General features: G+C 35.6%; 4 protein-coding genes, 1 long non-coding RNA gene and 1 other non-coding gene across 11 annotated transcripts in view; 2 read left to right on the top strand and 4 right to left on the bottom strand.

The window, feature by feature from the left end:
- The first annotated feature begins 5,218 nt into the window (after positions 1 to 5,218).
- LOC18443285 (protein DETOXIFICATION 18-like) lies at positions 5,219 to 14,506 on the top strand. Its single transcript, XM_020672828.2, is given in 8 exon segments — positions 5,219 to 5,595; positions 5,827 to 6,065; positions 6,067 to 6,318; positions 10,039 to 10,125; positions 10,254 to 10,322; positions 10,443 to 10,681; positions 11,118 to 11,236; positions 14,211 to 14,506. Coding segments are annotated over 8 exon segments (1,455 nt in total). The 5' UTR covers positions 5,219 to 5,334; the 3' UTR covers positions 14,400 to 14,506.
- Positions 14,507 to 16,183: 1,677 nt separating this feature from the next.
- Positions 16,184 to 38,875, bottom strand: LOC18443286 (switch 2). 5 transcript variants are annotated; one of them, XM_020672788.2, is made up of 9 exons: positions 38,383 to 38,450; positions 33,348 to 33,437; positions 29,834 to 29,940; positions 20,908 to 21,835; positions 20,340 to 20,587; positions 19,698 to 19,824; positions 19,349 to 19,624; positions 18,916 to 19,174; positions 16,184 to 16,834 (listed from the first exon to the last, which is right to left on the bottom strand). In XM_020672788.2, the coding sequence occupies exons 2-9, from the start codon at positions 33,363 to 33,365 to the stop codon at positions 16,428 to 16,430; spliced, it is 2,370 nt and encodes a 789-aa protein (XP_020528447.2). In that variant the 5' UTR covers positions 33,366 to 33,437; positions 38,383 to 38,450; the 3' UTR covers positions 16,184 to 16,427. The 5 variants fall into 5 exon arrangements, 4 of the variants coding, with proteins under 4 accessions (XP_020528447.2, XP_006853540.2, XP_088713966.1 ...); XR_002282409.2 differs by lacking the exon at positions 33,348 to 33,437 and having other exon boundaries at positions 19,357 to 19,624; positions 38,383 to 38,875; XM_006853478.4 differs by lacking the exon at positions 33,348 to 33,437 and having other exon boundaries at positions 38,383 to 38,875.
- A 4,280-nt stretch (positions 38,876 to 43,155) lies between these two features.
- On the bottom strand, positions 43,156 to 43,260 carry LOC148783080 (U6 spliceosomal RNA). Its single transcript, XR_016050740.1, has one exon. It is a non-coding gene; the product is annotated as a U6 spliceosomal RNA (small nuclear RNA).
- Positions 43,261 to 43,701: 441 nt separating this feature from the next.
- Positions 43,702 to 49,658, bottom strand: LOC148783081 (uncharacterized). Of its 2 annotated transcripts, XR_016049068.1 has the most exons (3): positions 49,495 to 49,658; positions 48,686 to 49,285; positions 43,702 to 44,085 (listed from the first exon to the last, which is right to left on the bottom strand). It is a non-coding gene; the product is annotated as an uncharacterized LOC148783081 (long non-coding RNA). The 2 variants fall into 2 exon arrangements; XR_016049067.1 differs by lacking the exons at positions 48,686 to 49,285; positions 49,495 to 49,658 and adding an exon at positions 44,218 to 44,303.
- Positions 49,659 to 56,141: 6,483 nt separating this feature from the next.
- On the top strand, positions 56,142 to 68,844 carry LOC18443288 (eukaryotic translation initiation factor 4E-2). Its single transcript, XM_011628365.3, has 5 exons — positions 56,142 to 56,437; positions 66,100 to 66,265; positions 66,363 to 66,491; positions 67,799 to 67,864; positions 68,358 to 68,844. The coding sequence occupies exons 1-5, from the start codon at positions 56,199 to 56,201 to the stop codon at positions 68,406 to 68,408; spliced, it is 651 nt and encodes a 216-aa protein (XP_011626667.1). The 5' UTR covers positions 56,142 to 56,198; the 3' UTR covers positions 68,409 to 68,844.
- A 42-nt stretch (positions 68,845 to 68,886) lies between these two features.
- CYP718 (cytochrome P450, family 718) overlaps positions 68,887 to 72,089 on the bottom strand; it is a 4,733-nt gene continuing 1,530 nt past the window's right edge. Inside the window, exons 2-3 of the mRNA XM_020672931.2 lie at positions 69,690 to 69,877; positions 68,887 to 69,502 (exon numbers count right to left, since the gene is read on the bottom strand). Coding sequence (XP_020528590.2) covers positions 69,197 to 69,502; positions 69,690 to 69,877 — 494 coding nt within the window. The 3' untranslated portion in view covers positions 68,887 to 69,196. The remainder of the gene's footprint in view (positions 69,503 to 69,689; positions 69,878 to 72,089) is intronic.

Genomic DNA, 72,089 nt, shown 5'->3' on the forward strand with positions numbered 1-72,089 from the left:
TCTTTTATTTAGAAGTAGTTTGACCTCATTCTGATATATTTGGTCAATGAACAGTTCCATATAAAAACACATAAAGTTCTTGAAAATTCATTTTACAATCCTGGCATACTTTTGAAAATGACTCAGATCTTTCAAACCAAAAGAGATATTGATAAGAGGTCTTTTCCATCTTAAAATATATTCAAATGGTTACTTTCTCACAAAATTTTGTGATCAATAGAGATGTTTTCGATACTCAATCGATCACACAAATGAAAGTCACAGTTTTAAAATATTCATGTCTTTACAATGGAAATTCTAGTGTGACATTCTCATAGAAAAATAAGCATAACTTCCAATCCACATAGAATTTTATCATAGTACCAAAACCATTTTTAGAATAGACTCATTTATCTTTCATTTAGAAAGAATTTGACTCTATTTTGATATATTTGGTTAGTGACTAATTTCACACAAAAACACCTAACAATTCTAGAAATTCATTTCACTGTTAAGGCATACTTCATAAAATGACTAATAACTTACAAATCAAAAGAGGTATTAAGAAGATGCCTTTTCCATCTTAAAATAGATTCAAGAAGGTACTCTTTCACAAAATTTCTTGATCAACAGAAATGTTTTTTATACTCAATCGATCACATAAATGGGAGTTATAGTTTTGGAAAATTCATGTCTTTACAGCAGAATTTCTAGTGTGACATTCTCATAGAAAAATGGCCATAACTTCCAATCCACAGGGAATTTTGTCATGGTTCCAAAATAATTTTTAGAATAGACTCATTTATCTTTCATTTATAAGTAGTTTGACTACATTTTGATATATTTTAATTAGCGAATAGTTCCACATAAAAATACCTAAGAACACTAAAAATTCATTTCACAGTAATGACATACTTCAAAAAATGACTAATAACTTACAAATCAAAAGAGGCATTAACAAGAGATCTTTTCCATCTTAAAATATTTTCAAAGGAGTACTTCCCCACAAAATTTCGTGAATCAATATAGATATTTTTGATACTCAATCGATCACACAAATGGGAGTCACAGTTCTGGAAAAACAGGGCACATTCAAGATTTCAATAGCATGCATCCACACCCATATTCATAATTACATGCATGAATTTCACACTTGATGAACTAAGTAAACATGCATCAAATAAAATCATGGAAGCTAGATCTACTTACATACACCAAAGAGACTCCAAGGTTTCCCACACAGGTTCCCTTCAAAGGCCAAGCTCCAAGGATGGGTTCAAGCTTCAGGCTTATGTCTAGAGAGGGAGGACGTGGGTAAGAGAGAGCAAAACTCATAGAGGGGTGTGAATGGGGGTATAAATAAGCAAAAGAGAGGGGGGTGGTAGCATGCAGCTGACAATTGACACACAAGGGGCATGCAAGTGCCACATGGTACACAGGCGGTATGCAAACAATCATAAGAGAGAGAAGAAGTAGATCCCTTGGACTGTCGTGCACGGCAGCGTTGCGCACGGTACCATTGCACACGGCAGCGTCACACACGGCAGCATCGCATACGGCCGACGACTTATCGGTGCACCACAAAATGCCGAAAAAGTCCGGGTCCTTACAATCGAACAGTCCTTTGCAACTACCGGAGCGTTGTGAATCCATAACATGTACGGACATACTGCACTTACACAGTACCGGAGCCCTGTCACTCCAAAGTGTTCCACTACCAGACCGCACTTACACAGTGCCAGAGCGATGTGATTCCAGAGTGTTCCACTGCCAGACCGCACTTAAACAGTACCGGAGCCCTGGGACTCCAGAGTGTTCCACTGCCGGACTGCACTTACAGAGTGCCGGAGCAATTGATCCACTGCTGGACCGAGAGAGAGGCGTGGGTAAGGTAAAAATAAGGAAGGTTAGTTTAGGCATTTTTTTATTTTTTTTTGGTTGGGGGTATTTGCATAGAAAGTGTATTTTGGGGAAAAAAGTGAGAGAAAAAATTAGGTTGGGGTAAGTTGCATAGAAAGTGTAGTCTTAGAGTTTTATTTGAGAAAAAATTATGGGGAAAGTCATTTTTTATTTGGTAAAAGTTTATACATATCCTAGGCTCTAAACAATCAAATTAGAGCCTACCTCAAAAATTTTACTAGACGAGGTTGTTTTGATGTCCAAATATCCTCAAATTGATCATCTCAACATCAAGATGCATGGACATGATAAAAAAAAATGGGTTTCAAGTTTTGGAAATAGTGTATCTTGTAACGCATTTTTGGACCGTCAATATTCAAGATTTTCAAGTATTCATAGATCTACTCAATTTACACTATTTTTTAAGTTTTAAATTTTGTAAATAATTATGAAAATATATTTTAAGGCTATCACAAAGATTTCCACTATTGAAACCACATTTCTCGATACTATTTGAAGGTGGACTCTAATTTGATTGTTTAGAGCCTCACCTCTATACAAACTGCACCTTTTTTTTTTTTTTTTTTTTATTGCCACTCACTTTGAACATCCACTTTGAACATCTCGTCTTTGGACTTTTTTTTTGTTTGTTTTCTTGAGCTTTTTTAGATAGTAGTGTTGTGCCATAACATTTAAGGCAGTGCAAAGAGTGGTTTGAGAATGAGGAACTCTGATTGTCCTCTGGACAGCATGGTGAGTTATTAAATGGGTCTGAGTTCTCCATCCTCAAGGTATAAAGCAGTCTACATGATATAAACTACATTTGGACAGCAAGGTCCTTTATACCTTATCCCTAGTGTTTCAAAAATCGTTGTTTCGATCCGGAATCGAGTTATCCGGCTCGAGTATCGATGATAACCGATCCAAATGCAGTATCGGTAAACCCAGCGGTTTCTTACTTTTTCATTTTCCAATCCGGTTTTCTTTTTATGTACCCACCCTGGTTTGGTTTTTTTGAAATGTGACACATTTTTATGCCAACTGGCACTCCACCTTTCTCCCCCCTCGTGAATTGCTGGCACTCCACCTTAAGTGGCCTTACTCCCCCCACATGAATGCCAAATGAACTCCCCCCACGTGAATGCCAAATGAACTCCCCCCACGTGAATACCTTACGTGGCCTTACTCCCCCCACATGAATGCCAAATGAACTCCCCCCACGTGAATGCCAAATGTCACTTGATTGCCAGCTTAAAAAGTCTCAACGTGCAATACGTGACCTTACTCCCCCCACATGAATGCCAAATGAACTCCCCCCACGTGAATGCCAATTGTCACTTGATTGCCAGCTTAAAAAGTCTCAACGTGCAATACGCTGCCAAGACAACATTCAACCCAACCACATCGTTGGGTTTTTTTATAGTATTCATTCTTCTCACATCACTTCGATGTGGGATATATATGTGAGTTGAAAAAACGCTGGCAAATATTATTAGCTTGGTATAAATTGCAGTGAGATGGTGTACGCACGACGGTTTACACCCGTCATGAATAAGAAAGTTGTATGTCTGATTGTGGCAATGAAATTTGATGATAAAAAAAGAAAAAAATTATTAAAAATAATAATTAGGTGCCCATCACCCCTATCTTTCACCAAAAAAATTTAAATTTACTTACCAAAAAAACATAAAAACTCTATTAAGCTTTTATATCATGGTATTATTTCATTATATGAGTAATAATTAATTAATTAGTTAATTAGGATTAAAAAATTAGTACTAGCTCATAAGATAAAAAAATAAAAAGTAATACAACAAGCAAAAAAAAATGTAGTACATCTTCTTCTTTTGTAAAAAAAAAAAAAAAAAAGATAATAAACAAGTATCGTATGTTTCTTGTTAAAAAAAAATAAAAGATAACACAATAAGTATTTCTTGTGAAAAAAATAAAAGGTATTTCTGAATACAACCTAAGAATAAATGGTCTAATTATATTTTTTATTTTTATAACATGATGGTCTTTAACATAAATTTAGTAATATTAATTTAAAGATAGGATTCATACAATGAGGCCATTTGAAATCTCTCTCTTTCTACTAACAATCTCTTCCACTAATTTATTATAGAAACCTAAAAATTAAAGAAAATTGGTACACATTCTAATAATTTCTACATTCCAAATCTTTTATTTTATTTATTAATTTTTGTATTATAAATCATGTAGTGTACTATTTTTCTTACAGTTATCAATAATACATTTTAAATTAGATGATATTATAAAATATTTTGGATTTGTTATTAGTTATATAATAAAATAATTATAAAATATTGTTGGTATATAATATTATAGTTAGTTAGGTTGTAATAATTTGGGTTTTTTTAGCGGATTAGGGTTTTCTGCGAATTCAAGATTTTAGTGGCCAATTTTTCATCGATTTAGTCAACTCTTTATTGTAGTTCATATATGATTATATACTTAATCCATGATAATTCTATGATTTATTTTGTGTGACGTAATTTTAATGGTCAACATAATAAGTTCATACATGAAAAGAACATCTCAATATTCATAAATTGATGAAAACAATGAAAGTTAATAATGTACTACGCTCATTTCTTATTGGATTCCTAAAAAATAATATTTATAATAAATGTTAATAATTTTTTCAAATTTTTTTGAAGCTTTAATCTGACTGATTCAGCCTATTCCCGATCCGAATCGTCGATTCACCAATCCAGATCAATTTTTGAGGTACCCAATTCCAGTCCCCGTTCCACTTTTTAAACCATTGCTTGTCCCTATTCTAAGGTAAAGGTAGTGCAAATGTACTTTAAATGCAGTTTGAGTTTAAGTTCTTTATACCTTACTTCGGACCGCTATATAATTTAAACAACGCTGTCCAAATGTAGTGTGAGGTAAAAGCATATGCAATTCGAGGATGAAGATCTCGGATCGTTTATTATATTATTCTAAATTTTAAGCCGCAGCCCTACTAGCAAACTAAACTTTAAAAAAAATACAAAATCCGTCCTATTATGACATTCTCGGATCAATGGACAATATCAAGAAAATAAAAAATAAAAAAAAAATTAAAACTCATACCGTAATTTTTGCAGTTTTGTTTTTTTGGTGCCTGAACATAAATTTCTCTTTCCGGAATCCACTTGCGCAGAATATACGCTTTTCTTCAAATCCACCACCCTCCTTTTCCCCCTATCTCTCTCTAGACAAGACCCGGTGTAGGCCCAACTCTCTCTCTCTCTAGCCGCAAAGTCTTTGTTGCTTCTCTCTCTAAAGCAGGCAGCTACGTGCGATAGCCGTCACTCTCTCTATAAATCTCTCGTTCCCCTCTGCAGTAAGAAATGAGCCAAGAATAGTCTCTGGCTCTTACCCCCGGTCTTCATAGTCTCTCTCTCTCAACTGCTCCGGCTCTCTCTGTCTCTCTTCTGGGAAGCAATGGAGGATTCACTTTTACGGAGCCGTTCTGAACGAGAAGAAGAGCAGTCCAAAAAGCATGGCCGGTGTGCCTATCTGTCCCTGGACCGCAGTGAAGCTAAGTTGCAGGCTTCCATTGCAGTGCCTATGATCGTCACGAACATGTGCGTCTACTCCATGACCCTCGTCCCTGTCATGTTTGCCGGCCATCTCGGTGATCTCGAGCTTGCAGGCTCCACTCTCGCCAATTCTTGGGCCTTTGTCTCTGGTTTTGCTCTTTTGGTGAGTCCTCTGCCTGCTTTTATCACTTATTCATGGTTACATCTTGAGCATTCTTATAAGTGCAAATATTGCAAAAAGCACCTCAATCATATAAAGAAAAGGCAAAACCTAGTGGTAGTTTGTTTAACTTTCTTTCTACTATCCAATCCCAATGTTGTTCTCTCCTGTTGTATATTGGTGAATACATCTATTATGTGGATGAAGATGGTCTGAGTGGTGCACTTGAGACAGGCACTTTTTGGGCAAGGATATGGAGCAAAAACATACAGAATGTTAGGAATCTACTTGCAGTCCTCAATCATATCAACATTTTTCATTTGCATCGTGGTGTCAGTTTTATGGTTCTATGCTGAGGCAATCCTCGTATTGCTTGATCAAGATGCTGCAGTTTCAAGAATGGCATCCCTGTATTTGAGGTGGCTGATTCCAGGAATATATGCTTATGCTTTCCTGTAATGTTTCACAAGGTTTGGTCTTGTGCTCCATTATCCCATTGGCTATTGAAGTAGCTATGACATATTTCATGGTGTATAAAACTTCTGTGGGCTTCAAAGGAGCTGCTGTGGCTACCTCAGTGTCTTTCTGGCTCAGTTTTTTGTTGTTAGTTCTGTATGTTAGTATTACAGAGACATTCCAAGACACATGGCAAGGGATCTCCATGGAATCATTGCATTATGTCTTTCCTTTTTTGAAATTAGCCATCTCATCAGCGGTCGTGGTATGGTAAGAATCTAATTTTAGTCTTTCACCTCTGGAATGTTCTATGAAATCTTTTGGTTGTCTAATAATGAGTATATATCTTCAATTACCTAGTTTTCTGAAACACCTGTCATGATATAACCATGTCTTAACATGGAAATCCTCTTAATATTTTCATATTTAACATGGTCCCCATTCTGTTATATTATATGAATTTCTTCATAAAATCCTCTATCAATGTGATATCCTTGAAATCAACCATGAAAGTAATTGAGTTACTAAAAAAAAAAAAGACCACGAAAGTAATTGAGCAACTGTGATATTTTCGAAGCTTGTTTTGCGAAGTTTAAGTACGGGGCTTAAGAGTTTAACTAGTTCAGTTTGTCATTGCATGAAGTGAGTTTTTATGAAGTATGGTGCATGGAGAGGGGATATGGTGTTTGAATTAGGCATGCATGGAGAGGAGTATAGCGCGGTATTTCTAGGCTTGAAAATGAATTTTCGGTAAGGCGAAATTTAGGATGTTGGCATGGGATGGTCCTAGAAGGGGTTTAGTTCAAGTTCCTACGATTTCCCGGGTTTTTTGGTTGCCTGTAATTCCCTCAGCCAGGAAAGGGCTTCTATAAGGATGGGTTCAAGCAAGCTGGATAGCATTGTTCCAAAAAACACCTTGACTAGTGCCACGACGCCCAAAGACCCTAGGCCTGAGCGCTTTTGGGTCCTAGTTCCTGGGCACCCGTGGGTCCTAGTTCCTGGGCACCCGCCTAGGCAGTGCTGAATAGGTACCCCACCCTTAGGCCCTCTTTTCTGAAAATAAAAAAAAGTCCCTAAGGGAAATTTGGGTTTGTTTTACCCATGCTAAAAGGGGCGTTTAAAGGTATTCTAAACCCCAAAGTAAAAAAACTCAAATCTAAACCTTAGATACACCCCAATCAATTGATTTTGCAAATTTCTTTGAATAAAAAAAATACGAGGTTAGAAAAAACACTAAAAGACTTATCCTTTCTTATTGGAAATTTTTTTTAGGGTACTAGCTATGCTTTTAAAAGAATTTTGGGGTTAGTTCTAGCTTGATCAACATCAAAAGCATTCAAGAATAGAGATCGCGCAAAAGGTTAGTTTGCAAATTACAATCAATATTTGAGATACCTTTTTTGTATTTGAGATATCTTCCTTAGTGTCTACTAAGACCGGGGATCCAGGATGAAAGTGTTGTGTTGACATGATAAAAATGACAAACAAAATCATGTATAATTTTCATCAACTTGTTTCAAATGTCGGGATATATAGGTTCAAGGAACATCTTTCCGGTATTGGAGAGGATGTTGCCCCATGTCAAAAAGTTCCTGAACTTGTAAAAAAAGAGATTATTGAGTAAATATAATCAATAAAAATAAAATAAAAAATTAACAAAGGAGAAGGATACAGCAGAAATTGAGGGTGGGGGTTAGTATTTTTTTTATGTTGATGATGAGGATGATGAAGGGGAAGAGGAGGTGGACTAGGTGGCAATTTGATGGGGGGAAAATTTCTTCCTATTTTATATTTTTATTCAATTTCAATTATATATATTGTTGTTTTAACTTAAGGGTTTATTTCTAGGGTTTTCAGATTTTCTAGGATTTTATTTATTATTCATAAGTATTATTCATAGTTACCGTTCATGTGTTACTATTCACGTATTACTGTTCATGCGTTACTACTCACGCATTACTTTTCAGAGGGGCATTTTTGGAACTCAAGTATTGTTTTAGGGGTATTTTAGAGTATTAATGTTAGCTTGGATCTCAAGTTAAATTAGGATTTCATAAGCTTATGAAAGGTTAAATGTCATAGTTTGAAGGCTTATGTTATTGGAATAAATTTTATTTTATAAAAGAAGTAAATTCTTCTTTTGGCTTGATTTACAACCATGTTATTTCTCTCTTTGTGCTAATTTTACTTGTTTAAAGTTAAAGAGAACAATGGATTCAATTTCCCACATTTCCTTCCTGCATCAAGTGGCATCGGAGCATAGTTCGAGGACGACTGGAGATTGCGATGGCTTGTCGTGGAGGTCTTAGTTGTAGGACTGCACAAGGAAATCAACAACTTGACAGAGAAGGTTATAGAGCTATTACCGAGTAAGCGGTGCCTACAATAACGTGCTTTAAACGAAGAGGAATCTACAGGGATAGATCCAAATCATGAGAGTTTTTATGGAGAATGGTATGAATCAGAGTCCGACTTATAGTTGGAGCGGAATGATGAAGTTGCCTTCAACCACCCATTCTATGCACGTGCTCCGCATGGGGAGCCTCAAGTTCAGGAGCATAAATCATGGGATTTAGTTGATCAACTTGATTTGAAGGAGAACGAGGTTGATCTTAGTGTAGGTGGTATCGAAAGTCAAAAGGTTGTAGATTGCGATCTGCCACCAATTTTCGATACATACTTAGATTATGAACAAGATTTTGGAAGAAATCTAATCATTGATGGTGATCAAGATTTTGTGGGTGAACCGATCTTTAACGAAGAAAAAGATAAAGATCTCTCGCAACATTTTCTGATTTATTTGATAGTCGATAATTAAAGGGAGACATTTTCTCGGTCTTCGTTATAGCTATTGCAGCCGCTGAAGCAGCTATTGGCCTAGCTATTATTTCATCAATCCATCGTAACAGAAAATCAACTCGTATCAATCAATCAAATTATAAAAAAGGTAGTCTAAAAAATCCTTCTTTGAACCTGAATCAAATCAAAGATCCTTCAATTGTTGAATTCAATTCTAATTCTAAATTAGAATTCTAAGGAATCAAAATCTTATGGAAGAGGGCCGAAACATGCCACTAAAAGACTAAGAACTGAACAGGACCTTACCCCCTCAAAAGAAAAAGAAAGAGGGGGTAAGGTCCTGTTGAGTTCTTGTCTCTAGCACGACCACTTGATGAAATGTAGAGGGAAGTGGGGTAAATGGCAGATACTACCGGAAGGATTCCTTAAGGATATCAAAGAGGTGGAACGTTTAAGAGATTTAGGGCATCTAAATCAGAGTGGCTCAGTGGAAGTGCAGTAGACTCAAAATCTGCAAATTGTGGCCCTGGCTATGGAGAACAATGAAGTAGATATGGAGAAAGCTTCAACGGGAGTTCAAATATATCCATATTTGATAAATTTGCGTTAATTCCTCAATATGCATATCAAGATTCATTTCTTGAGGATTTTTTTTACCTTGAATAATATTTGAGCCAACAAAGAAAAAGAAGGTTGAAGAAAATGGTTTTGATGTTGAGTTCATCTTAACACTTCAAAACTCGATAACAAGTTTTCTCCAACAAAAGGAGAATGATGAAGGCCAAAATTCTTCTTGTTTTATATTTTTATTCAATTTCAATAATATATGTTGTAGTTTTAATTTTAAGGTTTATTTCTAGGGTTTTTAGGATTTCTATGGTTTTTATTGTTTTTATTTACTATTCATAAGTACTATTCATGCTATTGTTCATAATTATTGTTCACGTATTACTATTCACATGTTGCTATTCATGCATTACTGTTTATAGGGGTATTTTTGGAAGAAATGCACAAAGGATTGAAACTCCTTTTTTGTATGCCTTATCTCAAAAGTTATAATGCCTTTTCAACATTCTTTTGAGATCATATTTTGTATTGGAAAAAAAAATTGATATAAGTTTGTACCAGTACACTATTTACAAAGTGAGGTTTACTCTTGCCTAAAACTTACATGCATGTCACCATGTTCAGTCTGGAATGTTGGGCTTTTGAGGTTCTTGTTTTTCTTGCTGGAATGCTTGCTGATCCACAGAAGAATACTTCTTTGATTGCAATGTGGTAAGTCTCCAGCACATCTTTTCCTCTTTTTTTTTTGCTTTCTACTATTGTATGCTGCATCTATGAGAATATTCTACTGAAAACTATTCTCTCTTATTGTATTTAAACTCATTTCCTTATGTTTTCAGCGTGAATACAGAAGCTCTTATATACATGATAACATTTGGTTTCAGTGCAGCTGTCAGATATTTGATCCCGTAATCCCCCTGTACAAACTGGAATGTAGTTTCAATCTATATTTGTGTTTTCTGTTTTCTTAATGCATTTACTTAAAAAACTTTTTTCTTAGAGTCACTAATATCAAACTCCCTTGCCAGTACTCGTGTATCAAATGAGATTGGAGCAGGAAATCCTCAGCGAGCTAAGATTGCTGTTTGGGTTACACTAAAGCGTTCTGTAGCTCTGGGTGTGATCGTGGTAATCTCACTGGTGACTGGTCACAAACTTTGGGCAAGTGCATTTAGTGGCAGTCAAAGAATGAAAAATGAGTTTGCTCCCATGACTATGCTTCTTGCTGCATCTATATTGCTTGATGCCACCCAAGGAGTCTTATCAGGTTGTCAATAAAGCCTTATCATATCTACGTAGCAAGTTTCTTGAGAATGAACCTAAGGGATGCCTGGAGCACCTGCAAAAATACATCAAATATCAAAACAATGCCTGGACTTCTATTTCTTTGGAATTTTATTTTCTCCTCGTGACATTTAAAACATGAGACATAGCAGGACAATTTTGCAAAGTTTATTCAATATAAAGGATAAAATAGCCATTCAGAAAACACAAGTCTAGGCACTGTTTTGAGATTTCTGGTCCGGGACGCCTGCATTATTCATGCATGTGAGGCGCTGTCTTGTTATTTCCCCAGTAGCTTTCCTAAATGTACTACATTATACTATGTGTCAAGTATTTCACAGCTTCAAACAAATTTGTGTACCTCTCTCAAGCAACAGGTTTAATTTTTTTTTTCTTTCATTTTCACATTTGACATGCAGGAGTCGTTCGAGGTTGTGGATGGCAGCACTTGACTGCATGGACCAACTTAGCAGCCTTCTATGGAGTTGGAGTTCCAATAGCAGTTTTTCTTGCATTCAAGTTGGAACTTCATGCTCACGTTAGTTTTTATTTCACTTCACATTGAAGGTTTTGATAAAAAATCATCACTGTGCATGGACTTTATGGATTTATATACTAGACTGTTGCAAGTTAAATTAAGAAAAGAATCGTGGACTTCAAGGATTTACAGTATATATACTAGTTGCAAGTTAAATTAAGAAAAGAATTACTCTATTTAGTTGAATTAAGAAACGAATCATGAACTTCTGTTGATGTGTTATTTTTGTGTTCTTTGTATTGCCCAATTGTATAGCTTGCTCATTTTTGCATGAGTGAAACTGTATATGAGTGATTACTCCACATTATTTATCACACAAATCTTTCTGATACAATACAAAAGCCTCAACAATCATTACCCATCTTAGGGTTTTGTGAATGTTGGAAGTCATGTAAACAGAAAAGCAATCAAGACATTTTGTAGATTTACCAAACTAAGAACCATTGTGATTTATGGCACAAGAAAGATCTCTGGAAAAAAAAAAATTGCAATGAATGGAATTCGATGGTAATCTTAACATGTCCAAAAGTATGGCCCCATGTCAGAAAACACAGCTAAGCTGTAGAAGTCAGCCACTAGCCCAACCGAGTGCACTGAGTTCGAAAAGGGCAAAAAAAAGGTAAAAAAAATCATAGCAGGAGAGAGAGAGAGAGAGAGAGAGAGAGAGAGAGAGAGAGAGGGAACTTTGAAGAGAGAAATCAAACTTTTGATAAATTTTAGTATTGTGTATTAGAGAGAGAGATTTGAAGAGAGAAATCAAACTTTTGATAAATTTTAGTGTTTTTTGGGTCCAGTATGGGTATTCAAGAATGGGAAGCCCAATTGTTGAGAGAGACGGATAGGAGAGAGAAGGATTTCAAATTTTGAAGTAAAAGGTCAAAGTTTTGGTAAATTTTAGTATTTTTGTGAGTTCAGTGTGGGTATCCATGAAGGGGAGCTGCAGTCACTCTGAGAGAGAGGGGTAGAGGAAGCCGAAACATGGAAGGGAGAGGGACTAGAAAAAGCTGAAATATGGAAGAGAGGAGTAGAAGAAGGTGAGTCATGGAAGTGAGAGAGAGAGAGCGAGGGTTGAAAAAGCTGAGACGTGGAAGTCTTATCTTGCATATGAATCCACTGACAACAAGGAAGGACAAGCTGATAGTTCACAACATCACCCATCCAACGATGGAGATAAGCCATACTGATTAGTGTGAACATGGCAAACTGCTGGCCACTTAGAGCAGGCTTCTGTTTTGACTGTTCAGATTGCTCGTGTGATTCTGTGAATTACTCCGGCGAGTGCTTTAGTGACTTGTCAGAGTACTGTAGAACTTGGGCAAGCCTGGCCAAGTTGTCCAGGGCTATGGTGAGTTTGTACAGTACTTCCCTTGTACTAGACAGGTACCCACGTCCACCCTTTTTAATGCAATACTCGTCACCCTGCTGAGGCCAAGAAATTCGGCCATAGTTTGCAAATGTCGTGGGCTCAACCTGACCGGGGAAAGAGTTAAAAGAGTTTTGTTTGTAGTACATCAGCTTGGGTCCTAATTCCATTGAACTTCTGTTCTTTGAGGGCCATATGAGGCCTATAACGGTTGTTTTGTAGTCAACTTGATCTGGTCACAGTTTAGCACGGCCCAATTCTTGTCAAATTGGCTTCAAGTTTTCAGGTTGGCAAATAATGAGTATTGGCAGGGATACTCTCAATTGGCCTATGATAAGGGAAGGGTTTAGATAAAATACAGGCACCACTTCAAGGTAAATATTGCTAATTGCAGAATCTTTCCCAAGTTGCAGCTGAGGAAGACCAATTTGAGAGGGCTGGAAAAGGGTGCACAGTGACATATCAAATATCTCTGACCTTCATCAAATGAAATGCTTGTTCTTCCAGTGAAATGTTCAGGTTAATCCAGCTGAGAAGTATCTTTGCATGGGAAGTGCTTGTGTAATCCCATGAGTTTTCATACTTGGGATTATACTTCAGAAGAAAAACTACCATGCTTTTGCATAAGCTTGCTTGTATACTTTGTGCATGATGCTTCTACAAAGTAAGGTAGAGCTGCCACTAAACCACACCATTGACCAAAGTGCTACAATCACTTCAAAATAAACTGCTCCTTAATGAATGAGTGCTAGATCCATTGAGTTCTGGTACTAAACAGTAAGCAGGTTGTGGAGAAGCTGGGGAGGTCAAAAAGATCAAAAGCGGACAAGCAAAGGGTAAGGATGTAAGGGAAAAGGAAAGGATGTATTTTTGGGTGAATAGAAAGGATGTAGGGAAAACTGGTAATAGGTTTCACCCCTTGCTCCCACAACCAAAACAAAACCCCGCACTGTTTTTTATCTGCACTTTTATTGTTTGGGAATGGAGAGTCAGGAATGATGGTTCAAGATGATGGTTTTTTTGTGTGTCCGTGCACTACACTCATACTTGTGCATAGGGGTAAAAGAGGATGGTTATCATTTAGGCAAAGTGATGAAACGGCAGGACTGTACTTAAATTGTCCTTTCTTTATCATTGTCAAATGGTGTTTAGGCATTCATTATTCTCTATGAATCTTCCTATTGTGGATTCATAACCATTGTGAATTCAGAACCATTTAACCTTTCTAGTACCAACTTCTTTATCAAATCCAAGCATTGTTTTGTTAAAGAGAGATCAAGTGGTATGAATGATTTTGCATGCTAAGATCTATGCTTTTCTGCTTTGGAATGTCCAACTGAACCTGGTTGCATAAAAAGACAGCAAGGAACTTACACTAAAAGAGAAGGAAAGGAACATGGTGGAACAATCGCTTCCACTGTAAATCATAAAAAGGGCACTACACAATGTAATACTATGGAGTTGATCTCCTTATCTTTGATACTTCTACCTTTATCTGGTTGGGCAATGTCATGATGTGGGGGATAATCAATTGATGTTGTTTCTATCTATCATGGAAGATTTTAAGAGAGAGATACTGATGTCAATCATGTATGTGTCTTGCGTGTGCAGGGACTTTGGCTTGGGCTTATTTGTGGTCTATTCTGCCAGGTTTGCATAGTGATCCTCATAATGCTACGCAGCAGCTGGTCCAGTATAGTCATTAGACCTGATGATGCGTTGAATGCTTACTTTGTACATATTGATATGGTGATTGAGTTGGCTTTACTTGTGAGTTGCAAACTTACACCACGAAGTTGAATGGTGAGATTGAAGTTGATTTGCTTGTCATTTAGGAACAGAGGGAAATTTACAGATAGACCGTTGTAAGATCTATATCTAAAAGCAAGATGGCTTATTTTCTAGTTTATGTTGAGGTTATATGTGTGGAAAGAAATTTATATAAGGTTGCAACCTTTAAGTTTCACCTAAAAAATCCAATAGAAAATGGTGTTTTGAGGTTTGAAAACCTTCTGATTGACCATGTCAACCTCGAGATAGTATGGATATACAGAAAAAAAAAAAGTTCAAGTCCTAAAAATAATGTGCTTTGTAACAAGTTATTTTGACCGTCTATTTTCAAGATTTTCAAATATTTGTACATCTATTCGATCTACACTATTTTTAAAATTTTAAATTTTAGAATTAGGGTTAAACATAGATTTTCAAACCATCCTAAAGTTTTGACCCATGAACTACACCATGCAATAAAATTTAGAGGTGCACCTTATTTGTACAGTATAAGGTGGGCACATTATACAAACCTCACCCTGTTTGTTTTTATCCATTTCTTTTTATCCCCAAATTACCTCTAGTTTAGACACCAGATGTTTGAAAGGTTTTTTTGGGGCGAGAAATGTACATGTGAATCCTTAGGAATGTGTTTTATTGTTGAAAAAGCATCAAATTGATCATCGAGACATTGAGATATATAGATATAGAGAAGAGAAAAGAATTCAAGTCTTAAAAGTAGTACATCTTGCAACAAATTATCTGGACTGTCCATTTTCAAGATTTTATACGTTTATAGATCTTTTCTAATTGAATCATTTTTAGAGTTTAAAGTTCTATAATTAGAGATAAAAGGATATTATCATCCCATTCTAAAAATTTTCAACACCAAAATTACATCTCATGACAAAGTTTGGAGGTGCACCTTACTTTGATTGTTTAAGGTTGCAACCTTATGCAAACCACGCCCTTTAAAATATCCCACCACAAATGTTTGTTATTACATTCATATTCTATTTGCAAGTTAAATAAAAAGTAAAAATAAATAAAAAATAAAAATACCAAATCTCCACCCACCCCATTTATGTAAATGTAGATTAGCAAGCACATAGTATTAAACCCACCTGGTGAGGAACCACAATCCAAAGGTGTCTGATGGTGGAGTATACAATCTGGTTGTCATATACATCCCATAGACAATATGTTTGTCCAATGCCAATGGATGGTGTGTGCTCAGCAGGGATCATTTTTACAATGTGCTTTCTAGTAAGAATAGAACATATGATACCTAAAGAAAAAGTATGTAAGAAAAATGAGATTATAAATCACTTCGATAAACAAAAGTAATCAGTCTTTTCAATGAGAAGTCAAAAACCAACCTTGGAGTAGTTATTGAGGATCATTGCGGATTATATTGGTTTGTCCATGTACTGTTGAAAAGAACCACACGAGCTCTTTATGGTAGTATTAAAAGAACCAAGACCATGCTATTTTCATGCTCAGTAGTTCAGTCTGTAAAAATGTTGGAATAATGTGCAATAAGCGAGTCCATAAGGTAGTGCAATCATCTCTAGAAATAAGCTCACGTCAAATTCAAATCCATCTCTAAATCTCTCATCAACTAATATAACTGGAGACATACCTAGCAAAAAAATAACATGACATGATGCATGTTGTTTTCTTCAAATCAACCCAGTTTCAAGCAGCAGCTGGAACATTATTCAATGCCCAAAAGGAACAATGGGATCATGTTATGTAGTCATTGCAAGCATTCGATACTAGGCAAAAACACTACCTTACCTTTAGGGAAAAAATTTTGAAAAATGAAAACAATGCCTTATCATCGTTATCATCATCATCAGAACCTTTTCCCAACTATTTGGGATTGTTTACACGAATCCTGATCCGTCATTCTGCTCTATCAAGGGCCATACCCTAAAACATCTTGAAAATGAAAATACAATAATTTACATGTTATAGAAGCTTCTTCAATTTACATGGCACCATTATCTTCCTCTGAATTAGGAAAAATATCACTTTCTGATTTACATTGCTGTTCTAGTGACTTTCTTTTTTATTCTTGTAATCGTGAAGCAATTTCTGGCGTTCAGAAGACTTAGCAGAGATTAACCATTTGCTAAATTCAAGTTTTTCCATGCCCTTGAACTGAGCTAGGAGGCCATATTGACTCTTCTTCTCCTCATTCTTTTTTATTTCACACCCTACAGTCCCTCTTGCTTTCTGCCCAGCTACTTCAAGGCTATTTACTTTCAGTTTCTCAAACTTGCTACCACATTCAGTGGTATTATTCAACAAATCAGGGGCACTAAGCTTCCTCTTCTTTGGGTTTGTAGTGTTTTTGTCAGATGAATCCATGGAAACACTCTTGCATATACCCGCTACTCTCCCTTGGGGGTTAGATCCAAAGTTGACAACATCTTCGTTTCTATGTGCATACATGATACCTGTTCATTGAAATGCAGTAAGTGCAGAAATTAATACTTTTTAACATAATTTATAATGGCAAGGAACAAGGGAAAATACCAGTCCATTCCATAAGTTATAAAGAACAACAAAAGGAAATTCCAGTAAGTATGCCAGAAGGGAAAAAGAGCTCTCATTAGTAATTACAGCAACATTCAACAAATTGCTTAAGACTGTGGAAGGTTAAGAGAACAGTTCCAGCTAATGATGGATGCAAATACAAGAATAACAATAAGGATTGTGTGTTTCACGGTTACTGTCCTAATATTCAAGACAATACCTTGGTTGCCCACACACTTAAAGAGAGAAGGGAAATACAAAACCTATGCCTTAAAAGACACATGGCTCATCATAAATTGAATGATCCTAGACATCAAATGATCAATCCTAGTTAGGAATGATCACGAATGCAAAAGCTGCTCCACTGCTCTTGATCTTACACTCACAAAACGGTACCTACTGAAAATCGATGTCATGAAATGATTAATCCTAATAGTGGCATAACAATCATAACGATTTGTCATGCAAAGCACTAGTCATGAGGTAAATCAACAAGCTCATTATTCTCAATGAACTTTCAGAATTTTTTACATCATTATCATGGAATTCTAAAAGCATTCAACCTTCCTTAATCTCTTGTGGGGAGCACCATTAAGATTCAACACAACTCCATCTGTCTCGCTAGACACATACATCATCAACAGTGGGCCATCCCTGGATTTATGGTACGTTCATTTACCTCATAGTTCAGTGCTCCACTCGTTCTGTGCCCTTTTCAAATAATCATTATTGACCAAAGTCACTAAATTCGTAGACATCCTGAATTTCTGGTTCATATTTCTACTCTTTTATTCACTTTATTCAAATTTTTTTATTTCTTTATGGGAACACTTTACACCTTGTCTCCTTCTCCATTTATGTCCCTCAAAGCATCTCATCTATGGTCTTCTCAATCAGTGCAAAAGAAGTTCCCAAGTATTCATCCATCCTTTTAATGTTTATTCATATACATAAATTTTTTCTTGTCTTCTCCTTCATCGGCAGTACAATCAAGGATGCACTTTTTGAAACTTCAAATGTGGAAATTGCAATATTATGAAGCCTAATTTTGAAATATCATAGGGCATTCTGGACAGCAGCAGCCTCTAGATGCAGCATCCCAGGTAAACATAAATATATACAATATCTCATGACTCATGTCTCACACTACATGGCTGTTATCAGTCCTAGGAAAAGCTAGATTTACATACCTCCCAATCCCTATATAATTCGGCATCCTTAATTAAGTCAATAATAATCAGGACTATATTCTCAATTGGGCAAGGATATGACATTAACTCTCAGCTTTCATGTATGCAAGTGCAAGTGAATATTGTCTGTGGGCCTTCCCTTCAAAAATATGACAACCATATCTTCGGAAAGAGGTCAAGGATTCAGACCTTGCCGCGTCCAATACAAGCTGAATTACCCAACATAAATGCAAGTGTGTATCTACCTTGCAAATAATATTTCCACACATCATCTTCTGTTTAGTCTCAATAATCTTTTACTTCAGACAATGAAGGACCTTGAATTGTTTAAACTCTCAAATTACATCATCCCCATTATGCAGTTTTTGTTACTTCTTTAATAACTCAATCTTTATAACTGGAAACCTTCTGTTTGGAAGCAGATTATTGGAGACTGCTAAAATTTATGAGACAAGATGAATTTTGGATGGAAAGACTTGCGCACTGCATATTTACAATTTGCCAACACGCAACCTCTGATCTAAAATCCATCATGGAAACTCCAGTCCAGAAAGAATACTTCATCACTTGTATTATTTCCATTAAATGAACTCTACATTTGGATTTGGACATGTACCTGTATCTCTTGGTCCTTTCTTTTTTCTTTCATTTCACCACGGGGAGGAGGAGAGGCGACCTTATTTACATATATTAAGGTACTAGAAATATTCATTGCAGTAATGCAATAAATATATTTCAGAGATTTGCACCAATCAAAGACATGCAAGGGAAGAGAAGAGGTAAAGAAAAAACATGCTACTCTATGACTTTACCCAATTCTTCCAGCAGATCTGCTACCATTGGCTCTCTTTCCCTTTTGCTTTGCACAGCAGCTTCACCATTTGACAGCAATGCTTTATTCACTTGTGAACTGTTATGCAAGCTTTCGGTTACATAATCAGTTTCACATCCTGTTTTGTCTTGTGTGTGTCTGCCTTGTTGTTCAATGATCTCACTTGCGAAACGTTTGTCTGACAAGTCACGGAATAGATTACATATTCCAAACAGCTCGCCTTTGAAATTTTTGCAGTCCTGTGGTCAAACCAAAAGAACACATTTCTTGAAAAGAAACACAAACTATATTAACCAAGACATAACATCTATTATAGGCACGAAGGGAATATATACCATACACCTTATATGTATCATATACTTTCCATTCAAGAAATCATTAGTAACAACATTATTGAATTCAAAGTAATCAACCTGAACACCTTCGAAATATCGTTTTTCCATGTTTCCCGAAACAGCAATACTGAACAGTTGCTGTTTATATATCTGACGGGTGTACACAAGCTCCTCTAGAGAACCAGCTGCCAGAAGACGAAAGACTGTAACGTGACGTTTTTGCCCATAACGAAAAGACCTATCCTGTGCCTGTAAATCTTGTGCAGGATTCCAGTTGGGGTCAAATATCACAACCCGATTTGCACTCATAAGATTCAGCCCTAGACCCCCGGCTCGAGTTGATATAAGGAATACCTATATAATTCAAACCAATCTGTCAGACAATGACACCCATTAATAACCGGTTAATGCTTTTTGGAAAATTCACCTGCTTGCTGGGACTTGAATTGAATTCATCAACAAGAGACTGCCGTGAGTTAATAGGGGTAGAACCATCAAGCCTGGAAAAGCAATAACCTTTCCGTATTATAAACTTCTCCAGTATGTTTAGCATTCTGCAAGAAAACACTTACATCAGAATCAAAGAAGAATTGGGTTCAAAGCACATAAAAATCATGAACCTTCTGCACAGTAGCTCAGTTAGCAGTAACCGTAACTTCAAATACATATTTCAAGCTCACTTAATTCCTAAGAGGAGCAATCAATTAGCATTTGTTATTGAAATAAATTGGAGGGAAAAAAGTGAATACCTTGACACAAATAAGTGTACCTAGGTTAATACTGAAAGCTTCTTAAATATCATTCTACATTATGCCTGCCCTCTTAGGGATTGTGAAGGGTGAAAATATGATGCCAAGCTTCTTTGAATCTCCCATTGTGTTGCAAATAGAAGACATGTGGATGCCAGCTTATAGAAAAGTACAACCAATAGAAAGCCTAAACATGTCCTCAAACTCCTCAAATTTTTCATAAATGGATTTAGAACTACTCGGGTGTAATTTGGGTGGATTAAAGCATGTGAAAAAAAGTAAAACAACATTAGTTATAAGTTATAGATGTAAAACATCACCTTACAGAATAGCTGAATAGAAGAATTTTGTCACCACGTGAAATCCACGAAAACAGTAGCCTTTCCAAAGCACGCAATTTTCCACAGTGCTCAGAATCACTAAGACCGACAAAACTCTCATTTTGAGTAATGCCACCAACCAATTCGGCATCTCTCGCAAACACAGTAGCAGCAAAATCAGCATCTTTTTTTTGTTTATCCACATCGTCCCTAGGATGAGGTTTAATCAGCTCTAAATGGTTGCTGATCTGAGAGAAATCCAAATCCACATTCATAAATAAATATATCTGATACAAGCATATGGCCTTAAATATGGGAACACTACATTATAATCCTAAGTACTACGGAAGAGACATTCATTAGGGTTGATAACATCCCTTGAGATCGATGTTGAGGAAGAGAGAGTGGGACCCACCACCTATGTCATCTCTTGCTCTGGTGTATCCCAATATCTCTCCATCACAATCCATTAATTTCAACGGAAATGGCAATGACCCTAAAACTGTGGTTTTTCCGTACTCCTAGGGACTATAATATTTTCTCCATTGAAAGTCCAACTTTTGGTTACCTGCTGAAGCTTCACAAGACAAGGAAGAACTAGGCAATATGGGCATGAGTCACACCCTTCAGGATTCTCTCTATGAAGATAAGACCAGATAATCCCACTGGGAACAGTTCTATGGCAACACTCAACCCTAGTTAAGGGGCTTCCACAAGTACATGGCAGATCCTTATCCATAAGACATTGAATATCTGGCAATTCAAGCACCCTCTTATATACACGCTTTTGCACTTCGCTCATGGCACAAAAGACAACATTATCCTCCTTCCCCATCATAAGGTGACCGATTGTCTCCTCCTTAGTCCTCCTTAACAAATATTTACTTAAAACTGCAACTAGATGATTCTTACGCTCATCAGCAATCCGCACAAACCTTTCAGGAGCACTTAACCTCTGACCGTGCTTCAAGGGCTCATCATAAAATTCTCTAAAATGCTCACGAGTTCCTAAGGAGCCAGGAGCGACCCAATCAAAAAGATTAAACAACTCTAAAATTTTATTCTGCATTATTGTTCCAGTAAGCCCATAGCGCTTGTTAGTTCTGATTCTTGACAAAGCTTTGTAAACCTTGGATTTCTCATTTTTCAATCGGTGTGCCTCATCAACAATCACAATATCCCATTCAACCTCAGAAAGGATGGTATCATAAATCCTGAATGTGTCAAAACTAGTTATTAGGATCTCAACATGCTTTGTTTTTATTTTATCTAGAATAAGATCACGGTTTGAGCCATGATAAACAGCAACATCAAAACTCCCCCATTCTGAAAATTCATTTTCCCAATTCTGAATAATGGAAGTAGGACAGACTATCAACGTGAGGCTCTTATTTTTCAAAATGTCCCCCGTAAGCATCTGATTTTCACTATGTTCTGCATCTGCTCCAAGCACAGCAACCAGGAATGCAATTGTTTGAATAGTCTTCCCAAGCCCCCTGGTATTTAATCAGCAGAATTCACTTCACATGAGAATATGAAGTTTTCAAATAACAAAGAAGAATCGTAGAAATCCAAGTACGCTTTATAGACAAATAACAAATGCATCATGCAAACAGAAATAAAAATTAATGACAAAAACTTAATGTCAAGGACCAAATGGAAATGAACATCTCAAACAAGAAATGGGTAGATTACTTTATAACTAAAATTTGTTTCACCCAGGGTTTTAAAAATCGGCGAGTCGCAACGGACTCACCCTAGTCGACACGGGAATCGGTCACCCCGTGTCGATTCTTGTGTAAAACAGGAAATCGCCCGGTTCTAGAAGAGAATCGGCGATTTTGAATAGTAAATCGTTCATATCACATCATAAATCGCGATTATAAGCGGCTTATGACGTCATAGGTCGCCGAGTCTCGGAACAAGGATATTTTGGCAATTCAGTTTAAAAGGTAAGACTGCAAGTGTACCCCTTCTCTCAATCACGCTGGTAATGCTATTGAAGAGGTATTTATAGCTCTTAAGTTTGTTTGATTCTTCGATGTGGGATTTGAGCGGACTGATATAACGTTGAAACGTTATTCAATATAAACAATTATTGTACAAAGGTAGTCCACACGTAGCGATGGGCTGTCGTGGTTATCAACTACATTTCTTCTTGGGACGTCTCAAGTTAGAATTGAGCTTGGGGATGCTATTCTGCGATTTTATTTTTTGTCTTAAAAAAAAAGTAGAAAGAAGAAATTAATATCATAAAAAAAAAAAAAAACATAAAAAGAAGAAAATAATATCATCAAAAAAATAAAACGAAAAAATATTTGTTACTTTTGTCTTCAAAAAAAAAAATAGAAGGAAGAAAATAATGTCATCAAAAAAATAAAAGGTAATACAACAAACATTTCTTCCCAAAAAAGAAAAAAGACAATGCATCTTCTTTTTTTTCTTGCAAAACAAAAAAAAGGTAATAAAACAAGTATTTCTTGTCAAAAAATAAAATAAAAGGTATAAAAAATAAAAGGTACTTTGGCAGCATCATTTTCTTATTTTCTTGTAAAAAAATAAAAATTAACACAGCATGCAAAAAAAAAGGTAATACAACATCTTCTTTTTTTTCTTCTCAAAAATAAAAAATAAAAGGTAATACAACAAGTATCATATTTTCTCGTCAAAAAAAAAAAAATAATACAACAAGTATTTCTTGTCAAAAAAATAAAAGGTATTTCTTAATACAACAAGTATTTTTTAATACAAATTAGGAATAACTGATCTACTTATAATTTTTATTTTTATAATATGACAATCTTTAACATAAATTTAGGAATATTAATTTTAAGATAGGGTTCATACAATGAAACCATTTGAAATATCACTCTATCTCTACGAACAATCTCTTCCACTAAATTTATTCTAGAAATCTAAAAAATTAAATTTTTGAAAAATTAAAGTGTTATTTCGAAAATTGATACGCATTCTAATAATTTCTACATTGATAACCAAATATTTTATTTTTTATTAATTTATTTGCATTATAAATCATGTAATGTACTATTTTTCTTACAGTAGTCAATAATACATTTTAAATTAAATGATATTATAAAATATTTTGAATTTGTTATTATTTATATAATAAAATAATTATAAAATGTAAACCAACAATTTCAATTTCAGTGTATAATATTGTAGTTAGTTAGGTTGCAATAATTTTGGATTATAGTTAGTTAGGATGTAATAATATGGGTTTTTTTTTAGCGGATTAGGGTTTTTCAGCCAATTCGAGATTTTAGTGACCATTTTTTCATTGATTTAATTCATTATTTATTGTAGTTTATGTATGATTATATACTTTATCCATGATAATTCTATGTTTTTTTTTTTATGTGATGCAAATTTAATGGTTAACATAAATTCATACAGGGAAAGAGCATCTCAATATTTGTAAATTGATAAAAAAATGAAAGTTAATAATGTAATACCCGTATTTCTTATTGGATTCATAAAAAACAACATTTATAATGAATTGTAATAATTCGTTTAGATTTTTTGTAATGCTTAATAGGACCAATTCGGCCGATTTTCGATCCGGATCGCCGATGCACCGATCCATATGCGTTTTTGGGATGCTCGATCCAGGGCACCAATTCGTTTTTTAAACCACTAGTTTCACCTATTACAGAATATTTGGAATGATATCAATTTAGTAGGCCCTTCAAATTATTTCCCTCACTCCTGTGAAAGGCCTCAAAATGAAATAGGAGAATGCAGAAAATTGAGATCAAAATGTTACTTTTCTAATATCTCGTGCGTATTTTGTGGCCAATTTAAGGTGTTATTAATAATATAATGACAAATATACCTTTGAAATAAAATACAATCACTCAAAAGACCAATGTGAATAAGTTTTGTGAAACAGATAAAAGTAGAAATGTGATTCTGCTGAAACATGGCCATAGTTCAGTCAATTGTAACATTGAAAAGGCCAGGAAATACCAATTCAAGCGGAAGCAGGATGAGGAGAGAAAGAGAGTCATTTCCTCTTAGAAATTTCCAAGGGAGCATAGGTTATAGGAGCAACACCACTAGCAGTACGAGCTCCCAGCAACCAATTGCAATAGATAGAGGCAAACATGAAATAACCCAGGTAAAAGGAGAAAAGAAATCAAAGAACCAAACATATCCAGTAGTCATAGACACTTTACAAACCAAAAACCAAAAAGGGAAACTCCTTGCTTACAGTGTTTGATGGTATTTTTGACACACTTATATCCCTGATGCAAATAAAAGAGAAGTCAGCGGCAACTTAAGCCCGTAGGTACCAAAATGCCAGTGGACCGTAGAAGCCCTGACCAAATAAACCTTATTCTGAGAAGCCCCGAGGATGATGTCAGATCATCCCCAAATTAGTCACAGGATTTCCTCATGACAATACAAGGTTTCCCTCCAAGTTTCGTTCAATTTCGATGCAAATTGGAGAAAGCGGGTAGAAATCAATTTTCAGCTTAGGCTCCTAACATGCCTAGGATGCACCATAGCCAAGACCGTACTCCAAAGGTTTCCAATGACCATGGGGCCACCGCCAATGGACTTTTGGAGATTAAGAACAGTCACCATGCCAAATTTCGATGCAATCTGACCCTCCTAGGTCCTTCTGCCCAAAAATGGCAGCTTTCTAGTGACTTACGGTACACCGCATTTGAGGAAACCCACTCTTGGGACCTCAAGTGACCATGGGACCACCGCCAATGGACTTGGGAGGTTAAGAACATTCACCATGCCACATTTCGACACAATTTGACCTTTCTAAGTCCTGCTGCCCAAAACTGGCAAGTTTCTAACGACTTACAGTACCACATTTAGGGAAACCTCTCTAAAGACCACCAATGATTGTGAGACCACCACCATTGGATAGTTACCATAGCAAATTTCAGCTCATTCCAACCTTCCGAGGTTTTACTTTCCAAAAATGGTAACTTTTTTTACTATTCACTCGACTAAGATGAACCAATTACAATTTATAGTAACTATGTTTTTACTATTCCCTCCATCGTGCTTTATGTTTTGACAAGTGGCACGCCCCGTGGAAGCTCCCAGATAGGGAGAAATCCTAAAGAGAAGATCGCCAAAAAACATGGAATTGCAGGAAAATTACAGTCGTGTATCTCCTCTCTTGAACACTCATATCTCAATATTCCGAACCCCCATGACTACAAGGCCAAGTCCGTTGCGACCATGACTTAGAGGGGGTCGTTTTGAGTACCCACAAGCTAGGAATGAAGGCCCGGAAGGCACTCTATTAATGCTTCAAAGTAGGCACATTTTTTCGGCAACCGGAATCTCGTTTTTCGGCAACTTCTACAATTTAGAAAACGACGATCCGGCAACCAACTTGAGGGATTTTTATCACAAAACGATCGCAACGGTATTCCCATCAATTTGTGATGAATAAATCAACCCGAAACATCACGAGATGATTAAGATCAAGCATCAAAGATCTCAAGTTTATGTGTTTTGGCCAGATTTTCTAAGTGAGATTAAACGTTCGATCCAAGACCATCGCTTACATCGAACGTCTCATCGAGCCCATTGTTTCTACGTCGTTATTTTCATCGGACGATTGCTGGAAGCACTCGAAACTAACATTGATGGCTATAGCTTATGGAACCTTTTTTGGGACCATTTGGTCATTTTCATAATTCTGACTTGGGGCAAAATAATCATTTTGCCCCAAAGACGGCAATTACTTTTAATTTAAGAAAATGTAATTTTCAACAATTTCCTTTGTTTTTCATCATCCACCTATGTTTCAAAAGGATGATATATAAGCTTTTTAAGTCATTTGTGACAAAAGTGAATGTAAGTTTTAATGGTATAATAGAATTTGGAGCTTTCCCCCTTTAGCTTGCGATTTTGTTCTACCCTTCTAGCCTTTAGAGAAAAAAGAGATAAAACTTTACCCCGTCTTAGAAATACCCTTAGAACTCTTCACTCCCAACCTCCACTTCCTACTTCCAACTTGGAACTCCCCACTTCCAACTCCAAAGCCCCAACTTTCGAACTCCCGACTTTCGAATTCTCCACTCCCACATCTTCAGGTATTCCTCTCTTTTCTCTCATCTTTCTTTTCTCTTTCTTTATCTACTTTTTCTATCTCTACTTTTCTCTCTACTTTCTCTCTTCTTTCTCCTGCTTCTTTCTCTCTCTTCTTTCTCTAACTACTTTCTTTCTCTTCTCTCTACTTTTTCTCTTTACTTTCCTCTCTACTTTTCTCTCTTTCTCTCTCTACTTTTTTTCTCTTCTCTACTTTTCTCTCTTCTTTCTCTCTCTTTCTTCTTTCTCTCTATTTTCTCTCTCTCAGTTTCTCTCTACTCTCTCTTCTTTCTCTCTCTACTTTCTCTTTCTACATTTTCTTCTCTCTCTATTTTCTCTTCTTTTCATTTACTTTCACTGTCTTCTTTCTCTCGTTTTTCTCTCTACTTTTCCTCTCTTCCTTCTCTCTTCTTTCTCTCTCTATTTTCTCTTTCTTCCTTCTCTCTTCTTTCTCTCTCTACTTTTTCTCCTTCTTCTCTCTGCCTTCATTCTCTCTAATTTCTCTCTCCTTCTCTTTCTCGTTTTTTATCTTCCTCTCTTCTCTTTCTTTCTCTTCCTCTCTTCTCTTTCTTTATTTCATTTTTTCTTTTCTCACTCTCTCTCTTCTCTTTTCTCTCTGTCTCTCTCTCTCTTTTCTCTTTCTTTATTTTCTCTCTTTCTCTTCTCTCATCCTTCTCTCTTTTCTCTCTCTTCTCTCTCTTTTCTCTCTTCTCCCTCTCTCTCTTCTCTCTCTCTCTCTCTCTCCCCTCACAGACCCGCGGCCAAGCCATCGGCCCACTCTATCCTGAACCAGCAATTAGACCACTGGCCCACTCTTCCTATCTCTTTTCCCCTATCTCTCCCTCTCTCACTAGCACAGACGATGTCTAGGCCGCTGGTCCACTCTCTCTCTCCCCTATCTCTCTCTCACTAGCGCGGACCGACGGCTAGGCCATCAGCCCCTCTTTTCTCTCTCTTCTTTCTCTCTTCTCTCTCTTCTTTTCTCTCTCTTTCTCTCTACTCTCACGAACTAGCAATTAGGGCACCGACCCACTCTACCTCTCTCTCCCTATCTCTCCCTCTCTAGCTGCCGGTCCACTCTCTCTCTCTCCAAGTAAAGGGAGAAAAAGTAGAGAGAGAGAGAGAGAAAAGAGAGGAATACCTTAAGATGTGGGAGTGGAGAGTTCAAAAGTAGGGAGTTCGAAAGTTAGGGCTTTGCAGTTGGAAGCGGGGAGTTCCAAGTTAGAAGTAGGAAGTGGAGGTTGGGAGTGAAGAGTTCCAAGGGTATTTTTAAGAGGGGGTAAAGTTTTCTCTCTCCCCTCTCTCAAGGCTAGAAGGGTAGAACAAAATCACGAGCTAAAGGGGGAAAGCTTCAAATTCTATTACACCATTACAACTTACATCCACCTTAGGTCACAAATGACTTAAGAAGCTTATATATCATCTCCTTGAAATATGGGTGGATGATGAAAAGCAAAGGAAATCGTTGAAAATTACATTTCCTTAAATTAAAAAGTAAATCCAGTTTTTGGAGCAAATTGACTTATTTTTAAAATTGTTGAAAATTGCCCCTAACCAGAATCATTGAAATGCCAAATAGTCCCAAAAAAAGTTCCATAAGCTATAGCCATAGTTCAAGGTCATTTTCAGGTGCTTCCGGCAATCTTCCAATGAAAATAACGATATACAAACGATGGGCTCGATGAGACGTTCAATTGATATCCACTTTTCGTCTTGGATCGAACGTTTTAATCTCACTTTGAAAATCCGGCCAAAACACATAAACTTGAGATATTCAATGTTTGATCTTGATCATCTCATGATGTTTCGGGTCAATTTCTTCATCACAAATTGATGGAAATACCATTGCGGTCGTTTTGTGATAAAAATCCCTCAATTTGTTTATCGGATCGTCGCTTTCTAAATTGTAGAAGTCACCAGAAAACAGGATTCTGGTCGCCAAAAAAATGTGCCTACTATGAAGCATTAATAGGGCCTTCATTCCGAGCTTGTGGGTACTCAAAACGACCCCCTCTAAGTCGTGGTCGCAACGGATTTTGCCTTATAGTCGTGAGGGTCCGGAATCTTAAGATATGAGTGTTTGAACGAGGAGATACGCAGCTGTAATTTTCCTGCAATTTCATGTTTTTTGGCGATCTTCTTTCTAGGATTTATCCCAATCCGAGAGCTCCCACGGGGCGTACCACCTGTCAAAACGTCGAGCACGATGGAGGGAACAACAATACTCGAATTTTGGCCTGATCCGCTTCACAACGCAGGACATCTAAGCTTCTAAAGTTTCCTGTTTTTGCAAAAACACAGTTACTATAAATAGTAACTGCTTCATCTTGGCCAAGTGAATAGTAAAACAGTTACCACTTTTGGAAAGTACGACCTCGGAAAGTCGGAATGAGCTAAAATTTGGTATGGTAACTGTTATAGGCCTCCCGAATTCAATGGTGGTGGTCCCACAATCATTGGAGGTCTCTAGCGTAGGTATACCCAATTGTGGTGTACCGTAAGTTGCTAAAAACTTGTTAGTTTTGGGCAGCAGGACCTAGGAAGGTCAGATTGCGTCGAAATTTGGCATGGTGACTATTCTTAACCTCCCAAGTCCATTGACAATGGTCCCACAGTCATTGGAGGTCCCTATAGTAGGCTTTCCCAAATGCGTTGTACCGTAAGTCACTAGAAACCTGCCATTTTTGGGCAGCAGGACCTAGAAGGGTCAGATTGGCACCGAAATTTGGCCCCATGGTCACTAGAAGCCTCTGGACTAGGGTCCTGGCTATGGTGCACCGTAGGCATGTTAGGAGCCTAGGCTGAAAACTGATTTCTACTTGTTTTCCCCAATTTGCATCGAAATTGAACGAAACTTGGTGGGAACCCTTGTATTGTCATGGGGAACTCATGTGACTAATTTGGGGCCGATCTGACATCATCCTCAAGGCTTCTCAGAATAAGGCTTATTTGGTCAGGGCTTCTGCGGTCCACAGGCATTTTGCTACCTATGGGCTTAAGTTGCCACTGGCTTCTCTTTCATTTCCACCGAGGATATAAGTATGTCAAAAATACCATCAAACATATAAGACCATCTACCCACAGAAAGGAGAGTGCAAGAACAAGAATAATCCACGTAACATGCACGCACGATGCAAGCACGTACGCATACACACGCATGCATGCACGTGCACACATGCATGCACACGCACACGCACATGCACACGCACACGCACACGCACACGCACACGCACACATGCACCCATGTACATACACAAAAAAAGAGACAAAAAGACAGACACACACGTAGGCATGTGTGGCATGCACACACACAAATGCGCACACATACGGTGAATGAAACCAATGGAAAGTAAAGAGAGAATTCAATTATTTCATATATCTTATTGAATGAAATAAATGAGATAACTCACATGTCATCTCCAAGAATACCTCCATGATTGTTCTTGTACAAACCATACAAGAACCTCACTCCCTCTCGTTGATGCTCAAGAAGCCGACAGTTGATAGAAGCAGGAACCTGCAATAAAGTATAAAACCAAAAAGCATTTAGCAAGTACTTTCCTAGGCATGAAATGTTTACATAAACCGTATGGTCCCCCTATTGCTTGAATGAATCAAATTACAAGTTTTCATTCAAAATAAAAAATGAATAATATTCCCAAACTTAAATTATAAAGGACCCGGTTTCTATGCATCTAAGCCCGCATATGTAGAAATGTGGGCCTCTTAATAAATCTATTTTTGAGATGGATTTTAAGACTTAATTTTTAAGGATATGTAATCTCTAACATGGAGATCATGAATATGAATAAATAAATAAACTTTAAAAACTAAAAATAATAATTCTAGTAAGAAAACATTTGGACCGTTAGTCTTAGATGGAACACCTACTTGCATCCATCTTTAAGATGGATGCTTTACACTTTCTGGACCGTATATGTAGAAATGAGGTCTGGCCCCCATGAAACAATTTTCCAAATAATAATAATGCATATACCACTTCATTAACTCTTTGGCCCCTTGAATACTTCCATTTCACATTCGATTTAATTCTGTTGTTTTTTAATTGAAATTTGTCCTATCATTAAAAATGGAATGTTAAAATTTAGATATAACAAACCTGATACTCGAAAACTCGTCTTCACAAACATCATCCAACAGCAAATATAAAGCAATCAACAGAGGTGCCATGACAGGATGACCTTCTTTCTAAAGGTAAAAGAACCATTTACTCCAAGTGAATAACAGAATAACTAAGAATTAGTGGACTAGCACATTGAGCAGGCCACTTCAAGTCACCTTCCCTCGTATCTGGCGAGAAACGAATTCAGCAGCTAATCGATTGGCAAAAACTGGTGTGACTGGACATGTTTAGCATCTTTTTTGGGATGTTCCTTTTTTGGTTCTTGTAGTTTTCTTTTGACACTCCTCACACTCCTATCTCTTTCTTCCTCTCTCTCTCTTCTCTCTCTTCTTACTTCTTGGTTCCCAACCACCTTTTGTCTGTCTTAGACCTACCTATCTTTAAGGGAGAGAGAGGGGGAGGAGATGTGAAGGAGAAAATACATAGAGAGGAAATTGTGAGAGTAAGATAGAGAGGAAATTGTGGGATAGTTATAACTATTTTATGTAAATTATAATACGTACTATATATTACAAGTAATTTTGTAATAATATTAAAATCTAATTAATATATATAGTATTTAAAATACTTCTACTAATTCAATCATAATCTTATATATTATAGATTTATTATATCATGTATTACTGTATTATTATTTTAGTATTTGTGTAATATTATATAATATTTGTATATTTAGTTATTTTATTTTCTATTGAGTCCTAAAATATATTAAAAATATCTTCTATTAGAAATTTTGTGATATTATTTACATGTTATACTTCAAAACTTAGAAGTCTATGTTATTGAAAAGATGTGTCATTACATGTTATACTTCAAAACTTAGAAGTCTATGTTATTGAAAAGATGTGTCATTACATGTTATACTTCAAAACTTAAAAGAAGAAGTCTATGTCATAGAAAAGATGTGCCATTATTCAATTTTTGATACATTTCAATGTAATTATCTCTAATTTAATTGATTTTATTTTCATATATTGTTCTATTTTAGGAAGGTATTTTTGGCGTTTTAAAATCCCACCAAACTTAATTTCAAATTTAAAAAGATTCCTGACTTTTGAATAATGAGTGGATCTTTAAAGCAATTTAAAATTACGAATATGCCCTTCTTGAAATTTTCAAACAAGCTATATTTAATATAATTTTTACCTATGTAAGGATTTTTTGTTATAAAAAAATTTTAGAGTAGGAATCCCAAGTTCACCATTAGTATATTGTATTCTAGAATAATCTATATATATATATATATATATATATATATATATATATATATATATATATATATATATGGAAAATGATCCTGTGATCCAGTGGACTCACAAGTAAAAATGAGCCCAACGGCCCAGATTGAATCTGGGCCGATCTGACGATCACGGATGCCTGATAGTGTTTGAATTTTAATTGTTTTTCTAGAAATCCTAATCTCTTGAAATTTTAGACGTGTTCATCAAAAATAAGTGAATCTTCGAAGGATATCAAAAAAATATTTTACATGAGAAAAAGTGATCAAAATACACCAGTAAAGTTTTGGGGGTATTTTGGTCTTTTTTTTTTACAGATTATTTTTTTTATATTTTTATTAGGTGCGGCTTGATGAGAAGAACACACATCAAAAATTTCAAGTGATTTGAATAAGTAGAAAAAAATTAAAATTCAAACACTACCGGACATCTTTGATCGTCAGATCGGCCCAGATTCAATCTGGGTCGTTGGGCTCATTTTTCTTGTAAGCCCACTGGCTCACAGAATCACTTTCCTATATATATAAGAAGATACTACCAAATGCCTATTGGCGAAAATGAATAGTGATTTCGCCTACCTTCATTACCCAAAGTTCATCGTATGATCACGATTTGTCCGATAGTGTTTCATTTTTCATTTTTTTTCTACAAATCGGAATGATCTAAAATTTGGATCATGTGTTCATCAAAAATAGACGAATCTATGAAAAATATCAAAAAATTATTTTACATGAAATAAATTGACCAAAATACCTCCAAAATGTCTCAGGGGTATTTTGGTCAATTTATATTTCGCGAAACATTTTTATTAGGTGCACCTCACCAAGATGTACACACTCTCCAAATTTCAGATCATTCCGATTTATAAAAAAAATTAAAAAATTAAACACTACTGACAATCGTGACCGTGCGATGAACTTTGAACGGTGATGAGGGTAGGCGAAATCACTATTCCCAATGAAAAGTGATTTCGCCTACCCTCATCACTGCCCAAAGTTCATCGCACGGTCACAATTGTCCCGTAGTGTTTCATTTTTCACTTTTTTTCTACAAATTGGAATGATTTGAAATTTAAAGAGCATGTACATCTTAGTGAGGCACACCTAATAAAAATATGAAAAAAATATTTCATGAAATATAAATTGACCAAAATATTGGGTATTTTGGTCAATTTATATTTTGCTTATTATTTGTTTTATATTTTTATTAGATTCTCCTATTTTTTATGAACTCACGCTCCAAATTTCAAATCCTTCTGATTTGTAAAAAAAAATGAACTTTGGACGGTGATGAGCATAGGCGAACTCATTGTTCATTTTCGCCTATAAGCATTGCGTAGTGTTTTCCATATATATATATATATATATATATATATATACACATTAGATCGTTGTTGTTCTCCTTTAAAATTATGATCACATTGATGCCATTGCGCATCAAACCCATCTACATAACTTGACATTTCATCAATCCATTCCCACTTAGACTCGGACTCTAATTCGTGCCAATCTCTATAAAAACCTTCCCGATTTGGATCTATACCTTTAGATAGCTCTTCATTTAGGGCACGTTGTTGTTGTTCACGTTTACAACAATAGCTTTGGAATCCTCTTTGTTAAGTTGTTGATTTCCCTGTGTAGTAGGATCAAATCAACATCCGTACGGCGAAGACCTTCATGACCAACTATCACAATCTCTAACCATCTTCAAACCGAGCTTTGATACAAAATTGATGTAGAGAAATTTGAAGAATAGCAAAAATATCAAGATTTTCTAGCCAATCACATACAAAATTTGAAGAAACCCTAAGGTTTCCTTCCCACCCAAGCTAGGGCTCAAGCCTTAGGCTTTTGTTGTTCTCAATAGAAGTCTGAAAAAAGGAATCATGTGATGGCCTCTAGCCCATTCACGTCCCACCTTTTATATTAATTGTTTAATGTCCGAGAATAGATGTCCATAAAGTATTTGTCCAAAAAATCTTAAATTAAGCATAGAAGTCTAAAATACCCTTGACCTAACTTAAAATAACTAAAACAGTCCCAAGTTAAATGTAACTTAAAAATAAACACCCTAACGAATAATAAAATTCCATAAACACCTCTGTGAACAGTAACCTGTGAATAGTAACCAATGAATAGTAAAAAATAAAAAGAAAAAAAAAGACAATAAGTGTTGGAGATTAACCCCATATTATAATTTAAAAAATTAGCCCTAGTGAAAAGCAATAAAAAGAACACCCACATCCATGAAATTTAAAAAAGTAAATTAAATTATGGAATCACCCCGCTTTTGATCTCCATCAAATTTTCACTTGGATTAGAGAAGTCACTAAACCAATAAGTTACTAGTGTAGTTGCTTATTTGCCATATGAGACTAGACTATGCTCACTTTCGAGGTTATATAATGAATTGTTCTCTACCTGAAGCGTTGTATCCAGTGTTAAAAAAATCAGCGATTTGGATTGGAATCACCTGACCCGAATCGAGAATCGCCCAAGAATGATGCAGTTCTTGGGTTGCATCGCCGTCAAACATAGTAAATATATTTTGTACGGGGTAATCTTTTATAAAGGTCTTAACGAGAGCTTTGGGCAACACTTTTTGTATTTTTCAATGAGGTTCTGGGTTTGAATCCTGCCTGGCGTGGTTGTTTTAGTTTTATGACACAAAATTATCTATCACTTAAAAAGTTTAGCATGGGATTCGAACCCATTACCTTATGGTAAGCAGCTGCAGGGTCTACCACGACCACATTCGAGTTTATGTGATTGAAAAAACCAATATATATTATATATTTAACATAACTTTGATTTTTTATTTTTTAAATAATTTCCCAGATTGTCGATACAGACCAATCCAGATCGGCGATGCGGTGATCCAGCATGGGATCGGTGGGTGGACAATCTGCCTTACATATCCGAGTTTTAAAACTACTAGTGGTAGCTATCAACGGGTTTTGCCTATGCTTTGCTTCCCAACCCTATTTTAAGGCCTTGCTCAAATCTTTTTATAATGTATATTTTAAACAATATGAAGTACATATAGAGTTCTATTGTTTGGCAGTACTAGGAGAACCCACTGTTAAACCACTCAATTGGTTAACAAAGGAGAAGATCCATTATGTTTCCCTTTTTGATCATAGGTACTTAGTAGGACGTGGTTCTATTCAATCTAAATATGGTCATACCAACTAGTGCAGTCTGAGTGTTTTGAATAAAGGTGACATTATATATATATATATATATATATATATATATATATATATATATATATATACACTTTAAATCTGTGTACGGTCCTATCTTCGATAGTGATCCAATTTTTTCTAGAGAAGCAGGAGATCCTATCTTGGACGGTGATCCAATTTTCTGATCAACCGTTGGATGAAAACGAAGAACTTGGAGTTCTTATTTACCACAAAGAACAAGTTGCAGGGGATAGTAATGGTCGTCGCGGTGATGGTAATGACTACGATGGTGGTGGTGGTGGTGAAGAGGTAAGAGAGGATACAAATGGAGGCAGCAACTGTAAAGCACTCTTTTCTCTCACCAATATTGGGGTTGATCTTTCGTATTGGAGGATTTCATTCACAAAGGCAGACAATTATAGATGGGCACACCAAAATCATCAGCAACTTGTTTGAGGATATTTTGATCAGGAATATAACCCATAGTTCCCAGGATCAAGCTGCAATGTCAATGTGCAATATTCGAGTTGAGAGAGATCTTGTGTTTAGAGGTCGATCCGTATAAACCCATTTCAAAACTTGAGGCGAGTTTTCTCCAATCAGGGAATAATAATGGAGAATTAGTGTTGGGAGATTCAAAAATTTTATTTTATTTTTTTAATTTCATGGATGTGGGTTTATGATTTTTTAAAAATTATAATGTGAAGTTAAGCTCCAACACTTAGTTTCTTTTTCTTTTACTTTTTGTTGGTTACTATTCATAGGTATTATTTTCAGGTTATTGTTCACGAAGGTATTTCTAAAATTTTCGTATTGGTTATAGTATTTAAGTTACATTTAAGTTGGGAATGATTTCGGTCATTTCATGTTAGGTACTTTTATACTTAAGACAATATTTTTTTGGTTAAATACTTCAATGGACAATTATTGTCTTATGGACACTAAACAATTAGTATAAAATGTGTGACATGAATGGGCTAGAAGCTATCACGTGATTTTTTTTTTTATTTATTTAAGTTCTATTGAGAATAGAAAAAGCCTAAGGCTTGAGTCATAGCTTGGGTGGGAAAGAAACCTTAGGTTTTCTCCAAATTTTGTATGTGATTGGCTGGAAAATCTTGTTGTTTATATTGTTCTTCAAATTTCCCTAAATCAGATACACAGCACTTTTTAATTAAGAATATACGTTGTTTTGTTCTTCTAATGCCAATTTATAGGTTCTTTTCAAGAAATCCCAACTGGCAATGTTTGAGAGATGACATCAAATGCAGCAAATCTCTACAACAGTGCCTAATCCACTACACCACAAATTAGTATGAGAGAAGAAGAGTCGACAAACGTCCCAATGTCCAAACATATTCCATGGGTCATAGTCATACAATTCTACAATGTCCCCCACCAATCTCCTGGTCGTAAGTCCCAGGTGTAGCAATTATAAGAAAATGAGCTTTGAATATGTATTGGTGCACTATTACACGATGGGTATTGCAATTCCCATTTTCCTCAGTTCTCCACAAAATAAAACTATGCTTAAATAATTAAATGCTGTCCCACAACATAAGGCATAGATATTTTCAGATTGTCCAAAACCCCAGAAAGTAAAAACAAGACTTTGAACAGGGTTAAATAAGGGCAGCATGTATAACTGGTTAACTGGCTGTAATTATGTGGAACCCCACAACAAAAATTGTTCGGAAGATTGATCTATTGGCACTGGAAAGTCGGGACCTCATGGGTGAGTTATTGTAAAAGATTTTATGATTATCATCAGAAGGGCACTACTCAATCCGGTTACCATCTGTGACTCCAACAATGTCATCCATGTTGGTACTCATCAGCAGCCTCAACTATTTCTCTTTTTACTTTTTTTTTTTTCTGATTCTTAGTGCTGAAGAGCTCTTGCCACGATGCCTCAACTAAGTCTAGATGGCTGAGATGGGCAAGGCTGCACAAATTAGTACATCTAAAATTATTGTGGATAAAGGCCTCAACTAGTCAGGCTCTCATATGCATATGAGTCTCTTGTATCCATATGCAACAATGTCTTGTATCCATATGCAACGACAAGGGATTTACGTTGCAATTCTATAGGTGAGAGAGAGGAAGACGGGGGAGGTGGGGTAGAGAGATGCCTGGTGTAAGCTTAGATTGAGCTATTCATCGTTACCTAGTGTGTGAGCTTGGATAGCAGTTCAAACCTTCACCTATCAATGTTCACAAAATTGACCATCATCAAAAGAACCGACTCTCAACAGTGTGAACTCAATCACCACATTAGTACCAAGAAATGGTTTTTCGAAACCATAAAATATGCACAAATCCGACCTTTCATGGAAGGTTGCAGTTTGCATATAGGGCCAACCTTAAACAATCAAAGTAAGGCCCACCTCCAAACTACCACCACAAGATGCAGCTCCTATGCTGGAAAGCATTGCGATCGCATGAAAAACTATTGTCGCCCCTAATTAAGAAATTTAAAGCTCCAATAATGGGCAAATCGAGCAAGTCCATAAACAATTGAAAATGGACGGTCCACATAATGCGTTGCATACTGCACTATTTTCATGTCTTGAGCAGCAACCCTTTCCAATGGGTTTTTGAGGTGCACGTTATTTCATTAGTATAAGGTTGACACCTTATACAAACGTTTTCCTTTAAGAAAAATGTGTAGTCATAATATGAAATGTTCATCAGAGACTTATAAACTACGGGATTATGTCAGTATGATATGAACTATGAATTATGAACACAACTTCAGTTGCAGTTACAATGACAAAGAATTTTATCCAAGGTAAGACGACAAATAACAATCAGGCAATGCATTTTATCCTATTTATCACCATGGCTGGAACAAATCAGGGCACATTAGTTGTTCCAAACACTTGAATCACAGCATCACCCATCATCCTCTTTCAGTTAATCTATATAATTACATTGTTACCATGTAATAGTCTAGCTATGATTATTCCCAAAAAAAAAAAAACATAGCAGTTCAAACAATAAAAACCGACCTGTGGAAACCACCAAAGAGGGTAACATATAATAAACGAACCGGCCATAGCTCATAATGGCTATCTACAACCATAAACAAGAACAGAGAGAGAGAGAGAGAGAGAGAGAGAGAGAGAATTTAATAATGAAGTATAATTTGCTTTTATCCTCCTAAAAAATTCTCAACCAACTGAAGAAAGAGCATAGAACTTGAAATCAATTTGGAACCAATGATAAACAAATCAACACAAAAAACAGAGCAAAAAGCACCATTCATTCTCTCATAAAAGAATGATTCCCCAAGAGAGAGAGAGAGTTGTCTTCCTTTTCATCCCTAGAACGATGAATACTAATAATGGAATAACATAAATGCCGGCACACACAAAATTTCTAGCATACCTGAACAACAGGTGAATCACCAGGAGATGAAAGAATCAGAGGTTCAAATATCCCTTGAGTTTCAGGCCGAACCAAGACAGGGGTAACTCGATCACTCACCCCGTGGCTCGAGAAATCACTCTCATTCTTACAGCCTAAATTGTTCTCCGGGGGCAAAATCGTAAGTGGGTCATCGCCATGAATGCGCTGGAGCTGGTGCTTGATTGAAGATTTTGGGGGTTTACGAAAGGCCTGATCAGAAGTGTTAGAAAGCAAAGAAGGAAGAGACGATGAAGAATAGGAAGAAGAAGAAGAAGAGGAAGAGCAGGGTTTCAGGAGAGATTCCTTCAACTTATTTAGAGACATTGAAGAGAGAGAAGGAAAAGGAAGCCGCCTGCCATATGAGAGAATGAGTTGAAGAGGGAGTTTGTAATTGAAATGGGTTTGAAAGAAGGAAGGCGGTTTTATTTCTGCCGGGAGTGCTCAACGCCGCTCATTTCAGTAAGTTTCGGATGAAAATTCATTACATTATTTTGAGAGCTTGAAATTATTATTATTATTATTTAATATATATATATATATATTATTTTATTTTTTTATTTTTTATTTTTTTTTTAAAACATAACGTTCAAATTGATTGATGTAAAGGTTTTTAATACTTAAGTACTTATGTTCGATGAGTTAAGAGGTACAACCCTATCAAACTATTCTCCTTTTATTTCACCGGTGAATCAATTTCTATTTATATATAAACTATGAGTAGGTTTGTGAACACATGTCAAATCGAAAAATACGATTGCAACTTGAGAAAAGTTTAGATTTGATATAATAAATGTTGATAGCTATAGATAGATACAAGTTTTATAATATAATAGAAGGTATGTTCAGTGCCTACTCAAAATTCAAATTTTAACCATTTTTATTTTAAAGTACTCCTTTAAAGGTAGATGATGGTATTGTTATTGGCTCGTATTCTCATGCATCAATTCTATATCAGATGGCAGTAGGTCTCTAAACACAAATTTTATGCAGTGAGAGAGATATAAAACCTATGAATGGGATGTCAAGGAAACCTGCCCTCTTTACGTATCTATGATCTATATGTGCATGAGAACGGCTAAAAGTGACTAGGGCCAAGTATTTTGTGAGATCATTATTGGTGTCTAACTTCATTGTTGATACACTCCCCGCCATCCTGTACATGTCTCCAATGGTTTGCAAGTTGGGGAATTACAATATATCATCTCTCTGTAAAATCTGTATTAAAGCAGTTTTGGTCCATATAGTTGGATGCAAAAACCTAGGTAAAAAAAATACAAATCGATACGAATAAGTAAAAGGGTGTAGTTGGCATACGGACGCCTCCGTAGGTGTAGAGGTAAGGTGCCTATCAAATTTTATCATGGTATATAATTTTGATGTAAAATGTTATTAGGATTATCTCAAAATCTATTTTTACATCTAGTCTTAAAATTTTAAATTTTAAAAATAGTTATAATCAAGTAGATATATCAACATATGGAAATCTTGAAAATGGACTGTGTAGATAATATGTTGTAAAATGCATTATTTTTTAGATTTAAATTCTTTTTATTTTTCATAGTCATGCATCTCGATATCGAGATGATCAATCAAAAGGTTTTTCAACATTAAAACTACCTTTTCCAATAGAGTTTTGAGGGGCATCCATAGTGCTCCATTATAGGGTAGCATCCTCATATAAACTTTTTTCTTAAGTAAAAATATGGTGAATACATTTGGATTGAGCTCAAAAAATTGAGTGAAAAATGGATATTGGTCCAAACAGTTTGATGTAAAAAATTAGGAACAAAATAGGAACCAACGAGTAAAAATATCACGAATAAGCTCAAAAAATCAAGTGAAAAAATTGATACATATAAAATTTTAAAAAAAAATAAACAACTTGCAATAGAAAATTTGAAAAAAAAATAAATTAAAATCTCTTCCTAATGGTCTTTTTATGTTTTTGGCTTCTTTTATTATTATTATTCTTTATATATCCCTCAACCCTCTCAGGCCTGAGTAACGGAGATGCATTGTGTTAAGTAGGCAGCCAATATAAAACTTTGTCAAAAAAATTTATGAATCTTAAATTTACGTTATTTAATATGATTGCCACATATCAATAGAGCTAAAAGGGAGGTTCTATAGGACAATTGTGAGACCAGCTTTGTTTTATAGGGTGGAATGTTGAGCAGTCAAGAAACAACATACCCATAGGATGAATGTAGTAAGATGAAGATATTGAGATGCATGAGTGGCAAGGCAATAAAGGATAGAATTTGAAATTAATACATTCAGGAGAACTTAGGTATGGCTCCAATAGGTGATATGATGAGAAAAAGTAGAATTAGTTGGGTTGTCACAGTATAGCATTTGTTAGGAGATGCGAGTTTGTTCAAGTGGAATGCTAAAAAAATGCAAGGGCTAGGACCCAAAAGACATGGTTGGAAGTAGTGCGAAAAAAACATGACAACTTCTAATCGCATTGAGGGTATAACCCTTGACACTATGATTCATGTAACCGACCCCAAATAGTTGAGAACAGGCTCTGATAATGATGATGATGAAGATGATTACTTGAAGATACAATATTTTTCGTAGGGAAGTCTTTATCTTGAATAATAGTTTTTTTAGTTCAACTTCATTTTTTTTGTTTTTTTTGGAGAACATGTTTTCTTAGAGCTTGGAACACCTTGTTGGCTTTGAATATTTTGATAAAATTTTCATTAATTTCAACTTGTTTGTCGCAAGACTTACAAAGAATCCAATCTATTGATTATTGATTTAATTCTACACAGTAAGTTTTAAGTTTATCATATATTTAAGTGAATAGATTTGACAAGTTATCTCATTAATTATTTTAAAAAACTTATAAAGGATATAGATAACTTACTAAATCTATTCAAGGTAAATTATAATAACTTTTCCTTATATATATATATATATAATTATTCATATATCTATATATCTTCATTGTCTTCAAATACTATATCAACTTGGTGAGAGATATGTACGATGAGGCATAACTAGTGTGGAGACAACTAGTGCTGAGACGAGTAAGTTTTCATTAATAATATGTCAACATCAGGAGTTAGCGTTGAGCCGATACCTCTCTGTCGTAGTTGTGAACAGACTTATAGATGAGAATGAAGTAGCTTCAACACAAAATTAGAATCTTGGAAGGATACTCTAGAATCTATAGGTGCTAAAATCAATTGGATTAAGACAAAGTATATGGAATGTAAGTTTAGTAAAAATAGGAGCTGAGATGATGAAGTTAAAATTGATGGCCAAGAAATATAAAAAGAGCACACTTTTGATATCTTGGGTCGATAATCTAAGAAAATAAAGAGATTGAGGAAGATGTCGCGTATAGAATTATATCTGATGGGTGAAGTGGAGATATGCAATTAAAGTTTTATGTGATCGCTACGTACCAATAAATTTAAAGAGGGAGTTCTATAGGATAGCTATGAGATCAGTTTTGCTTTATAGGGTAGACTGTTGGGCAGTCAAGAAACAACAATACCCATATGATGGGCGTAGCTGAGATGATAGTATTGAGATAGATGAACAACAAGACAAGAAGGGATAGAATTCGATATTAATAAATTAGAGATAACATAGATGTGGATCCAATAGGTGATAAGATGAGATAAAGTAGACTTAGGTAGACTGGTCATGCGCAGTGTATACCCATTTCTACACATGTTAGAAGTTGTAAGTTGGCTCAAGTGGAAGGCTCAAAAAGGGCTTGGAATAGGCCTAAAAGGACATGGTTGGAAGAAGTGAGAAAATATATGGGGATTTATGGCCTCACTGTAGATATGATATTTGATAAAACATAATGGTGGACCAAGATTCATATAGTCAACCCCAACTAGTTGGGGAAAATTTTTGATGATGATGATTATTTATACATTTTCATTAATTATTTTTCAATATAAATAATTAATCATATATGATGTACTTTTCAATATAAGTAATTTGATTAATTAAACTTAGTTGTAATTATATAACTATAACTAAATATATAATTAATCATATATGTATCTTGAATTTGAATTATTAATCATATAATTAATTATACATGAGTGTTGGATTAATTACATACATTCCTTAATTATTTAAAAAAATGGAACGGATAAAAGATGACATACTAAATCTATTCAAGATAAATATATGATAACTTGCTAAATCTCGTTAATCCAAAACTGAGAAGTTTTTTGAAACTTTTTGTTTTTAAAAAATTCAAAATAGAGTGTTTTTAACATTTTATGAATATAGAGTGTTCTTTTGCCCATCTTATGAAGATGTCGCAAATTTAAACAATTAACAAAAAATGAAGCAATATTTAAAAAAAGGAGAGAAAATAAATAAATAAAGACAACGACTCCCTAACTATGCTCCAAACACATCTAACCATGTGTATAGAGACCCATCAAAAGCTCACCCAATATGTCACTATAATCAATCTTAAAATGCCCCTAGTTCGAAGTACATTCAATATTAAAATTTCCAAGTTCCAAATGAAATGATTATAACTCCAAATGTTATCTGTAGGTTTTGCAATGGCCATCAATATATTACAAACAACAAATGACTCAACCTACTTTTATACAAGATTGTAGTTACCAGGTAAAGAATCAATCATTCACTTTTATGATTGTATCCATGTCTATTTCTTTCTTAAAGTGTCAGTGAAAATGTAGGTCGTGATCTTAATGGGGTCTTAGATAGTACTACCACCACGACCTCAATTTCATTATAAAACATTTGGACCATTTTTTGATTTGTGCATGTCATCTTTCAACACAAGGGTCATGCTAATCTTCTCTGTATCGTTCCAATTTTATTGGATGTCTCCAAAGAAATTTTTTGCATGTCTATTTCATGTCAACTACTCTTGCAATTTAGCGGACCATGTTTTGAATCAATGAAAAAAAAAACGTTTTTTTGAATCAACGAACAAACATTTTTTTTTCAAGAAATCTCACAAAAAGAGATATTAGAGAGGGGTTCTAAGAAAGCCCCAAGAACAAGTATTGCCATTGAATTTAGGGGGAAAAAAAATTAAAAGACCCCCAAGAACAAGTATTGCCACTAAATTTAGGAAAAAATAAATTAGGAGACCCCCAAAGAATAAGTTGTACCACTAATTCCAGTGGAAGTGGTTGGGGAACAAACCTCCAAAGCGAACGGATCAAATAAGGTCAGTTTTCCCTCACACTAAAACCAAGACTTCCATGCATAGGAAAGAAAAGAGCCATCCTTTTTAATAAATAAAAAATGAAAAAGAAAGCGAGATCCATCTTCTTCTTGAACTCGATCTCTATTCTTAATTCAGAAAAAAGCGTAACTAAATCCATCCAAACCCAATCCATTCTTTACATATTTCAGTAATATAAGAATGAAAATCGGAGAGCTCAAACCAGTTTATATGTACATTCTTGTGTAAATCTGATCAAATAAATTGTAAATCTGATCAAATAAACTGTGAGATAAATGCTTAGACAGTTAGACCCATGGTCTGAAACGTGGCAAAGGATGGGGAAATGGTGAACCAGCTGATGAAGGCCAAGGCAGTTGCAGTCTCAAATCTTGCACTATGGTTTTGCAAGCATTGTTGGAGATCGTTACCGCTTGAACTGGGATACATTCTGATGCACAAGCTGTTGCAAATGTTAAGGTGTATGTAATCTGCAAAAATAGCACGCATAGGGACAAAACTTCAATAAATGTCCTTTTCTTTGAAAAAAAAAAACTTGAGAAAAATTTGATGTTGAAAGTAATATGAGATGAAGAAAAAGAGAAAGAGAGTAAAATGAACACCTTGATTCGGCAATATTTGCTTACATCCACGAAGTTTTTTTTCCACTATTTTCTCAAGCTTTTTCAAGAAGCTTTACAAGACTACGTATACACAAAACCAAAGAATAAGTCAAATGGAAACTAACCAAGTTAATAGGATCTTTTAATCCCAAAAATCCTAATGAATTGTAACAAATAATAGAAGACGGGAAACGAGCCCAAGAAATTAGGTGATGATAAAGGAAAGTCGTGGACTATAGCATGGCATTGACCGTAAATGCTTCAACACTCCCCCTCAAGTTGGAGCGTAAATATCAATTGAGCCCAACTTTCTCAAAGCTTATAAAAATTTAGTTTTTGAAATTGCCTTAGTAAAAATATCCGTTAGGTGGTCTTCACTTCGAACAAACGGAGTGTTAATAATTCTAGTTTGAACATTTTCGTGAATAAAGTCGCAATCTACCTCAATGTGTTTAGTCTTTTTATGAAATACATGACTTGAAGCAATATGAATGGCAGCCCGATTGTCACGAAATAGTTTTTGTTGGTGGTTTCACTTGAAATATGAGGTCCTGAAGGAGAAACTTCAGCCAAACAAGTTCACTTGCAGTGGCAATCATGGTTCTATCTTTGGCTTATGTGCTTGATTTGGCAACTACACTTTGCTTTTTACTATTCCAAGTGACAAGGTTTCCACACGCCATTGTACAAAAACTAGTAGTAGACCTTCAATCATTCAGACATCCAACCCAATCAGCATCATAATATCCGACAATGTCAATGTGATTATTACATTTTAACCAAATTCTTCTTTCAGGGCACGATTTTAGATACTGAATGATTCTTTCAACATCAATCATACGACTAGTTCTTGGAGCATGTAAATTGACTAACTAGACAAACAACATAAGCGACATCTAGCCTAGTAATGGTCAAATAGATTAGTTTCCCAACAAGTCTTTGAAATCTATCAATATTTTCAAGAGGCTCCCCTTCATCAGAAGTAAGTTTATTATTCAAGTCAACCGGAGTATCAAGAGGTTTGACCCCAAGTATACCAATATCTTTTAAGAGATCCAAAACATACTTTCTTTGAGATATAAAAATTCCCTTTTTGGAGTATGCAACCTCAATTCCAAGCAAATACTTGAGTTGTCCTAAATCTTTAATATCAAATTTGCTTTGAAAGTATCCCTTTAGCCTTGAGATTCCTTCTTTGTCATTACCAGTTATTACAATATCATCAACATATATAAGGACAACAACAATTTCATTTTTTCCATTCTTATTGAATAAGGAAGAGTTGGCAAAGCCCTTTTTAAACCCTATACTTAATAGAGCAGTACTCAGCTTTGCATACCAAGCTCTCGGAGGTTGTTTGAGTCCATATAAATATTTTTTAAGTCTACAGGTAAGTTCAAGATTTCCTTCTTCAGGACGACCTGGGGGAATATTCATATACAGTACTTCCTCAAGGTCTCCATAGATAAAGGCATTTTTGACGTCTATTTGCCATAGAGGTCAACCACAATTTACAACAATAGAGAAAAGAACCCGAACAATGCCCGTCTTGGCAACCGGAGCAAATGTTTCCTTATAATCAATACCATAGGTTTGAGTAAAACCTTTAGCAATCAGTCTTGCTTTGTGTCTCTCAATAGTACCATCACCATTGTATTTGATTTTGAAAACCTATTTGCAACCAAAAAGTTTTTTACCTTTGGGTAAATGGACTATATCCCAAGTGTGATTTTTGTCAAGAGCCAGAAGCTCTTCCTCTATGGCTTTCCTCCGCATAGGAGCAGAGTAAGCATCGTTAAAATTACTAGGTTAATATTGTTAGAGATGGAACTCAAAAAAGCGGCAAACTTGGAAGAAAAATTTTCATAGCAAATCTGATTTTGAATAGGATGAGAAGTAACATGGTAAGTAAAGAAGTCCTACGACCTTGAGGGAGGACACATGACACGAGATGATTTGCGAAGGGGAGGATTAGGAGGATGGGCCATGGGAGTCCTATCTCTTGGTGTCTCATTGTCGCTACCTTCATTTTCATTGTTACTTTCAACATCTTGATTCTCTCAAATTTTTTGATTTTCTTGATTCTCTCGATTTCTTTCATAAAAAATGTTGTTTTGACTAACAGAAATAGGAAGAGGAAGAGGACACTCCCCTTGAATCTTATTTTAGGAGAATTCAGAGTTGGTTTGAAAAATAACTCATCCTCAAAAAAATGAACATCTTTAGAGATAAACAATTTTTAATGTAGGACTATAACACTTGTATCCTTTTTTGTAGAGGAATATCCAACAAAAACACACTTAGTAGCACGAGAATCAAGTTTGTTGCGTTGATGGTCAAGAGTTTGAGCAAAACAAACGCACCCAAATACATGCAAATGAGAGATACTAATCTTCCGTTTATTTAAAACTTCAAGGGGAGATTTATCATGAAGAACCCTACTAGGAAGTTTATTAATGAGATAACATGTTGTTAAAACAGCTTCAGACCAAAAAATCTTTGGAACATTTTCCTCAAACATTAAAGACCTTGCAACTTTGAAAATATGTCTATTCTTCCTTTTGGCAACTCCATTCTATTGAGGGATCCCGACACAGGAGGTCTAATGTATAATGCCAAGGCTGGTTAAGTACTCGGAAAATCTTTTATTAACATACTCAGTATCATTATCAGATCGAAAAATTTTAATCTGGGCATTGTATTGATTGGACACAAGAACATTAAATTCCTTAAAGGTATGCAAAACTTCATCTTTTGATTTTAAAAGATATATCCAAGTTGCACGTGACCAATCATCAATAAATAGAACAAAATATCTATGTCCAGAATAAGGGTCAATGGGAGCAGGTCCCCAAATATCTGAATGAACTAATTGAAAGGGTCCATAATTATTCATATTTTGAAAAGGAACTTTTGTTTGTTTAGAAAATTGACAAGTATCACATCCATAAGAGTCAAATCGAAGATTAGGAATTAAAAGATTTAAAGTATGATATGATGGGTGGCCAACTCTAGCATGCCACAACTTACTACTGGAATACCTAACACCAAGGCTTTATTTTCTTGATAATAATATATAACCCATTCAAAATTCTCCCTTCACCGATCTTCATCCCTGTGGCCTGATCCTCAAAGACAACATTATAAGAAGAGAAAACAACATTGCAGTTTAGATATTTGGTTATCTTATTAACAGATAACAAATTTGAAGGAAATAATGGCAGAAACAATACTTTAGAATCATACAATTGGAAATAATTTTAGCCTTCCCAACACCATTAACAAGAATAATAGACCCATTAGCTATTAATACAAGAGGCTTATTAGAAGATTTCTCATAACTGGTTAAGCACTTAATATTACCAGTCATATGATCAGTAGCCCCTGAATCAATTACCTAAGAATAAGTATTTGAATGAAAATGATAAAAGTAAGCTGAGGAATTGCCTGTTTCCTGGGGAGAGTCTTGTGTGGAAGTATTGCCACTCTTACCATACTGTTGGAAAAATTGAGCAGGTTTTTCAAAAGTAATTTGTGAATCAGTTGCGGATGCCTGAGAGCTAGTTCTCCTGCCTCTTATATCCTTTGAAGGTCTCAAATGAGGAAGTAGAACCCAACATTAATCCTTTGTGTGGCCAATAGCTTTGCAGTGATCACATTTAAACATCTTCTTTCCTTTATTATGACGCCCTCTACTACATCCACAAAAGACACCGCTTCCTCTTGTTTCATTATTAGTAGACTTCTCATTATTTGCAACAAGAGCCGACTTCTCAATCAGTTCAATGTTATTTGTATTAGGATTCATCACCTTCTTCCTAGTTTCAAACACTCGAGAAACTAGGAAGTTCAGCAGACATCAATATTTGACTTTTTAAGCTCTCATATTCAGGTTTTAAAGCAGCAAGAAATTGAAATACTTGATCTTGCTCAACACGTTTTTGGATAACAATTAATTCAGTAGTGGCTAACTCATCCACATGGGTTTGAGAGTGGCAAACAACTCAATTACTGATTTTTCCTGTTTAACCTGAGATATTTCTTGCTTCAATTGATATATGCGTGCAATATTGTTTAAATTTCTAAAACTAACTTAATAGATTGCCATAATTGTTGGGATGTGTCTGAGTGAGTGAATATTTTAGAAATTGTAGGTTGCATAGAATTCAAAATCCAATACATTACCATTTGATCATTGGCTTGCCAATCTTCAAATGTAGGATCTTCAGCCCTGGGTGCTTTTGTATTTCCAATAATATGTCCAATTTTAGATTTTCCACCCAAGGCCAAAGTTGCGGCCTTTGACCAGACAATATAATTGAGTCCATTAAGAGGGGTAATAGTCAATTTGATGCCAGTATTGGACTCAGAGTCATATGTAGAATACTTAGAACTAACATCCTTATCAGTCATAGTTCTCAATAAGAAGAAACTTTTAACAGCAATAAGAGGGGGCAACAATACTTACAGCAGATGACCGAGCAAATCCAAAAGATGAAGCACACAAGCTGGAGAAGAATTCCCCTCACAAGCCCCAAAGTGTTCGAAAGGACAAAGGAAATTTTTGTTCAACTTAGATCAATGCCCTAATTCTCCATTTGTCACTTTGATCCCCATGAAATACCGTGCACAACAGGTTAGAAACTGATGAGAAAACCCCACATTTGTGAACCCACACTGGTCGGGCAAGAATACCAATTTGAACCTCTAAGTTTGAACTAAAACACCTGGTCCAGCTGAATCACGCAAGAACAAATCTCTAATGAATGAGGAGGTGATTAGCACAACAGAAACAACCATGAAAAGCAGAGAAAGATTCAAGAGCAAGGCACAGAGAAATGGTGGAGCTTATGGTTTCAAAGTCAAAGATCTTGGGAAAATTCTAAGGGTAGCACGGGCCCAAGAGCAAGGTTGTATTGGGTATTGTGAGGAAGATAAGGAACAAGCAGATGGCTCAAAGGGCGATGATATAGTGAAAGCAGAGATTTTGGATGGAGATCCACCATCTGTTTCTCATGGCCTCGATTTGAATATGGTCCCAGTTCTCGATTTAAATGCTGAGCAAGACCTAGAGGAATGACAGAGTGCAACGTTATCAACAGGAACACAAAAGCTACAGAGAGAAGCAACATTTTCAACAGGAATTACCCAAACCACCGGTGCAACGTTATCAATAGGAACACAAAGCTAGAGAGAGAAGCAATGAAGAGGAATTCCAGAGTGCAACGTTATCAACAGGAACACAAAGCTAGAGAGAGAAACAAGGACAAAGATTACCCAAACCACCGGTGCAAGTTAAATCGATAGGCCACAACAGATCAATAAGGTTGGATCAGCCTGCTTTGATACCATGAAAGCAATATAAGATGAAAGAAAAAGAGATAGATAAACTATTTGCCTACATCCACAAGAGTTTTTCTTCTACTATTTTCTTATGCTTTTTCAAGAAGCTTAACCAGGCACTACACATACACAAAACCAAAGAATTAGTCAAAGGGAAACTACCCAAGTTAATAGGATCTTGTAATTCCCAAAAATCCTAAAGGATAGCAATAAATAATAAAAGATGGGAAACAACCCCAAAAAATTAAGTGATGATAAAAGAAAGTCTAGAACTACAACATTGACCGTAAATCCTTCAACAAATGTAAAGCATGAGAAAACATAGAAGAAGAGAAATAATAAGTTTGCTTAAGCATAGGTTTGATATAGCTATAGGACTTCAGTTCTAATATTTGATTCGGGCGGATGGGACAACATTAAAGAGGGCCTGAGAATTTTTATTGATTGAACCACTTATGCAATAAAAAACAGTTTAAAATATCGATATATAAAAAATCACAAAAACAGTTTAAAATATCGGTATATAAAAAGTAAGAAAAACAGTTTAAAATATCGGCATATAAAAAGTCAAACTTAGGTTTAGACTCTTTAGGGTCCAAGCCTGAGGCCACTGGTCCAAGTCGGGTGAATTTAGAATTGGACCAGAAGTTTTTAATGAGAAAATTTTTAAAAAGAACATTGAAAGGCCAAGAGACTGCAATGCAATATTCAACAACCTCCCCAGGTTGACTCGGAACGAGCCGGTTAAGCTGGAATCGGCCACCAGCCGAATCGGCTTTGGTAAGTTTAGGTGGTCCGACCAGGTATTTGAAAAAATTCAATAAAATATATAAAACCTCAAAAAATAAGGGATTTGTTTGTAATGTATTTTTGAATTTTTTTTTATCATTTTGGAAAATATTTTGGCTATGAAAACTTATTTTTATATTTTTCCCTTTTTGTAGATTATTTCTAAAATACCCCTTGGGCACAACTCGATTTTTTAAAATCTTTTTTTTTAACTACTTTTCAACTTCATTTGGATGTGTTTTATTCAATTATACTTTAAAGATACTTTTCCTATTTCTTAATATATATATATATATATATATATATATATATATATATATATATATATATATATATATATATATATATATATATATATATATATATATATATATATATATATATATATATATATATATATATATATATATATAATTGAACACTTTTATCCCGACTGGGACCTACCCGATTAGGCTGGGTGAATCGACCGGTTTACCACTTACTCAGACCCAGCCCTTGGCCGTTTTCCGAGTCCGGTTCGTGCAATCGAACACTACTGCAATGATTCAAGGGATTTTCAACCCATATTAGCTGAGACTCTCCACCCAGTCCAACTCACGCAAGTGCCAAGGAAAGACTTCTTTTGATGCCTTCATCAACTTGTAAGGACCTGGAGACTTGGAGAAATTGATGCGGAATTTCGTTTGAGGTAATATTGATCAAAAAGTCAAATATCACTTGGTGAGTTGGAATAAGGCCTGTGCGCCGAAGATGGAGGGTAGATTGGGGATCATAAAGTTAAAACTTGTTAATTTTTCATTGTTGGCCAAATGGTAGTTGAGAGCATTAAATTGTGAGTGCTTCAGAAATTTGGAAAGGAAGGTGGGGTGTTAAGGAACTGGTGAACATAAATATTAGATGGGCAGTAGGCAGAGGTCATAAGATTAACTTCTGGCATCACAAATAGGTAGGTAATTATGCTTTCAAGTTATCTTATCCTTATTTGTTTGCGAGAGCTGCGAACCAATCAGCGAAGGTGTCAGAGTTGTGGTTATCGCAAGGGCGAAATTCTTATTGGGATTTGGATTGTGTTTACATAATACCATACGTTATCATTGATCAGTTGTATGCTTTGTTGAATGAACTAAGCTTAGTATACATGTCGTTGCATGGTGAGAATGATGAGATTTGGGAATGTGAGCAGGATCTCCATCTTTTCAATCAAATATGTATATAGATTGCTTTATCATGGTTGTTATAGAGAGGATCGAAGCCCACTCAATATTGTCCGGAAGTTGCCCATTCTGCACAAAATTCAAGTTTGGTTGTGGATCCTTCGTCAAAATAAGACCCTAACAATAGATAATTTGAGAAAAAGAGGAAAATTATTGGTTAATGTTTGCTTGCTTTGTAAAGTGGATGAAGAGAACGGAAGCCATCTTTTTCTGCATTGTCCTTTTTCAAGTGCTACATGGTGATGGGCATTTGGTTTGATGGCATTTTATCTTTTGCTGCCCAATGGACAAATCAATATTTTTGTTCACCTGGAACTTGGGGGGGTTGAATTTTGTGGAAAATTTGTAGGGAATCAATTTTATGGGAAATATGAAAAAGAAAGGAATAGAATGACTTTTGAGGGTGTGATTCTTGGCGTGGAAGAGATCAAAAGAAGGATTTTGGACAATTTGTGGAGTTGGTTTTCGATTACAAAAGAAGGCTTTGGAGTTTCTAAGGCAAATAGGGTATGTTGTAACAACTTTTTCTTAGAATATTCGACCAAAAGGTAGATGGCATCCGTCTTTGGAGGGTTGCTTGAAACTAAAATTTGATGGGAGTTCTTTGAGAAACCCAGGCCGGGCGTGGTGGGGTTGTGAGGGACTCAAATGGTGAGGTATTACTTTCCTACGTAGGTCCTTGTGGGGTCAATACGGCAAATTATGCCGAAAAGGTTGCTGAGGGATAGATTCTCAAATTTATGCTATTGTGTGGAGGGTGACTCTCTGAATATGATCAACTAGTGTACTAAATGCAGTAGATCGCCCATAAAATTTTGCGGATGTGGTCGGAGGTCATAGATATCTATGAGAATTTGATGGTCTCATTTCAACATGTTTATTGGGAGGTCAATTCCGTAGTCCATGGTTTAGCCAAGTTTGGTGCGAGCCTTGATGATCTTTTAGTTTCTTATGTTTTGATTCATGTGTAATTTAAAATAGCATAACATTGTCAAAAGAAAAAAAATATCACCATATATTTATTTAATTAAAAAACAGTACAGGGATCCACTTCAAAGGCAAACGAGTACCAGGATACAAACTAATTAATGATTAAACAAGAATTACAAAATAAGTCTCAAACAAAGAATCAAGAAAGTTAAAATAATACAAAGGACCAATTGATTTCAAATAATAAGAAGAAGAACAATGGTTCCCCTGAAGAATATACATAAGAAGTAAACACAGACAAAAGAACAATATATATCGAAACATATGCACATTCGGGACAAAATGAATAGAACATGGTGAAATTTTCGACAATGGAGCTACTCCCACAAACCCTCTCTCTAAATTCATGAGCAAGAAAAGAAAAGAACAGATTTTGTTGCACCCAAAGTTGCCGTGGCAATTGCACTCAAACTTGCACAATGGTTTTGCGAGCCCTGTCCAAGATCGTTACCAATTAGAACTGTGATCCCAGTTGATGCACAAGCCGTTGTGAATGTCAAGGTGGATGTAATATGCAAAAATAGCAAGCATATGAGCACAAAAATTCAATAAATGACATTTTTTCTCTGAAACAAAAAAGTAACAGAGAAAAAATTTAATGTAAAGCATGAGAGAACACAGAAGAAGAGGAATAATAAGTCTGCTTAAGCATGGTTTGATATGATTATAAAGGCTTTGGTTCTAATATCTGATTCGGACCGATGAGACAACATTAAAGAGGGTGTGAGAATTTTCACTGATTGGACCACGTATGCAACAAAAAACAGTTTGAAATACCAATGTATACAAAGTTAGACTCAGGTTCCGACTTGTCAGGGGTCCAAGCCCGAGTCCCCTGGTCCAACTTGAGTGAGTTTATAATTGGACCGGAGTTTTTAACAAGAAAAAACTTTGAAGTAAAATACTGAAAAACTGGGAGACTGTAGTGATTCCAGGGATTTTCAATCTATAATAGAGACTCCCCTCCCAGTCCAACTTAGACTAGAACCAAGGACAAGCCAATTTTTATACATTGGGAAATGCCACTGGATGTTTATTTTAAGGGATTGTATATAATGAGATCACTTACTGTTGGTACAATGAGGTCGCATTATTTATAACTATCCAATGTGAAATTTGATAGCTTTGGTGTGTCATAAAGTTCGAGAAATTTTTTTTGAATTTTGAGTGAGTCCAAATAATAAATGCAATAGCCCAATTTTACATCCAATGATCAAGATTAATTGTGATCACCTTATACCAAAAATAAATGGTCTCATTGTATACTTTATCTTATTTTAATTTAAAAATACATAAAACCTACAATAGTCAGTCTAATGGTGGTTAGGGATATCTGATTTCACATAATTCCTATCTTTAGTTAATAAAACATATAATTTCAATAAAAAAATTAGAAGCAAAACTAAAAATTTACATTGGTAGACTTATATAATGCTTATAATATCTACTATATATTAAGGGACATGTTAATGGCTATTACATAATATTAGGCAAACTCTATTATATAATAGTATATATTATCTATTGCATAGTATTATTTATTTACTTAAGTTAGGATTTTTTGATTGAAAGTTAATTTTATGGATAAATATCATTCAAAACAATAAATTTTCAATATAAATAAGAGCGTGGATGGACTGGAGCATTCGTGTATTCATCTTTTAAGAAAGAAAAAAGACTTTGTCTTGAGAAAAGAAACCTAAGGCTCGAGTCTTAGGTGGGAAAAAGCTTTAGGGTTTCTCTAAAATTACATGCGTCAAGGTACTTTCTTGCTAATTTTCTATTGTTTCTTCAAGTTCTCTACATCATAAGTATAAGCAAGTATTGGTAAGATTTAAAGCATATATAAGGTTTTGTGGAATTGTATTATGTAAGAGATCTCAGTGACGAGATTAAGCACTAATTCTATTTATAGGTGGGAAGGAAAGGCTTGGCTAAAACATATATGAAGGTGGGATGACCTCTAAAACTTAATAGTGGAAAAGGTGAAGGAAGATGAGTAAGGCATGTTTATGAAGATTATTTGGTTAAAATCTCTGAGATCTATAATAAAAAGAATAATTAAATACGATTGGCAAGGCAAGGGTTCAATTTTGTATCAATGTGGAGATTATTAAATTGATGGTCCAAAAATCACGTATGATGGGTTTTCATCATCGTTCAATTAAACTTTTAGTCAGGGTAACCACTTTACATGGGGCGTTTGTAAGCTATTTAACATTTTCCATTGTGATCGAGTTGAAGTTTTTTTTTGGGAAAAATCCTAACCAACATTTTTGCTTATTTGGGTGGTTTTATTAGCATTTTCCATGGTAAGTGGAGTCACAGTGACGAGTCAAAAGGGGAATCAACAATGTTTTGTTTATCGTGAGGTAACTTATTCTATCTATCCAATCTTATAAATTTTCCATGATAATGAAGTCATATCATTGTCGGTTGTCTCTGTATCTAGCCTAATTAGGATGAGCCACACATATTTATGTTGTCAGTTTAGTCTTGAGCTTTATGAAAACAAAATAAAGCCTTACCTCAAATCCTCATCTAAAATGCATTTTCGGCAACAAAAATCTCCAAGATGGATCTAAAATCAATTTCCAACAACGACAAGAAAATTTGAAACTCAAATAATAATAGAGATCATACGGATCTATAAACACTTATTTTTAAGGTGGAATGGACGGTCTAAATAATTTGTTATAATATTTTAGAACTTAAAATCATAATTTTTTTCACAACCATAATGTTCTAGCCGAGATGAATGTTGAAAAACTTTTCCAATGCTTGAATTGTAATTTTTGATGAGTTATGACGTGAGGTTTTACTTATTTTAATAGAATTGTAGGTCTATCAAACCATTTTCTTTAATCTTTCTAATTTTTTGTTTTTTTAACCAAAATTATTAAAATAAAGGATTATCTACATAGATACTATTTATCTTTTGTAAATAGAGATCACAATCATTCATGCTCTTTAAATTTTAAAATGGGTGGTCACAAAAGCGTCATTGAGAGAGAATGATTATGACTTTCATGTGCAAAAGAAAAATAGTCGCTTTGTAAATCGCTTTATAAACAATCCCTCAAAATAATACTGGATGTTTTGGGTTTCTTGAAATCAATTTGTTATAGACAGGTTAGTTCACTGAGTTCATACCAACAAGAGGCTCTCTAAGAAGTTTGGCTTCCCAACAAAGCTTTCACCCAACACAATAAAATTTTAGCAATGGGTCGTTTGGTTTGACCTCAATAAGAAAATATTACGTAGCTCAAGGTTAGGTGATCAGGGCATAACAACATAACGTCTTGAATTTATTTTTACACGATATAAGAGTTTCCTTTCCTTCAACTACCGCTCAAAAATAAAAATAATAATCATAATAATAATAATAATAATAACTTTGAGTGCACATATATTCTTGTACACACATGCAAAAGGCGAAAGGAGCAACGCACGTGTGAAAAGTTCGAGCATAGACCATAGATCATAAGTAGGTACTAGGGTGGGTCTCACGCGTAGGAGAAAAACGAGAATAGCGTCCTGAGAATACGCCCGCATCAATTTCCTTTCAAGGAAAACCGAGGAGGAATCGTTTCTCTGCCTGCATCTTAGAGAGAGAGAGAGAGAGAGGAGAGAGAGAGAACCACGATGGCGGAAGTCGAAGTTCAGCATCAGCAACAAGATGTGTCTGTAGATTCAGCAGAGGAGGGAGAAATCATAGAGTCAGGTCCCCCCTCCTCTGTTAGTCGAAGCCTCGAATCTTCTCACCCCCTTGAGCATTCATGGACCTTCTGGTTCGATAACCCGTCTTCTCGTCCTAAGCAGGGGACGTGGGGAAGCCATATTCGCCCTGTTCATTCTTTCTCCACTGTCGAAGATTTCTGGTGGTATGCCCTCTCTTTCTCTCTGCAACTCAGTTCGTGTTTCCCTTGTTTCCCTCTATAAAACAACATGTTTTTTTCTCTCCATAAAACAACATGGGGATTTGGGGTTTCATAACTAAATGCATGTATTGTGTAGTGGGATGGCTCTTAAACTGATTCTGTGCTGGATTTTTTTGGGTTTCTTGGAGCATATAAATTTAGAATTTTTTTGGCTCTTTTAGAACCCATGAGTGCATATTCAGTTATCTGATTTTTTATTTGTACCTGATAGAATGATGGGTTGGTTTATTTATTTTGCTTCTTCACACTGTATTGAATATCAATTATTTGGTTTTTCTGATTGGATAGGTCGTTAGATTCGTTATAATCTTGGTTTTGTATTTGAATTTTATTGGTTTCCTTTCTCTCCATCGTCGGCTGTGAAATTCCACTAATTATGATCCATGTTCATGTGAACTGTACCAATATGATCGAGTTGCCAAAGGAATTGTTTGCTATTTATTGAGTTAGTCTGAATCACTGTTACTTTGAAACAGATTAGAGGAGAAAAATGTTTAAAGAAAAACTCATTCTGCAACCATGGGTTTTACCTTTGACTGGCCAGATCTTCATTTTTTGGATCAAATCATCGAAACTTCGGCCCCCTAGGCATCTCCCTAGGCAGGTTTCCTGGGTGGGGATTTTTATTTTTTATTTTTTAATGTTTTTTATCTCTAAATTAAGGAAAGGGGTTTAGGTTATTGTGTAACCGAAACCTTAAAAAACAATCACTGTTTCAAATTTTTAAGAGATTGATCAGGGTATTTTAGAGTGTTGGAAATCGTATAAGATGTAATTGTTGAAACACCTTGCCAGTATTAGGGATGTTGCGCTTTGTCAAAATCTTCCTGAAGCTATCAGAGAGAGGGATGTCGCACTTTGTCAAAATGTTCCTGAAGCTATCAGAAAGGAGATTAAGCAATATATGAGTTCAGCAAAACACAAACGGGAACAAAACCCTTGTCATTTGGATAGGTCAATTTCTGGTTCTTCGAAAAGTGATGATCCAAGTCGGAAACATGGTTATAACTTGAACCAAACGATAAAAATTGTATAAGGTGTAATTTTTGTGAAAAAGATACCAATAAGGGTATTAATTGATTCAAGAATCACCTAACAGGTATTAAAGGGAATGTTGCTTCTTGTAAAAAAGTTCTGAAGCTATTAGGGATGAGATTAGGCAATATTTGAATTTAATAAAACTAGAGAAGGAAGAAAAGGAACCTTGTTATTGGGAAATATCTTCTCTAGGTTCTTCTTGAAGTGGTGATCGGGGTTGGAAATATGGTCATAACCTGAATGATACAAATTGTATGATGTGTAATTATTGTGGAAATGATACTAATGGGGGTATTTGCTGGTTCCAGAAACACCTTGCCGGTATTAAGGGGGATGTTTCTAGTGTATAAAAATGTTCTTCAGGCTACCAGGGAGGATATTAAGCAATATTTGACTTCAGTGAAACACAAAAAGCAAGAAAATGGTGAAGAGGCACCATGTAGAGCAACCAAAAGTCCTAGGGCCTCATTTGCACAAAGTAAGGGGGGTAAAAGAAGAGGAGGAAGAGGCAGATTTAGAAGAAACAGAGGAGGATGAGCATTATATTGAAGAGGGAGGTCACTCTGATGATGATGACCTTGAATCTGATGCATGTGATGAGGCTTACTCCTACTTTTTCTGATGATGGCTGAAGACATTTGACTCTTGGAGTTTGAGTCTTAGACTGTATATTTTCTTTTTTATAATTTCTACGTTTTACTATCATTCATATTTGTATACCTGTATGGTTGTATCATTGTTGTTCCTGGCTAGGCACCTAAGATGTGTCTTTCGCATACATATCCTAGATTCGATATGCGATATGCAATGTGCGCTTCCCTTGATATGGCAGGTTAAGTGAAACATCCTTCCTATTTCCTTGCGTGTATGAGCCGAGTCAATAGTCGATGAAAGGGTAGGTTATCAAAAGTCTTAAGAGTAAAGTCAAGGGCCAACTTAGCCTAGCTTGCTATGCAAAGCTTACCTAACATCTTGAAATCGATAGCTCGAATCCCAACGTAGATAAGTTGAGCACCGACTGATGAAGGGAAATCCGCCAAGTAAGTCAACTAACCAGACCTTAAGCACTCTTTTCATCAAGCTCCCAAGCTGAGTAAAGAAGCTGGCACTAGTGTTTGAGGGAGCGGGAGGGATATCGGAGTTCTAGTTTCAAAGCAATATGAAAGAGCTCCCAAGCCGAGTAACGAGACCCCTTATGTTTTCAATACGTTATTCATTTTGAAGGAGGGGGCACGGCTTGACATCGTAGATCTCGGATGTTTACACCAGGATCTTAAAGCGCTATAACGAAGAAAGCTTGGTAATTAAGAAATGGCAGCAACAGAGAAAGCACTTAGCTACTGCACCAGGTGCACTTCCCCAAGGGTGTCCCAAAGTTCCTTCGCCGAACCATTCAGACTTCTTTCTCATCGTATTGGAAAGCCGCACAGTCTCTGGATGGAGCATGGAGTATGGTCTATACAGTATGGATTATGGATTGTGCCTCTACTATTAATTTACTGATTATTATTATATTTTACTTTTGTTTGTGCTAGTAGTCTGTCTATTACAAATATACAAGGGTTTGGAACGTTTTGGATTATGGGATTTTTAATATTTTATGATGTGTACACATTAATCATATCCCCCTGCCCCTTGCTCCTCTCCTTCAACCTACGTCTGGGCAATCACCTAGGCGCTGGGCGGCAAGGACTCCCCCCCCCCGGTCGTCTATGCACCGCCCAACGTTTTTTGGAACACTGGTCTTCTGGATCTTCCTATTATCGTTTATGTTGAAATGTTTATTTTATTACTTCTATTTGTTTTTATAGTAATGAAGAAGATAATTTAGTTACCAAAAATGTGTTTGAATAGGATTACCTTGTCTCTTATTGGCCATATAAAGGATAGGAATGCATAGAATTGTGTTACATGGGGTCAGACTGTTTTTGCGCTTATATGTATGTTCGTTCTCAATGTGGAAATGAACCATACCTTATTGAGATGCTAGAATGTCGTGCATTTATCTGACCAGATGGGTATGATTTGTGCATTTTGGCTAATTTAGTGGGGTTGTAGACTTTTCTGACTAAAAGATTCAAAGCTGTGACTGTTTGACGGATAATTTCTTTGTTGCTATGTGCCTATAAAGATTCTTGTTTGTTTAATTTTAATTATTGGATTTTGGTTGCTGAGATACTGTAGAAGGTATATATTTGTATAACTAGAAGATGGTAAGGTTTACAAAAGTCCTTATCTTTATATACCATGTACAATGTTGAAGTATTATGAAGGTTTCATTATCACTCCTAGCAAATAGAACATGAAGACCGAGGTTCGAAGGCAGGGTTACATTGTTATAGCAGCCCATGCGAGTTAGCAATTTATGTAATTGCCAATTTCACAAACCATTGAAAGAGAACGTTTGTTAACATTGTTATTTCATGTATTGCCCATGAGCTGCATCTTTGTGGTGGTCATTATAAAGTTTAAAGTTTTGGGAACCATGACAAATCCTGTGAAATCAAGTACATATTCATGTGAAAGGAGGGGTCTTATATTTGTCTTTGGTGGTTACTTCTTGCTTATCTATTCATTGTTTGCCACTGAATTGCAAGTTCTGTAGAATCTTGAAAACTAGTGTCATAAATGGCTCCTATCAAGATGTTCTAGGACTTCATACTTTCAAACCTTTCAAACAGCGGAATCCTTAGTCGTGTGGGTACGAGATTATGTGGCCTTGCCATTGCTCTCTCTAGCTAATAGGTTATGTGTAGTGCCTAGTTACATTGTTTGCCCCCCTTAAGGAGCTTGCTCCATGGAAGACTAATTATATATGAGGCTTTAATCACATGTGCATGCATATGGAGTACTAGATGGAACAGAGGGAGTGGATTAAAGAGTTTGTTTCCATGGATTCATTCTTGCTATCGATTAATAGCTCCCATAGAGGCTCGTTTAGAAGCGCTGGGGCAGTGTAGGCAATTCGGTCCTCTCTACCCTTTACCATGGTGTTAGTGCCTACAAAGAGGTATCTTTGGGATTGATGGAAGGTCTCAACATTAGCCCAGGAGTGGAGAGAATGACTCCTATGTTTTGTGGGTTAAATGGCGATCAAGGTGGAATATTGACTCATAGTTAGGTGGTTAAGGTGGCAAGAACCAAAGAATCAATTTCAGCAAAAGTTAAGTGATTGGTAGTTGGTAATTAATGTGAGAATCTGTAACCATTGCAGTTTGGAATTTATTTTCAATACCCTATCTGGGAAACGCTTAAGATTGCACCTATGTGATGAGAATGCTAAGAAAATCTTTAGGTCCTCCTGATCAAGAGAGTGGAGGGATGATAGCACATGGGAAAGTTCAGTTTCCCATTGCTTCTGAAAGAGTCATATCTAGATCAACCTTATCCAACGTACTTTATGTTATTCTGTAAGATGCCCAGGGGTATAACACCATAGCAAATAAGTTCAGAGATGGCTGTGGCACTCCTATGTGCAGCAATAGTGACTAGCGAGAATTATAGGATTTATCTGGCGAGATAGGACGAGGTATACAAGCTGAGATCGAGACGGCATTTAGGACTGCATGGCTTGGAATCATCAATAATCTCTGCTAATTAAATGGGATTTGAGATTTTTGGCAAACTGTTGTTCTCTTTGGTATATGTTGGTTTATTACAAATATGGGATTGGGAGGGTAGGCGTTACTTAAGACTCTGGGTAGGCATGAGATGATGTATTAGGCTTAGAGAGTTACTTTTTCAGTGTGGTTTGTCTCTAGGGATAGTTTTGCATTTCCAATTGTGGATGGGGGCAAAGACCACTTTTAGCTTTTAGAATGATACTTGGTTTTGTGAGTCTTTTGTTCAAGAGTGCGTTTTGAGACAAGTGTATCTCATCTTTTCCTGTAATTTGTAATATGTTGCTTCGAGTCTATGAACATCCTAAGGAGAGGATAGTAAGTTGTTCTTCGTAGGGATTTTGAGACTAGTATAGTGTCTTCGTGTCTAGTACCCATAGTTATTTATTCCGTTGCCCACATGGGATAGTGTCCCGAACTCTGGATTTTTTCCATTTAGGCTTGTACAAGTGTTCGCGTTTGCATTCATGAATGTTTAATGAATTGAGATTGTGTCCCAAGTGGCCCCTTGGCAATGTGCTGACCAGGGATCATTTGCAGCATCATTGCTTAGTTCCCTAACTTTTACATCCTTTGCAGGGAGAAGAAATAGTGGATCATTTGTTTATTCATCACCCCTTTGCAGGGAGAAGAAATAGTTCCCAGTTTATTCATTACCCGTTTTCCCAGGGAGAAGAAATAGTGGATCATCTTTGTTAGGCTTTTCAAAATCGTCAGTGCATTAAGCCCCTCTTTGTGTGTGCATTGTTAACTCTTTTGTTTAGTCCATGGACTTTGTCACAGGTCTGCATATTGAAAATATGACTATCTTGCCATTTTGTGGGGGTATTGATCTAGAAATGATTGACATAATTACAAAGGGATATCTTTGGTTTGGTCTCTATGGATTCATGGGATCCAAGATAGGGTGGTCTCCCTGATCTTTGAGCTCTACACTATAGAGGGATCAGTGTCAAACCTTGATGTGATGCGATGACAATGATCCACAATGAGTTTTTAAGAGATGTGCCCTTCATGAACTCCTGGGTGAAATCTTGGAAGTTCATCTTCAGTTCATTGGGAACCTAAGGTTGTATGGTATTGGCTGTACTGAGGTCACGATTGAACTGTGTACTCTATGTTCTTAGGCCATGCTCATATGTGTTTCCGTGAAAATTACATTCTAAAATTAAACAGATAAATAAAAAATTTCAAAACAAATCAAATTCACCCCTTTCAGGCTTTTACTTATATAAACCAGGCACAGTCATCCCAGAGCTTTGGTTATACTTCATTAGTGACATCTGGTATGAAATTGGAACCAGAAAACCTCTAATTCCTTAAATGTATACATATTTATAGAAAGTACATTGAAGGAAAATAAGGAATGGGCTTAAGTTGCCCTTATACTTTGGAGCTTGGTAAAAATCCCTTTCTTCAATGTCTCCAGATGCTCTCTGTATGTTTTCTTTGTGTTTCCTAGTCATTTGCTTTCTCTGTAATCTTAAGAGTGTCTCTTTCATGTCCCTTTTTGTGAAACTCGTCCTTTTTTGTCCAAAGTTCGAATGGCGGGATGGATTCCCAATCGCCACAGACGTATAGATTAATTCCCTCAAGACATTCGTTATGAAGGTGTTAAAACACGATTTAGATGCTTGATGGCATGCACGATTTAGATGCTTGATGGCATCATTGTCCATCATTTTAAGGCTTTCTAAAAATGTCTCTCTGGACTTTTGACCACGTTTCAGCGTTAAAGCCACCATTTTAACTGCAGTTTAATGTATTTATGATCAATTTTGAGTTATTGTACTTGGTTTTATTGAAGTTTTTTTTGTTTTTTTTTTTTCATTTAAACACATTCTCAATTTATTTAAAATTGGTATCGATTTCAAGTTTGGAGAAGAGTCTCAGTTGTAATCCTTGCTAGTCTTTCAAAACTACAGTGACTCCAAATTTGATCCAAATTACTGGTTTATTACCAAACTTTGAAGTCTATATTATTTTGACCTTATTGATCATATTGAAATTTATTCAAAGCTTTTTACTTCAATTTTGTGATTATTCAATCACTTACAGTTATGTCCCACATTTTGACTGTGGTTAATGGTTTTGAAGGGCAATTCAGAATTGCGCCATACAAATGGTTTATCACTGAACTTTGTTTATAAGCTGCTGTTTTTTGAAGTTTGTCCAAATTTCATTCTTCAGTCACTCAACCCAAATCCTTACTGTGGTTATGGGTTTAGGCTTTTTTGAGTAATGTACGCATTGGCTTGTCCTTTTTAAAAAAAGAAGAAAAAAAAAAAACTACTTACCCCAATGAAAAAAATCTGCCTTTGTGAAGTACAACCGATGATAGCTCAGGTAATATTAAAGTAGTAATTTAAGTGCATAACAGCAATTATGATTGTGCACTACCCAGTCATGGAAAGAATTACTTATTTACTCTCTCTTTTTTTTGTCTTTTCTTTTCTTTTTGTGTGTTTTGGGGGGGTTGGATCTGCGCCTTGTATGGAATACAGGTAATGTAAGGGCTAACAGTAACTATGGTTATGCACTGTCCAGGCATTAATGATTTGATCTTGCAATTACCCAAGCATTATTTGATGTTGGTCTAAGGCATAATGCGCCTTTTGTACTTTCAAGGATTTTTTGGATGATAAAATTATTATTCAGTCCTTAACCAAAAACATGTTCTTGAATATATCAGGAGTACAAATATGGGGAAAACAAATTGTTCATGGGCAAAATGATATGTTGTTGACATTCTCAATTATGTAATAAAGAATCTTAGATGAACTGACACATGGCATGGCTTTTGTATACCGAAGAGTTTTATGTATAATAAAATGACTATTCTATGCTTGTCTAGAAAAATGTTTTTGAATATTAGGGAGTACAATTTCTAAAAGATGATTGTTAACTTCAAAAAATTTTTTTCTAAAAGATGATTGTTGATGGGAAAAATTGTACCTATTTACATTCCAAATTAGATAAAATCTAAGATACTAGGGGAAGATCCTGGTCATAATGATGTGTAATTATTATTGCCCTTTCTTCAGGTGGCAATGATCTGCTGATTCTGGATCAAGATGATTAAAGAAGCATGTAGGGGCTAATGTAATTATTATTGGACTCTTCTTCCATTTGGCAACACTCTAGGCATTGAAAATGGCTAAAGACGCAACTAAGGAAATGTAATTATTATTTTATTTTTTTGGAAAGGTGGGTCTCACAATTGAACACTTGGACCCCCTTGGTGGATTTTTTTTTTTAATTTTGAATTTTGAATTTTTATAGTATTTTTAATTTTATTGATATATTATTTTATTTGGGGGTCTTTTATTTACCTAAAACGTAACTTGGGGCTAAATTTGGGAAAACAGCCTTTTATCTACCTAAAATGTACCTTGGGGCTAAATTTGGGAAAACAACCTGCACCTTGTGATTTGCTTTAAGGCTTCATTTGGGTTTTAATTAATTGTATATGAGTCGTGCAAACCTTTGCTTAGATTTTCAGGACTAGGAATCATCAATTATTCCCTTGTCCTCGAATCTCAATTCTCATGCTGCACTCTCTTGGTAACCTGGTCCCTTAACTCGTGGCTCGCGTGGCTTGGCTCATTTAGTTGGGTTTTACTTTAATGGATTAGGATTTTGTCATTTGCCTCAAATGTGTTAATTTTTATTAAGTGCCTTGAGGTTTTTAACAAAATGACCAAGCTGCCCCGGTATGGGGCACCAGAGAAAGAGGGATGAGGTGCATGGTTTGCCCCTTGCGCTGATGTTGCACGACCCCATGATGCCTACTGGTATTTTGAACAGCGAGACAACATAGGATCAACACGTCTCTCTCTAAAAAGATTTGTAATAATATGTTAGATTGGTATGTATCTATCCATGTATATATACATATATGTTTGGTGGTTCAGTAAGTGAGATCGGCCTGGAAACATTGACGTTATGTTGGGGTTTTACGACACTTACCACCAAGCCAAGAGCTCCAAAATTTATTTATGTTTTATTTCACAATATGTGTGTGTTTTTGTGTTTTTGTGCGCATGCATGTATGCCAAAAGATTTTATGGTTTGTAAGAGCATTTTCTCCTATTCACTCCCTTGGTTGAACCCAATCTAGGACTATTTTTAGGCCGTTTTGGGATCAAACTTCCTCAACCTCCTGACCATCCTCAAAAGAAAAAAAGGATTTTCACTTCTTCCTCTTTCTACTTTCCAGCAGGCAAAAAATTAGTGTTTGGCTAGTAACTATATATGTTTATAAACCTTTTGTTTCGTCATAACATTAGGAGCTTCACATCTGATAAACTTCAATCATTCTATGTCATTTTAATGTGTTTTCTTTCACTCTTGTATGGGACCCTGTTTTTGTCTTAAGTAAAGGAAAAAGATTATATCAAGCTGAGGCTCTAAACAATCAAATCAGAGCCCACCTGAAAAATTTCACTAGAAGAGTTTGTTTTGATGCCCAAATATCCTCAAATTGATCATCTCGACATCTAGATGCATGGACATAAGAAAAAAATGGATTTTGAGTTTTGGAAATAGTGCATCTTGTAACGCATATTTGGACCGTCAATTTTCAAGATTTTCAAGTTTTCATAGATCTGCTTGATCTACACTATTTTTTAAGCTTTAAATTTTATAATTAAAGATGAAAATATATTTTAAGGCTCTCACAAAGATTTCCAGTATTGAAACCACATTTCTTGACACTATTTGAAGGTGCACTTTACTTTGATTGTTTAGAGCCTCGGCTCTATACAAACTGCACCCATAAGTAAAAGGCGGCATGTATTTCTGTATTCTTGTCATGTTTATTGATGAAACCAGTTTATTGATGCAAGTCATTTGTATTTTATGTATTCTTCTATTGTTGTTTATAAAACCAGTGCATTAATGCAACTGATTTATGAGATTCTTTGTATCTCCATTTGTTAATGTCAGCCTTTACAACAACATACATCATCCGAGCAAGTTGGCTGTTGGTGCTGATTTACACTGCTTCAAAGATAAAATTGAGCCAAAATGGGAGGATCCAATTTGTGCTAATGGAGGGAAGTGGACAATTACCACTGCAAAGGGGAAAGCAGATACATGGTGGTTGTACACTGTGAGTTTCACATTCCACATCGTTTTATCTCTTCCAAATATTAATGCCTTTATGCTTATTTATTATGTTGATAATTTATTGTGGTTTTTCTTCATAGTTGTTGGCAATGATTGGTGAACAATTCGACTATGGTGATGAAATTTGTGGAGCAGTAGTTAGTGTAAGAAGAGGAAAGCAGGAAAGAATAGCTATATGGACCAAAAATGCTTCAAACGAAGAAGCACAGGTAATTTTTTTATTATTGCTTTTTATAGCTACATGATTCTGTTATATGCCGGGATGCAGTAATTCTCATATTAAATAAATAAAATTTCAGCCATGTTATCAATTATTGAAAAGACTTGAGATTACGTTCTGGTACATATGGTGGTACAAATTTAGCGACATGTCGAATCACCTGTAAATCTATCTTTGGGCTTGAGCATTGGGTTTAAAATGTATTTCAATTGATGCACTTTTCATTGAGGAACCAATGAACTTTTAATATTACTGTCATGTAAATTTGCGAGGCAGCAGTATTTATTTTTATTTTTGTTTTATTTTTATATTTGGAAGCCGTTTAGCTTGTTTAGCATAAACTTAATTCTAAATAAACGTTGGACTGAAATAAATAGAGAACATACTTTACATCCCCTTAGTTTAACTATTTTCCTTTCTATATTGTGTCACAATTTGAAAGATTAGCTTACTGCTTGAGGTAATGAGTTGAATTTTTTTTTATCTGATTTTATTTTTATTTCTATTTTTTGGGTCGAATAAGTTTTATTCTGAGTACCAGGAATGCCTTAACCAGTGTGATCCCACAGTTCTAGAACAGCTTTGTGATGGGAACTCTGCCCCTGTTTTTCAACAATGTGTTCCCTTGCATTTGGGATCACCTTCCTGTAGATTTTTTTTTCTTTTATTTATTGATAAGAGTACATTTGTCTTAGACTTGGGATCAGATCCTGATCCTATTGGATTGTATTCCTTGATTGGCATGGAACGTGTTCTGCAAATAAGGAAAGGCAATTCTTCAACTCAACCTTGTGAAAATACATTCGCTTGTTCAACTGAGATGACCCCCTCCCCTTTTATCCTCCCCAAAAAAAAAAAAAAAAAAATCCTGGCCTAACCCCCACCCTACCCTGCCATCCAATATCTAGAATGGGTTGCTAACTTGATTAAATGAGGTCTTTTATTACTTTCTAGCGCACCAGCTGAACTGCTATTCTTAAATAAGTCTTATGTTCACATGCACGCATCTATGATTTATCTGTCTTCTGCCTCTTTAGGATCTTCTACTATCTCTCCCTCTCAATGAAAGGGGTCGAGATTTGGTGCCTTGACTGCACTCATGGAAACAAAGCAATAGACTGTTGGGCTAAAGTTGATTGGATATTAAGTTTAGGCTTTATCAGTGCTGTTTTCTTAAGGATTAAGTGATATCTTTCATATATTTTAAAGCTTACATTTCAAGAATGTTTATTTTTTTGTATCTAGCATGATCCTTGCAAACTTTACTGAGTAATCTTTGGAATCTTTCTTTCACAGATAAGCATTGGCAAGCAGTGGAAGGAATTTCTGGATAACAATGACACTATTGGGTTTATTTTCCATGTAAGCTCCTCCCATTTATGTGAGGGTGCGGTTTGTATGGAGCCTAGGCTCTAAACAATCAAATTAGAGCCTACCTTCAAGTATTGTCAAGAAATATGGTTTCAATACTGGAAATATCTGTGATAGCCTTAAAATATATTTTCATCTTTATTTATAAAGTTTAAAGCTTCAAAAATAGTGTACATCGACATATCTATGAAAGCTTGAAAATCTTGAAAATTGACGGTCCAAAAATACGTTACAAAATACACTGTTTCCAAAACTTGCAATCCATTTTTTTCTCATGTCCATGCATCTTGATGTCGAGATGATCAATTTGAAGATATTCGGGCAACAAAACAACCTATTCTGCTGAAATTTTTGAGTTGGGCTCAAATTTGATTGTTTAGAGCCTCGGCTCTATATAAACTTTTCCCTTTATGTATTACTGGGATTAAGGGATCATTGTTATGAGTATTTGAGTCTTGATGCCACTGTTGGTTTTTTATTTCAGGATGATGCGAAGAGGTTGGACAAAGCGGCAAAGGATCGATACACTGTGTGATCCTTGACATACTATTGATGTTGCCAGTGATTAATGGAACAGTAATTTTGTCATCAAATGGCATCTCTAAAGAGCATAGGCTTCTTACAAATTGTCACTCTGGTTGATGCTAGTTATGGGGACTTGGGTTTTGACACCGTTTTGTATATTTATCATATTTTCTAGTAGTTTAATGCTCTTTCAATAGATTTTTTTTTTATCTAATAGAAACATTCTCCAGCTCTCTGATCTGCTGGATACATCTAGTGTCCAATGCTTCGGTTTCTTTTATGAGTTTCATAAGTAACACCCATACGAGATAAGAGACCAATGGATATGATTGAAGGTGGTAAGACAAACATGGGATGTGAAATCAAAATCTTCCATGTAAAAGTCCATGTATGAAATTGCCGCATATTTAAATCAATACTGGATCTGAGTACTTGCACGAGCAAAATTTTAAGGCACAATTTGATCTCAAATTTTGCTATTAGTTTTTTGTTTTTCTTCAAATGTTAATCGACCAAATGATAATCTGGTCAATTATCATTTGCTGTCCAGGGCTGTTTGATTGCTTTAATTTGAATTGCAATTCCAAAGTGTGGTGCGATGGTGGTGGTGACGACGATGGTGGTGGGGGTGGTGCTGCCATATTTACGATGGTGGTGGTTGCAGTAGTGTCTTCTTTGAAATCATAAATCAACGCATACTTGCATTCGGCTCACAGATTGCAGACTTGTTGGATGTCTTCTTTCAAATCATAAATCAACACATACATTCGACTCACGGAGTGAATCTATGGAGCCAATTCAGTTGCTTTTAGTGTTTCTCTCATAAATGTTGATGGGCATGCCATAGAGGGGTGCAGGTAAGGGATCAATGGTGATGGGCTCATGCAGGTAAACCAGTGACCAATCATACTTTGTGACCATCATGTGCATGAAGACAAGTATCTGCATTTTGGCCAGTTCAAAACGAGCACATAGCCTTGGGCCACCTCCAAATGGAAGGTATACATAAGGGCGCACGGCCTCCTCGAACCTGTTCGGGTCAAAACTCTCCGGGTTGGGAAAATACTGAGGGTCGTAATGTGTCCCATATGTTGTCCATAATACCTGCACATGCATGAACTGTGTTAATTTTACAAATAAATTTCTTATTTTTTGAATTTTTATAAATTTTTTTAAGATGCCAAGATTGACCACCAAATTCAGGATCCTCAGGGCTAGAGTCAGAGTTACTCAGTCGAGTCCGGGTGGTGCTCAAATACTGGCTGAGGGAAAGTTAGAGAGAGAGAGAGACCTTCCATCCTTTGGGGATGAGGTATCCTTGGAATTGGATGTCGACAATGGCCTTCCTGAAAGAGCCAAAGATTGGAGGGAACAAACGCATGCTTTCTTGAGCCACTTGCCACGTGTAAGTCATACGTTTTATGTCATCCCATGTTAGTGTCTCCTCGCCCGTCTTCTCCCTCATAATCTCCTCTTGCTCTGCACTACCACAACATCATATGCTAATAATCAAATCTATCGGTTCCTTAAAAAACAATTGTTGTATTGTTGATTTCATATGCTAATAATCATATCTATGGGTTCCTTAAATAAAAAACACAAGGAAAACAGTAAATAGTAATGGAAAATTGTAGGGAAAATTACGTCCGTACCTTGTTTTAAAACCCTTACTACAGTTTGGTCTTAAAATATACAGAAATTACTCGGAGATCCTGCTAATTTCATTTTTTTCAATTCTACCACCGGTTCGTTGTTGTAAATATCGAACCAATCTTTAGGGGTTTTTTCTTAAAAAACATTCACTCTGATGTCAGATGGGAAAGCAATTCTGCCCCAATTCTACCCCGGTCCAATGTTGTAAAAATCAATGGCCTATAAATTTTCTTTAAAAAATTATCTTTTTTAGTTCATAATGTATTGATGATCTCCATGTTAGAGATCATATCTACCTAAAAATTACGTTCAAAATCCATCACAAAAATAGATTTTGAAGCCCAGCCTCATAGGTAAAGATGAGTCCTAGGACCCATAGAAACTGTGCCAAAAATATTTAATGTTCCCGATTTGTCAATGTGGTTCTCATTTGACTGAAGTACGTTAACCTCAACAAATAACGATTGGGATATGCAAAGTAAATTCGAAGAATGTATCGATCGATTTCTCTTGAGCTCCTTGGTCCGAGTTTCAAGTACTCAGGCCGAGTACGCTCGGTTTGCCCGAGTTTGTCCGAGTTGGGTCTCCCACTAAGTGATATTTATAAAAATTAAAAAATAAAAAACCTAAAAAAATTGAAATTAATTTGATTTTTTTTTTATGTTTTCCATAATTTTGGCAAAGATTTGAAAGTGTTTTGGCCAAAAATATTTATTCTTCTTTTTTGAATTATTTCAAAAATACCCCCACACAAATTGATTTTTAAAGATTTATTTTTTTACTATTTTTTTTATGTCAATTTGATATATTCTGATTAATCTTGCTTTACACATATATTTTCTATTTTTTTGGAATTTTTTATATTTGTTTTGCTGTTGGGCTGAGTTACTCGGGCTCAGATTCAATTTCAATTGATTTATAAGACTAAATCATCGAAGGCATTCACTTCCACATGGTACGTGAAGCCTGGTCCAATTAAAGCTCAAGTCACAGTTCAGACAAACCATGTGATAATAAGCTCAACCGAGTTTAATAAGCTCAATTAGAATTGATGGACGGTGGATATCGAGCTCCACGGCTAATTTGAAGGTGAAGCATTATGCAATACATTCTCCTACTGGGAGAAGGCAATGGACCCAGACCCGGACCCGACCCAGGTTTGGGTATGGATCCAAAAATTGGATCCAATCGGTCGGGTCTGGGTCCAGATCCCATATTATACTTTTAGGTCATAATTTATGAAATATATTTAGATATATCCAAAAATATTTTTTATTTTTATTTTTGGATTGCGTCTGGTCCAAATCTAGGTCTGGGTCCCACATCATATTTTTTTGGTCCTGGTTTGGGTTTGGTGACTTTAGTTTCAAGTCCAGGTCTGGGTCTAGGTCCCATAATATAATTTTGAGTCTGGGTTCGGGTACGAGTCCGGATCCGGACGGTTGCCACGCCCTGTACCTCGATAGGAAATGTCTTTGAAGCCAAAAAAGTATGTGCTTTTATTTTCGTACCTCTTTTCTAACTTCAAACAATGATATTGGTACAAAAATTTCCCTTTATAATCATATTTTCTTAAAACAAGAGGCATTCAAAAAGTAAGAACCAAATCCTTATGAGAAAGTGTAGCATGAGATTATATACATTTTGATACAAGATGGTCACATTAATATTGGCTATTGGATGTGAAATTGGGTGGCTGTAATTACTCTATTGACCATACTCAATCTTTAAAATAAATTTTTTCGAATTTTTTAACATATCCAAACTATCAAATTTCACATCGTATAATTATAAGTAATTGTAAAGTAACTGGTTTCATTGTATACATTCCCCATACTTATCTAACAAGTGGGGGTAGAAGGATGGTACGCATGTATAAATGGCCTATGCATGGAGCAAAACCTTAAAATGTGTATTACGATCTATTCAAAAGAAGATTAAGAGAGATTTTAACCATCGAAAGGATGACATTAATACTCTATGGTCTATATTTTAGACTACATTATGTTGACTTCTTATTTCTTTTAATTTTTTTTTT

The sequence above is a fragment of the Amborella trichopoda genome, chromosome 2, assembly GCF_054954075.1.
Source record: "Amborella trichopoda isolate Santa Cruz 75 chromosome 2, AtrichopodaSantaCruz75HAP2 v2.0, whole genome shotgun sequence".
Lineage (NCBI taxonomy): Eukaryota > Viridiplantae > Streptophyta > Magnoliopsida > Amborellales > Amborellaceae > Amborella > Amborella trichopoda.

Coding starts and splice junctions, on each gene's coding strand:
- LOC18443286 (XM_006853478.4), bottom strand. CDS start 38,727: ATGTCTCTAAATAAGTTGAAGGAATCTCTCCTGAAACCCTGCTCTTCC. Junction 19,825..20,339: donor CTATTCAGCTATTCTGTAAG/GTGATGTTTTAC, acceptor GTTTTCTTGCAG/AATGCTAAACATACTGGAGA. Junction 19,625..19,697: donor ATTCAAGTCCCAGCAAGCAG/GTGAATTTTCCA, acceptor TGAATTATATAG/GTATTCCTTATATCAACTCG.
- LOC18443288 (XM_011628365.3), top strand. CDS start 56,199: ATGGCGGAAGTCGAAGTTCAGCATCAGCAACAAGATGTGTCTGTAGAT. Junction 66,266..66,362: donor ATACATGGTGGTTGTACACT/GTGAGTTTCACA, acceptor TTTTCTTCATAG/TTGTTGGCAATGATTGGTGA. Junction 67,865..68,357: donor CTATTGGGTTTATTTTCCAT/GTAAGCTCCTCC, acceptor TTTTTATTTCAG/GATGATGCGAAGAGGTTGGA.